This window comes from Mixophyes fleayi, chromosome 9 (assembly GCF_038048845.1).
Source record: "Mixophyes fleayi isolate aMixFle1 chromosome 9, aMixFle1.hap1, whole genome shotgun sequence".
Lineage (NCBI taxonomy): Eukaryota > Metazoa > Chordata > Amphibia > Anura > Limnodynastidae > Mixophyes > Mixophyes fleayi.
The window spans coordinates 65,963,800-66,031,063 of record NC_134410.1 but is presented as its reverse complement, the minus strand read 5'-3'; the positions used below and the strand labels follow the sequence as shown (position 1 = coordinate 66,031,063).

Below are 67,264 nucleotides of genomic sequence, written 5' to 3'. Positions count from 1 at the left end.
GTTATTAGTCATGTAATTTTAACCTCTTACCCTAACTTTTGAGTAAGTCAGAGGTAAACGAAAAGGGAAAGATGCATTTCCATTAGTACTGCTGTTCCATTTTAAGTACAGCACAGCTCTATGACAAAGTTTAGATGAACTGATGTAAATTAGAAATACTAATTTCCTGCTTTCACTCATACACCAATCAGCCATAATGTTGATTATCTTGTTACAATGGCACCTGCCAGGGGTGGAATATATCAGGCAGCAAGTGAAGAATCAGTTCTTGAAGTTAATGTGTTGGAAGCAGGAAAAATTGGCAAGCGTAAGGATCTGAGCAACTTTGACAAGGGCCATATTGTGATGGCTAGATGAATGGGTCAGAGCATCTCCAAAACAGCAGGTCTTGTGGGGTGTTCCAGGTATGCAGTGGTTAGTACCTACCAAAATGTGATCCAAGGAAGGACAACCGGTGAACTGGCACCCAAGGCTCATTGACGCAAGTGGGAAGCGAAGGCTACCCCATCTGGTCCAATCCCACAGAAGTTACTGTAGCACAAATTGCTGAAAAGGTTAATGCTTGTTATGACAGGTATCAGAACAAAGTGCATTGCAGAATGGTGTGCATCGGGCTGTGTAGATCGGTCAGAGTGCCCATGGTTATCCCTGTCCACCACTTAAAGGACCAATCTTCCACGTGAGCACCAGAGCTGGACCACGGATCAATGAAAGGTAGCCTTCTCTGATAAATCACGTTTTAGTTTGATCATGTGTAAGTCATGTACCGGGGAAAGAGATGGCACCAGGAGCCCTATGGAAAGAAGGCAAGCCAGCGGACGCAGTGGATGCTCTGAGCAATATTCTGCTAGGAAACCTTGGCCGTCATGTGGATGTTACTTTGACACGCAACACCTACCTAAACATTGTTGCAGACCAATCACACGCTCTTAATGGAAACTGTATTCCCTGAAGGCAGTTGCCTCTTTCAGCAGGATAATGAGCCCTGCCACACTGCAAAAATTGTTCAGGACTGGTTTGAGGTACAAGACAAAGAGTTCAAGGCTTGGCCTCCAAATTCCAAATAAATGTGGTGGTAAAACAAGTCTGAGCCATGGAGGCCCCACCTTGTAACTTATATTACTTAAAGGATCTGCTGCTAACATCTTGGTGCCAGATACATGCCTCAATGGAAAATAGATTACACAGTGTGCACACTATAATGACTTACATGTTTTCCCTTTATCTCCACACAAACAGATGGTGCTGTCACTTACCAGAATGATTATTATAGTTAAATCATGTTTGAACCTCGTTATAGCACTCTTGAACTATTACACAACTTATGCTTATATTCACAAGTGGATCAATAATTTCCTGTGATTCTCCAGTATTTATGTTATCAGTATATCATGATTTTACTCTATATTGAATTAGACAAATAGACACACACAGGTATTTTATTGTTTTGCAGCATCATCAAGGCACAAACTGAGAATTTCTACTGCTGTGTCCCTCTGGAACCTTTTGGATAGCCCATATAACAAAATGCTATGAGTTCTACACAGTTGTAACAAAAAGGATTAAAGCATCCAGCCACACAACGTCCAAACCCTGTCCACACTTATCCGGTAGTGGCACTCTCTCTTTCCATTTGGTCCCGCTGTAAAATAATTGATATCTCTCTTGTCCAACCATGCCTTCACACCTGGCCTCTCTCACTCAATTCATATCAGGTGGACAGATGCAGGTATATTACTCCTCAACCATGTTACTAGGAACACAACTTTCCCACAATTTGCCAAGGGGCAACTCCATCAATATCTGTAGGTCAGACATTTCCATCAAACTTAAAACCCAATTGTCGGCTAACCCACCCACAGCATTTGAGACTCTTGTCTCTTTCCAGACCTTCCCAGAGAGACCTTATATCTAGACCACTGTTGGCTAATCTGTGACACTCCAGGTGTCCCAGCATAGCCTTCCAGCAATAAGCTGCTATATATTGGCAAAGCATGCTGGGACATGTAGTTTCACAACACCTGGAGTGTCACAGGTTAGCCAACACTGATTCAGACTGTATTATGTGCTGCTCCCTCTCACTACAGAAGTAGAGACGGTTTCCAGACGCAGTGGAAGGCAGATCTGGATGGGACACTGGACCACGAGGACTGGTCTGATATCTATGAATGGACAGCACGCTGTTCAATGTTCGAATCAAGGAAAACTCAAATAAACTATTACACAGGTGGCACGGTGTCGCCTCCAGGCTCCACACCATATAGCCACAGATGAGCGTTGTCTTTTGGAGGAACTGTGACCACACTGGCACTTTCATGCATGTGTTGTGGGACTGTCTCAAGCTACGCCCATTCTGGGGTACTCTACTTTCCTTTGCTTCGAAAATCCTCAGTGTTCCTATACCCTCTGACCCCAAACACATACTGTTACCGCTACCAATCCCATACCTCCCTACTCATACCTATAAGTTGTTCAGACACATTATTAGCACAGCGACTGCCAAATCACTGCATCTTGGAAAAATCCCTAACCAATGCTTAAAATGGTCTGCAGCCAGGTCTGGCACACATACCAGATGGAAAACATCACCAGCATTCTGAGGCTCCTCAGCATCCTTCCACAAAATCTGGTCTCCATTGGCCTCATAGTACAATCAAACTCTACTCCGATACTGACCGGTTCCTCACGTGTCCGGTCTTCCAGTCTAAACCACCACCACCAAAATATGCCTCTACTTGTGTGCAATACTCCTCTTACCACCACAATCCTGTATTGCCCCATCCCCCTATAGAACGTCTTTGCAGTTCACAACGAGCACTTCATAATCTAAGGGCACCTTTGGGGCATCATCATCACTGTCTGTATATCATTGTCATTGGATATTTGTTAAATTTCTATGTTCATTTGTTAACAAGGTTGATAATAAACAGTATTTTAAAAAATAAATAAATAAATGACTACACATCAGGTAATTTTGTCATTAAATTTAAGCAAAGCTGCCAGCCAGGGATTGCTATATTTGTGTGCAATCCAACTGCACACTTCGAGCCTCAAGAAATCCCTCTATTTGGCCTGAATAATATACAGAACCGCCCAATACGGCCACGCGGCTGAGCAGCCAATTCTATACACCACCACAATGGATTTGAAATGAAACAAAAAGATGTGCTTTAACTGCAGACTTTCAGCTTTAATTTGAGGGAATTTACATCCAAATTAGGTGAACAGTGTAGAAATTACAACGGTTTCTATATGTGCCTCCCACTTTTTAAGGGACCAAAAGGAATGAGACAAACTAAACAATCCTACATCAAACTTTCACTTTTTAATACTTTGTTGCAAATCCTTTGCAGTCAAATTACAGCCTGAAGTCTGGAACGCATAGACATCAGACGCTGGGTTTTATCCCTGGTGATGCTCTGCCAGGCCTCTACTGCAAATGTCTTCAGTTCCTGCTTGTTCTTGGGGCATTTTCCCTTTAGTTCTGTCTTCATCAAGTGAAATGTATGCTCAATAGGATTCAGGTCAGGTGATTGACTTGGCCATTGCATAACATTCCACTTGTTAGCCTTAAAAAACACTTTGGTTGCTTTGGGGCATTGTCCATCTGCACTGTGAAGCGCCGTCCAATGGGTTCTGAAGCATTTGACTGAATATGAGCAGATAATATTGCCCGAAACACTTCAGAATTCATCCTGCTGCTTTTTTCAGCAGTCACATCAATACAAGGGAACCAGTTCCATTGGCCACTACCGTGCATCACTGATGAGGTGGTATGTTTTGGATCTTTAGCAGTTCCTTGCCTTCTCCATACTCTTCTCTTCCCATCACTCTGGTACAAGTTGATCTTTGTCCCATCTGTTCATAGGATGTTGCTCCAGAACTGTAATGGCTTTTTTAGATGTTGTTTACCAAACTCTAATCTGGTGTTCCTGTTTTTGTGGCTCACAAATGGTTTACATCTTGTGGTGAACCCTCTATATTCACTCTTGTGAAGTCTTCTCTTGATTGTTGACATTGACACATATACACCTACCTCCTGAAGAGTGTTCTTGATTTGGCCAACTGTTGTGAAGGGGTTTTTCTTCACCAGGGAAAAAATTCTTCTGTCATCCACAACAGTTGCTTTCCGCGGTGTTCCGGGTCTTTTGGTGTTGCTGAGCTCTTCGGTGCGTTCTTTCTTTTTAAGAATGTTCCAAACAGTTGATTTGGCCACACCTAATGTTTTTGCTCTCTCTCTGATAGGTTTGTTTTGATATTTTAGCCTAATGATGGCTTGCTTCATTGATAGTGACAGCTCTTTGGATCTCATATTGAGAGTCGACAACAACAGATTCCAAATGCAAATGTCACACCTAGAATCAACTCCAGACCTTTTATCTGCTTAATTGATGATGAAATAATGAGGGAATAGCTCACACATTTCCACAAAATAGCTTTTGAGTCAATTGTCCCATTCCTTTTTGTCCCTTAAAAAGTGGGAGGCACATATAGAAACTGTTGTAATGCCTACATCGTTCACCTGATTTGGATGTTAATACCCTCAAATTAAAGCTGAAAGTCTGCAGTTAAAGCACGTCTTGTTAGTTTCATTTCAAATCCATTGTGGTGGTGTATAGAGCCCAAAATATGAGAATTTTGTCGATTTCTCAATATTTATGAACTTGATTGCATGTATTCAGCGCTGGCCATAAATCAACATCTATCTAATGCCTCCTTTAAAGCACGCTTACACACAGTAACTCTGTTCATTTAGTTTAATTGCCAAACGTGGCAGATTAAAGTTTGCCATATAACTGGTGGTTCACTGATCAGGCTGAATACATGGCTGCATGTTACATTGCAATTCCGGTTAGCTGGTGATGCCATATATCAGCCATTGATTAAAACCTATTTGGGTTAAATGCCGGTGGCCCAATTGTCTACATACACTACAATGTCAGACAGAATTGTTGTAGATATGTTCTTTCATATTCACAATAATATATAACCACATTTTCATAGCACAGAAGAACACTTGACGTTCTCTATTGGTTAAAACATTATACGAACAGAAAATGAATCAAAGATGATCCGACATGTTTTCGCATGACTGCAAGATTTCTGAACAGCAAAGTATAACTCTTTGCATATGATGAAGAGCTATAAATGTAATAACAATCCATAAGAAATTCAGTAATGAATAATCAGGTAAGTAAAAGCAAAGGTGCCTAACCGTAGATAGAAAAGGAGTTTGCTGAAGGTGAGAAAACTTTACATAAAAAAAATAAAAAATACATCTTACAATATTCAATGAGATCACGTCAAACAAGTCTACATATTTGACTATAGAATAAGGGGGTTCAGTTGATAGAGATTATTTGGACATCTGTGAAACATTTAGCATTTTTATACTACAATAGGATGTTTACATTCTAAAACAAATTACCTAACTAGTATAGCAACCAAACTAATGTGCTCAATACATTGAGTATTTACAATTCGGTTATGAATTTAACATAACAAAAAGCATTACAACTAAATAAATTCGAGAATTTCAGAAGTGAAGCCTCGTTGTCTTATAAAGCTTCCCATATGCATTTTTTAAAAGACAAATGATCTCTCTATACATCCAAGAGAGTATGATTCCACCAAACTATATAATGCATTTCTGTTAACTAGGAGATCGCAACATTTGAAAAAGTCCCTTTGCTTGCAAAGATATTAGTTATTGTTACATCAGAGGGCTTGAAAATAAGCAGGAAATGAAGCTAAACAGTGAAAGTCACCAGAGGGCGACATTGTATAGAAAACTATTACTTGTAGTGAGACAGCTTGGGATTCCCAGTAACCGATCTCTCTCTCTCTCTCTGGCTTGGTTACATTAAGAATACTGTATTCAGTTCTGGCCAACACAACTCAAATATGATCAATATAACGAAAAATGAAAACTTGCTCAACTAATGGTCATAGGCATAAGTTATATACATTTAAAGATCATTCAGAAGGATACATTTTAAATACAAGAATGGAAACTTATTTGGAATGTTCGGGACCTACGTTTTCTGTGTACATTAAAACACCAAACAGCAGCAATTAATTTACTTTTTTCCACATCTACTGATTTCTGGTATTTTTGGGAGACGAGAGCCCATAACTGTACAACAAATATAGTTCAGTAGGGTAGTATATTCTCCAGAAAAAAAAATCATGTATGAAAGTTTGAAGGAGGTACTTCAGGAGTAATGTTAAGCAATACTGCTATGTTGAAAAAGTTGTGGGTGCATGGAGCAGTAATCTAAATCTGCAAGCGAATTTAAAAATATTTGTAGTACACCTAACAGTTCAAATCAACTATAACTATGGACAATGTTTTCTCACCACAAGATAGGCAACTAAGCAACCTAAGTGGTCCTGCTTGTTCTTTAGCTAATGTAAAACCTGTATGATTTTGCAGAAAATTAAGCAGTATGTCAAGGTGTTGGTGTAAAACCAGAACTTCCAACTATGGTTATAGTAGAAAAACATCCTTCCAGGCCCAGGACTATGAAACAAATTGAGAAGAGTGCATGAAGAAGAAATAAATTTGAAAAGTGGTGTGTAGGTTACAATTAAATGAGAAATAAATTGTTTGCATTCTAGTTATAGTTCTATCAAACCAGAACCATTTGCCTCCATGTGTAACCCTATATCTGGACGAGGTGAAGCAATACAGTGAAAACTCTTACACCAAATGTCAGATATAGATTTTTATATACACAGACATGGTCTCCAGCACAAGGACACAAGCAGCAAATATGCTCATAAGCCCAGGTCCGAGTGTTATAACTGGTCAGCCCACACAGGAGATCACAGTGACAGCCATGACACCTCTCATTTAACAACAGCCACTATGCCTCCACCCCAAAGCTGATCATTAATAAATATATTTCTCCCTCCCAACCAACCAACCACAAGTGCTAAACAAATATGTAGCAAAACAAACAAAAAGCTGTTTAATGATGGCCATGTCCTTCATTGCCTACATGTCCAGAGCTGACCAGTGACCAGCCATGCCTGTTCTCCACGAAGACCAGTGTATGGTACCAGCTAAGTTCCCCATAGTCAGGAAACAATTCTTGAAGCTCATATATTCGTTTATTTCACTTTGTTTAGATCTCTCAGTCAAGACCATCTTCTGCAGTAGACACGAAGACTGAGCAGACAACTTTTACTTCTGATCTTCAATGTTTGCTGGAACTGGGTTCAAATAGAGCAGGTGTGATCAGTTATAACCACTTACATATCAGAGAATACACATTTTTGGCTGTGCAGCAGGTCGATGCCTATACAATATCTGAGGTCTTTACTCCGAGCATTAAATAAACAGCACACTTGTAGTGATAACACAGAGAGGGTGGGGAGAGTGCATACTTGCTTAGTCACTCCAAGACCCGGGACACAACAAGTTATAGATTGTATTACAATATTTGCCAGTCATGGACTAGTTAGAGGGAAGAAAAGTATTCCACTTGAAAGAGCACTCCAGGGCATGTATGAATGCTCACTAGAACAAAAGTATTTTTGATGGACGCTGCTCTGAACATTCACCCGAGAAAATAATGTTTGGAAGGGAAACCACTTATCTCTAGGTCAATATAACTCGCATCTCAGAGCTAGCAATATAGAAGAAAAAGGCCAGGTTGCATCACTCCCTAACGCCAGGCAAGGAAGAGGATGAAAATGAATAGGCTTGCTTAATTCTACTAGTTGCAGCATTCAGAGAGGGGGAGAGTGATACAGACAGGTTTAAAACACAGGATGGCCTCATGAATGACACCAAGAGGGGACATAGTGTAAAAATAAATGTAATTTAGCAGGCAATAGTGGGTATGTATGTGAGGGGGAGAGGAGGAGAAGGATGTGCCTAGAGCTCTCATTGGCGCACTTTGCCTGGCACATAATTCCTATCAATTGTTTCGTCCTGCAAGAACATATGCAGACATCGCTCATTCTGAGCAAGGGGATGTCCAGCGATCCTGAAAGGGAAGAAGACAGCATACATTACAAATGGATATGAGCATGCATATACTACAAAATAATCCCAAAACACAAATACAAACAATACTAATGTCAGCAGTCCTGTAAATAAGAAGTCTCAGCCCATGTCACCTACATTTAACAAAATATTGTATAAATGGTTAAATGCTAGTGTCATAGTTGTTAGCATAGCTGCCTAACAGCCCTGGGATCATAGGTTTGAGTCCAACCTGGGCTCTTATATGTGTGGAGGTTGTATGTTTTCCCAGTGTTTGTGCAAGTTTCTTCCCACAGTCCAAAAAATATGCTAGTAGGTTAATTGGCTTCAGACAAAATAGATCATAGAGTGCGTGTTCTAAGGAATTTAGACTGTAAGCTCCAATAGGGCAGGGACTGATGTCAATGATAACATTCTCTGTACAGCAATGCGCAGGGTGATTGGCACTATATAAACAGTAACCATGCTATGCAAAACAACTGACTAATTGTGATTATTTTATTTGTATTTATAAATGTATACTTAACCTGCTCTCTAAAACTGCTGCTAAAGGTCTTATTCCTCCTTAACTGTGCGCTTGCCTGTAAAGCACTGTTCCCAGTGCAGTCTACATAAGTTCACCATGGTTTGAAAGTATAAAATCAAAACTGGGAAAAAGACCTAAAAATTGAGGTGTAAGGTTGAATATTGAGATAAGGTTATGTCATAGAAACCAATAGGACTACATTTATGTAAGACGTGCAAAGAAAACTCACCTCTTATGCAAAACATACTTTACTGCAAATATTTCAAGCTTTGTTAATATAATCACTATGATATTCTTTTAGTGAAACAGATAACTATTTAATTGTTCTGTTAAAGTAGACCTTAGTTTTTTACGGTCCCCTTTTAATGCTATTCTATGCAAATGAGATGATAGTAGCATAAAAGATAGATGATCCCTGTAATTTTAGCTTAGGGGAGAGGATTACATTTTCATTTAAGAATGTTCCTTTGCTTTTGAAAATGAAAAAAAAAGGAAATAAAAGAAAAATGCAGCGCCTGGGTCCAGGTCATACAGAGAATACAATTTTAGGTTGTGGTCCTGCGGAGGTTAATATACAGAGTGCTACAAATACAAACATAGATGATTGCAGTTGCAGCCATTACAGACCTGCCCACGCACACATGTATAGGCAGGAGCCCAGCTCTGTTTGTGAGCTGCAGCAGGTAATGCCAGTGAGAGATAGTATGTTAGGAGATGCATGTGCCAACTATGGGGTTGTATAATATGCTTGACAATTAGGATTTATTACTATGCTCAGTACCTCTATCCGCCACACCCTGCTTATGTGCGTGCATAGGCGGCATACATGCATGAAATTAAAAGTTTATAGGGAAACCAAATATGTTTACTTTATTATAAATTTAGTCTATTTGGCACAAAGTGTGTGTACATTTGTACATGGTTTTTTTTTTGTTTTAAGTGACATGGCTGTAAAGTCTACACCAATTGTACACAACTGCTGGGCCGCAGGCTGCACGGAACTATCCTGCAGGAGGCTATGCATGTGACAGGAACAGGTAAAAAGACAGCAATATGGGTTTATCTAGAGGTAATAAACTCTTGAGTCAGAAAGCGTAATTCAAGCCAAGTACAAAGATTGTTTTGCATCGCTGTATGCAGAATGCATTTAAAGCAGATTCATTTCCCATTACTGCCTGACAACGGCATTATATTTTCCTTTAGGACACTTTGAATATGTGAGAAATATGGTCAAAGCAAACTTGTGAGATTGTGAAAATGGAGCATCATCACGATTATACACTATACTAAGATGTAAAACAGTTTTCTTACTTGTTAATAAACTGCTCCAGTCCTTGTTGTCGCTCTTCTATGAAAGACTCTTCAAAAATGCCCTCATCTCCTCGGAAAGGGAGCTGTCTCTTAAGTGCTTTACCAGGTAATGGTGGAACTACAATCTACAAGAAGAGAACGGTAAGAGAACGGATTCACAAGTATTATATTTTGTTATAAGGGGCTGATTCAATCCTACTCAATGTGTAGCCATTTGGCTGTGTGCATTTATGGATACTACAGTTTCCAACATCGCAGATTTTCCTGCGCATCTCTATGGGGTGTGGCGTACGTTAAATTGCCATGTGGTGCTTTCCAGAGGCTCTCCACGGCACATTACGCTGAACTGAATCGGCCTTAACTGTAGTATTTAGATAAACAGAATCACATTTTTGGATAAAAAAAACCTCTTAAATTTCCTTTCAAAGTTGGGGCTGAAGACCTGAGGAAAAAAGGCAATAAAAGCAATTCCTCACCTTGCTGTCTCTCTCAAGTTCATTCTTCAACCACTCGAAATCACTGTATCGTCTTCTAACTGTGGAATCCTTCAATTTGAAGATTGGCAGATTTGTCTAGAAAGGAAGTAATACAAAGAGAGAAATGATGATTTTACTGATATCAGTTACAGTAGCAATTACAAAAATATTTTATTGTACAAAAATATAATGAAAATGCCTTTAGTTGTTGTTACAGAACTTAAATGAAAAATTAAGTTTCCTTATTGTTTTAGCTTATAACATGTCCTTTTTTGTGCATAAAAACCCCAACAAAGAGGATTAAGATTTAGAATAAAAGGTGCCAATCATCATCACCATTTATTTATATGGCGCCACTGATTCCGCAGCGATGTACAAAGAACTTATTCACATCAGTCCCTGCCCCATTGGAGTTTACAGTCTAAATTCCCTAACATACACACAGAGAGAGGAAGGAGACTAGGGTCAATTTTGATAGCAGCCAATTAACCTACTAGTATGTTTTTGGAGTGTGGGAGCACCCGGAGGAAACCCACGCAAACATGGGGAGAATATACAAACTTTACACAGATAAGGCCATGGACGGGAATTGAACTCTGACCCCAGTGCTGTGAGGCAGAAGTGCTAACCACTTAGCCACCATGCTGCAATTCTGATGGACAATGCAAATATATATTGATGTATATTGGCACATATGAGGTGGTTTTAGTCTTTAAATGAAATGAACCAAAAAGTTTGCTGATCTAAAGGTGATTGGTAATAGTATATGCTCACCCCATGTTTCCCCTGAATGCTCTGGTTTCCTCTCACAGTCCCCAAACATACTAGTAGTCTAATTGGCTGTTGACAAAAATGAGATGTAGGGTCTGTGTGTTTGAAGATATTTTAGACTGAAAGTTATGATGGAGCAGGGCCTGATGTGGATGACTGAATGCTTAAATATTCTCTCTACAGTGCTGTGTAATATGGTGATTTTATATAAATAATGATTCATGTGATACATTTGTTTAATGTACAGTTTCTCCCATTCATTTCAATGAGGTTCTGCATTTATTTTTATTATTATTAATTTTTATTTATAGGGCGCCACAAAGTATCCGTAGCGCCGTACAAGGACAAACAATGGCACAGTACAAGGTGAAACAGCACAGTACAAGTAACAGTAAGCACTATAACTCTGGGGGCTCAGGCACAGCAAGAAAGAGAGGGAGGGAGGGAGGGGAAAAGTGAGTACAGGCAGGTAACTATGGCCCAAGAGGGTGGGCACGGATGACAGGTAAAGAGTCACTGAGGGGAGCGGAGAGAAGCGAGAGGAGACAGAGGGCAGAGGGACCGAGAGGAGGTGAACTGAGTAGCTGGAGAGCGCAGTTAAAAGTGATGGAAACAGGAGGTAGGAGAGCCCTGCTCAAAGGAGCGTACAATCTAAAGTGAGGGGTAGACAGACAGATACATGGATGAGACGGGAGAGACGGAGTCGAGGAAGGGGAAGAAGGGATGAGAAAGAGAGGAAGCCGACCAGTGGGAATTTAGGCATGAGACTGGAAGGCTTTTAGGAAAAGGTGGGTTTTTAATGTTCGTTTAGCACACACATTGAAATTAATGTGATACTGAAGTGAATTGTTTAAAGCTTTGTGCGGTTTGCGTTTCAGACATTCGCACGAGTTTTCACATGCAGGCAGTTTCCACTTGGTTTGTTTGGCAATGCCTGTGGTTAGGGGTCCTTTAGGAGCAGACAGAGGAAAAAAAAAACATTTTTGTCAAGTCTATCTCTACACTTTCTAATGACAAGAATAAAATAGCAAACCTGATTTTATAGCTAAAATTTCCAAATTATGGTCTATCGTTTAGGCTTTCACCAACATGGGTATACAGCATCAGGAAAAATCACTGTAGTTCCAAAGTTCATCAATATACATAACTATGGGGTTAAATGGTGCACTTAATACAGTTGATCAATTAATCAATATATCTCATATTTATATATCTATAGCAGGTGGATTTCACTGTAGCATTAGCAAATACTATATACATTTTGTCAAATAGCAAGTAGGGTCAGATCAAGGTAGCCATTGGTGTTGCATTTTAACACTAGTGAAAACACATGTTATGCGCAAATGTTTTTGACATGCGTTCACTTGGAGCTCCATGTAGCTTGCAACAATGCATCTAACCTGTGTTAAACACAAGTATAAAGCAAGAGGTGTTGCAAAATTTGGAACACAAAACCCTTCCACAATGATAGCAAACACAAACAGCGGTTTGGGTTTGGCGATACTAGAAACAATGGTTAGATAGACAATATTAGTGCCCTTCCAACCACATTTACCAACATATAAAATACTGAGTGACTACAACAGTTGTGCCGATAAATAAAAATCTGCTTGGTCAGAGGGTGGGCGAGTGGTATCAGAAAATCCAATTTCAAAAGGTCGCTGTAAGGGTATTAATTGGTTTCCTACAAAACCACAAAAGGTTTTTTAAATGTAGTCAATCCACACGCTTCATTATTATCATGTATTATTACCAACAAAAACATGATTTTATTTCACACAGGAGAAATGTATAAAGTTAAATACTTCACCAATTGTAACTCAAGTTAAATATATTTATTAGAATGCTAATGTGGGCTGCAATATTCAGCCAACGGTTTTGGAGAGGATTATTGGGCATCACAGTTGTTTTTTGGGCTGCACACACTGTGTTGTTAGGCCAATTGCTTTATATTGGAATATAATTGCAATAACACAGCATGTGTGGCCTGTGCATTAGTGTTTACAGCGAAGAAAAAGCAGTTTACTGCCCACCAACCAGCTATTGATTTAGTAACAGTGGGCCTGTGATTGCTTTCATTAGCTCAGTTATATCAGAGGAAGTGAAGCTCATGGGTGGTCCCCAAGGCAACAGAGCAGCTTTGACTAGGAGCCTGATTACCTGCAAGTGCATGCTCGATTGACTAGGCTGAAATTCTCACCCCTCCTCTGGCATTCAATATGACCAAACAATATAGGACTTCACTGATATAATCCTGTAACTTTATGACATCTACAAACTAAACCTCAGAATTTAAACAGTTTTATATAATTATATCATTTATTTTTAATTATATAATAAGTTGTACACAACATCAAAATCTTAACTTGTCTCTTTCATATTGAATAAAAAAAAAAGTCTAATTACTATTTATTGCTTTGCAGTTTTTCACTACAGGCAAAACACCTAACTCTATCATCACTAATTAGCATATATGGCTTAAGCTGGGTACACACTACACAGTTTTCATCCAATAATCGGCTAAATCAGCCGACATACGACCGCTCGTTCAAAAGTCGGGTCAGTGTGTGCAGTGACACGATGGTCGGAAGTCTGCCCAAATGGATGATTGTCGCCTCATGTGGTTGGTCGTACCGTTTAATATTTTCGTTCCAATCTCGTTTCCGCTGTGTAGTGTGTATAAACTTCCGACCGATCCACAACAGTGAATACGAAATTACAGTCATTGCTCACGACAACATGGCTGTAAAAAGTCGCTAAAGGGACGTCCGCTCTTCCCTTTATCGTCCTAAACAAGGCTAGTGTGTATGCAGTCCATGGACCGAGCGATCGGAACATCGATCGCATGTAAAATCAATCGGCATAAAAAGTTGGTGGAAAATTCTGTAGTGTGTACCTAGCTTAAGCATACATTTGTGAGAGAGTCTGTTGAAAGATTTTGGTTGTAAAGAGCAGGAGATAACATCAAGTGAACTTCAAGTGCTATGCAGGCATCTTGTTGGGGACACACTAGCCTTTCAAACACACCAACCATTGAGTGCTCACTATGCAGTAAGCAAAAAACCCACTCACCTTCACATTTGTACAAAAGAACAGTATAAAACAGAGACAGCGCTAATGAACCACCAAACCACTGTGTGTAACCAAGTGCAAAAAAAAATTATAGATACTGTATAGAATAAAATTGCTTACATATGCCAACCAATTCAGTTAAAATAAAAAGGACATTTTGTTTTCAAAGATACGAGTTACGAGACAAAACTTGTTAGATCAAGTGAGCCTGCACAGGAAAAGAGGAGACAAGAAGTTAAAAAAATGTTTCCTGAATGTTTTACACTATTCATATTGGAAATTACATGCAATTAATGGATACCATCAGTTAGTAAGTTGGCCACTTACCTACATCCTTTTTGCTTTTAAACCAATTATTACACTGGATGAAAGTAACGAGTATTCCTTTGGAGGATCATGCCACAGGACTCTGCACTTATTCACTAAGTGGGGATTATTTCCTTTTCTAAAACATTAGAAAAGGATTTATTAGGATTGTGTCGGGAGTTCCTTAAGGAGCCATTACGATTGTCAGTGTTATATACTTGGTCTGTTCCAAAGATCTTTTAATTGGCGAGAGAATGTAAAGCAATATTATATATTTCTATGAATTTAGTTTCTTTCATTGGCTTACATACAGTGTAAGCCAGTGTAGCATGGTGGCTAAGTGGTTAGCACTTCTGCCTTACAGCACTGGGGCCCGGAGTTCGATTCCCCCTGTGTTTACGTAAGTTTCCCTCGGTGCTCTGGTTTCCTCCCACACTCCAAAAACATACTGGTAGGTTAGTTGGCTGCTAACAAATTGACCCTAGTCTGTGTGTCTCTCTCTGTCTGTCTGTGTGTGTGTGTTAGGGAATTTAGACTGTAAGCCCCAATGGGGCAGGGACTGATGTGAGTGAGTTCTCTATACAGCGCTGCGGAATTAGTGGCACTATATAAATAACTGGTAATAATAATAATAAATACAGTGGTTTAGTGGTTCAATAGCGCATTCTCTATTTTCTACTGTTCTATTCCTCTAGCTCATACAGAAGAAAGCAAGCTCTCTACTCCAATAGCTGGACTCTGTTTCAAAATCAGGCTGTCAGACTGCACAGTGCTCACTTCTGGACCAACTTTCCCTATTCCTCAAAGCTTTCCTTCTATGCAGGCTAAAGGAGAGTGGTGAAAAAAATGCTTGCTGCTATAGGAACCCTATTTTGTTCTTATTAAATAGTTCGCAAAGCACTGGAAACCAAACACAAAAACAATAAATCTAACTACATTTCTTTAAATACAAACTCACCAAAGATAGGACAATGGGAGACCCAGTATATTAGGTATGCATATATATATGGGGTTAGAGTCCATTTAGAATTAATTCTGCTCAAGGTATTGACGACACAGATAATCTAGCAAATAGCATATTGTTAAATGACAAGTCCACCCCCCTTGTCAAAGGTTGCTTCTTTAGATTGCTGCTGCAATTATTATCCAAAGAGACATGAAAATTCATGAAGGGCTTTTTAATCACATTTTTCACCCACACTTAAAGAGTTATTTGCAAGAAAATTGGTTGAAAAACAAAAAAGACCTGAAGGTCAAAAGGGATTATTCCTAACTGTATGGTCACATGCATGTGTTTGGTGCTTCTACCCTGGAATTCTACCAATGAGAATGTAAAGCTCAACAATGTACAGGGGCCATTAAAAAGAATTTTCAGTTAAACACAGGCCAGGGACAAGTACCAAAAGTTACTGACCAACAGTTTGTTCACAAATTAGTGAAGTGCCTTGCTGTTCGTTAACAGATAACATAGCACCTTACTTGCAAGCAATTTAAATGTTATACATTACTTAATATTCTAAAGAGCTGTTCTGTTAATGAATCCACAGCTGCACTACAGTGAAACCCTGCACACTCTGGCAATACGTCCAACAAATATAAGCGGGCACTACTGCAACAGGACAGCATGTTATGGTGCTGTGCCTTAGAGCTCTAATCACCATAAGTCTGTTCTAATAGTTCCTGGCAAATACACTGGAGAGATGGCTTTTACCGACAGGAAAAGGGAGGCATATAAAAAGGGAGTCCAATAACCAGACACATTTTTAGGTCGCATTCTATCCAGGCCTGATTTTAACCACACTCCAGCTTTTTTTCGGTTTGCTAGATCATAATTAATTTCTATAAACTATTGAGTATATAGATTAAGTAAGCTCACTTCTGAATAATTGTATTTAACCCTTTTACCAGCTTAGATCTATTGAGATTTTTCAATCCAGTTGGCCAGACCCACCCACAAACCAATCCACCAGGCATCAGGGGCAGATCGTCCACACATCACTCCATCAGGTGACCGGGTCTCAAGTTGAGGAGTGCCTTAAGCCACAATCCATAAAATTGCATCACAATATGCTATTCATGTTAAAGGAGCAGAACATCCACTTAGTGTTCCATCAGTCCTGCTAATTTCAGTGATATTTGTGCTTGCAGGGGGGAATGCCAAAATGTTTGGGAAAGCCCTTGAGATTTCTCTGGGATTCCTTCTAAGGCGCTGATGCCACCATTATTAGCAGTTATGTTGAAACAATAATCAGAAGTGCTGCTCCTGTGCAAAGTATGGGTAGAAAATCCTTAATGTAAATGGGAACTAACTGTTCTCCTAGAGGAGACTGACAGCCGGGGAGACCAGGAATATGACGAAACACGGGCATCTGAAATAAATGGCTGAAAGGCAAGCAACTTTTTATATTCTAAAATATATTTCCAATTGTTGTGTTTGAACCAGTGACAGAAAGCGGAGTTTAGTGGTGAATGTTTTATACCAGCATGTAAAAAAGCCACTCACAGTGAACTGTACATGAAATTAAAATTGATAAAATAAAAAAAGGTTAACTTGGGGGGAAGGGTCATTCCACATCAAATCAACACAATTTTAGAAAAGAAATTCTACCTTACATTCTCTAATTTCAATTGAATTTGGTATAATAAATTATACATCTTTAAAGCTGCAATTTTTTAACAAATAATTTACTTTTAATGTTTCTTTTAAATTGGATTTGAAGCTTACCTGATTGAGCTAGAGTTGGGCAAGGTGTCAGTTTAAACCTCTTATGGGCTTTTATATGACATACATCATTGTTTCAATAAAATTTAAAAATTTAAGATTTTCAAAATCAAAATTTAGATTTTCTCAAATAGCCATATTTTTAATTTTTTAAAAAACATCTCAAAAATTGTTCATATTGTTAATAAATCCCCAAAGTTTTATTTTGGGATCATGATGGGATCATCTGCTACAAGATCTTTCAGTTTTGAGTGATTCAAGAAAATTATATTTATTGAGGCACTACACATCTGAGAAAATCAACAAAATAATATTTTTTCCAGTTCACTTTCCTCTTCAGGTGCGTTTGGGGACAAGATTTTACAGACAGTGCCTGCTCCCACTTCTGCACAGGGTGTAAACTTAAGTGGAAAGGTACTGTACGTAGACAGACACTTCCATTGTGTTGAATAGGCCCGCCTTTTACAGGGACAGGTTAGGTTTGGGTGGGCTTTAATCAGTGAAGAAAAGCCCCTTGGTCACTAATTTAAGCCCACCCAAACCTTACCTGACCCTGGACCATTTGTGTCACATTTTAAAAAGCGGAGTGCTTAATTACAGTGTATTATCAGACTGGGAGAATGTGTGCTGGGAGCAGGGAAGAACAGCAATTTGGAGAAGTGGTGCTGGGAGGGAGAGACCCAGCAGACTGGGAGTAACACTGTACTCACAAGAAGCCTTAGCAACCCGGCCAGGCAGAGAAGAGAAGGTACAGCCCATGAGGCTGCTGCTGATCTCCATGGGTCTGAGGAGCACATGATGGGCTCCTCCAATATAGCAGAGTTTCAAGGCAATTATTTCCCTGACTCCCCGGCACCTCAGTCTGAGCCTGCTGTGGTGTTTACATTGGTGTAGAGAAATAAAGATGGAGGAAAGTGACAGGTACCTTATTGGTTCAACCCATATAAAAAGGCTGATCATACTTCTAATAAGAAGCCTTTAGCCAGTTCCACCCCATCAAGTAGCATCCATCCAGAGCAGCAGCACCAAATGGTAATGATCTGTAGTAAGCTTTCTTATAATATGTGAAAGACATAAAATTATCACAAATGTTTTAAATATTTCAGTATGAACATACTGTATCATTATACATAATATACATCAAATGAATCTTTTAAATAGATAAATTAAAAGTAATGAACAGGCCTAGATAGTTCTCATTTCATTTTTTTAACAAACAGTCCAAAGTGAAAGCTCCTGTAGCAGATGATCCCAAAATAAAACTTGATGTTTTTCAAAAATTAAAAAATCTGGCTTTGAGAAGATCTAAAATTTGATTTTGAAAATTTTACATTTTTACTGAAACATACTGTTGTGTTCTGTCATATGAAAGCCCATAAAAAGGTTTAAAATGAGATGTTGCACAACTCTCTAGCTCAATCAGGTGACCCTCAAAGGCAATTTAAAAAAACATTACAAAAAATGTGGCCTGCCCAATCGAAATCCTGTTGGAGGCAATGTGGTATACCAGGGGATATGATGCATATATTTTGGAATTGTACTTTCATCAGACCATTTTGGGAACAGGTGTTTGAATTAGCCAACAAGGTCACTTCTCAAAGAATAGATCCCACTCCGGAGGTAGCCTTGCTACAGCACTTTCCACCACAATTCCCTATACATGCTAGATATGTGTTTTGCCACATATTGATTGCTGCAAGAGCAATTCTGGCACAGAACTGGAAATCCCCAAATCTACCCTTGTTAAATAAAGTGATTGCTAAAGTACAGTTTAGAGATGGAGACGATGGGGATGCCGTATTCCTCCTCCCCTTCCTCACCCCTAATGAAGTGGTTTGCCTGGCATGTGTATACTACAGAGGGTGAGGGGGCAACCTTGGCCCAATCTGATTCGGTGCTCCCACTTTCATCGTTCTCCTTGAATGAGCCCCCATCAGGTTCTGCATCGTGAAAAGTTGACCCACTGAGAGTTTGACCTCTACGGTTCTGTTACATAATTGACCTACAGAGTTGATAGCTTGTACTGTACTTTGTATTGTAATTTTGGTGCTGTGTAAAGTGTTCCTCCCCACTATGTACCCCCCCCCCCCCTTCCCCTTTCTTATTTTTGGCCTTTCCTTCCCCTCCCCCTTTTCTAATTTTTGTATCCCTTAAATTTGGAAGAAAAATAAAAATATTATTGAACTTAAAAATTAAAAAACGTTAAAGTGCAACTTTAAACGCGTATAACTTCAAAAGCAGTGCATATATCAGCATTTGGGGGTTTTCTTTACACCCATGACAATATTTATTATACCAAGTTTCATTACAATCTGAAACGGTCAGTTTGAAACCCTGGGGTAAATGTATCATACCCCGGTTTTTTCAACTCGTCAGGAATCGGCAAGTTGACAGCTAAAATTTAAAGCGGCGCTGGCTTGTAAAGGCAGCGCTTGCCTTTACAAGCCAGCACCGCTTTAAATTTTAGCTGTCAACTCGAGTTGAAAAAACGGGGGCATGATACATTTCCCCCCTGTGTTGATTTGTTGTGGAATGACCCGGGGGAAACTAATTTACCCTAATCCGACCAAACTGAAATATATGCATGCCATGCACAGTTTTTTTGGAATGTTTGAACCGTTACATTATAAGCTACATTTATAAAAGGATTTATTTAATGCATCACAAAATATACCACTTTTTTTCCAGATGTTGTGTACCTTCACTTCCCCCCTTTAAACCTTCTTTTCCCTTTTGATGGTTTTGTGTTTATTTGTTTGTTTGTATGTATGTATTATTGTTGTATTACAAAAATTCTTGAATATTGTTGTGTATTGATCAGGGCTTTTATAGCAACATAATTTTGATAACACTTGTCTAAACTAGGGCTTTCAAAATAGCCAGAGAGCCTGATGAATTTTATTTCTGTTAAAAGCAATAGAGCTCCAGTTCAAAGATATAGGGTCCTATTTATTACGAACAGTCCCTTGTGGCAATATGCAAGTTGTTTTATTTTATCTATACTCATCACCAGGCTAGCATCACAGTGTGGCAGCGCGCCCACGCAGCGCTCCACCAGGTGGCAGGGGCTGGCTGGGGGCCGAAGCAACGCTCCACCAGGTGGCAGGGGCTGGCTGGGGGCCGAAGCAACGCTCCACCAGGTGGCAGGGGCTGGCTGGGGGCCGAAGCAACGCTCCACCAGGCGGCAGGGGCTGGCTGGGGGGGCGAAGCAACGCTCCACCAGGCGGCAGGGGCTGGCTGGGGGCCAAGCAACGCTCCACCAGGCGGCAGGGGCTGGCTGGGGGCCAAAGCAACGCTCCACCAGGCGGCAGGGGCTGGCTGGGGGCCGAAGCAACGCTCCACCAGGTGGCAGGGGCTGGCTGGGGGCCGAAGCAACGCACCGCCAGGTGGCAGGAACTGGCTGGGGGCCGAAGCAACGCACCGCCAGGTGGCAGGGCCTGGCTGGGGGCCGACGCAACGCACCACCAGGTGGCAGGGCCTAGCTGGGGGCCGAAGCAACACACCACCAGGTGGCAGGGCCTGGCTGGGGGCCGACGCAACGCTCCGCCAGGTGGCAGGGCCTGGCGCAACGCTCCGCCAGGTGGCAGGGCCTGGCTGGGGGCCGACGCAACGCTCCGCCAGGTGGCAGGGCCTGGCTGGGGGATGATACAACGCTCTACCAGGTGGCAGGGGCTGGCTGGGGGATGACACAACGCTCCACCAGGTGGCAGGGGCTGGCTGGGGGCCGAAGCAACGCACCGCCAGGTGGCAGGAACTGGCTGGGGGCCGAAGCAATGCACCGCCAGGTGGCAGGGCCTGGCTGGGGGCCGACACAACGCTCCGCCAGGTGGCAGGGCCTGGCGCAACGCTCCGCCAGGTGGCAGGGGCTGGCTGGGGGCTGATACAATGCTCCACCAGGTGACAGGGGCTAGGAGCTGATACAACGCTCCACCAGGTGACAGGGGCTGATACAACGCTCCACCAGGTGACAGGGGCTGATACAACGCTCCACCAGGTGACAGGGGCTGATACAACGCTCCACCAGGTGACAGGGGCTGATACAACGCTCCACCAGGTGACAGGGGCTGATACAACGCTCCACCAGGTGACAGGGGCTGGCTGGGGGCTGATACAATGCTCCACCAGGTGACAGGGGCTGATACAACGCTCCACCAGGTGACAGGGGCTGATACAACGCTCCACCAGGTGACAGGGGCTGATACAACGCTCCACCAGATGAAGGGGGCTAATACAACGCTCCACGAAGTGACAGGGGCTAGCTGGGTGCTGGTACAACGCTCCACCAGGTGACAGGGACTGGATGCTGATACAAGGCTCCACCAGGTGACAGGGGCTGGATGATGATACAACGCTCCACCAAGTGACAGGGGCTGGATGATGATACAACGCTCCACCAAGTGACAGGGGCTGGATGATGATACAACGCTCCACCAAGTGACAGGGGCTGGATGCTGATACAACGCTCCACCAGATGAAGGTGGCTAATACAACGCTCCACCAAGTGATAGGGGCTAGCTGGGTGCTGATACAACGCACCGCCAGGTGGCAGGAACTGGCTGGGGGCCGAAGCAATGCACCGCCAGGTGGCAGGGCCTGGCTGGGGGCCGACGCAACGCTCCGCCAGGTGGCAGGGCCTGGCGCAACGCTCCGCCAGGTGGCAGGGGCTGGCTGGGGGCTGATACAATGCTCCACCAGGTGACAGGGGCTAGGGGCTGATACAGCGCTCCACCAGGTGACAGGGGCTGATACAACGCTCCACCAGGTGACAGGGGCTGATACAACGCTCCACCAGGTGACAGGGGCTGATACAACGCTCCACCAGGTGACAGGGGCTGATACAACGCTCCACCAGGTGACAGGGGCTGATACAACGCTCCACCAGGTGACAGGGGCTGATACAACGCTCCACCAGGTGACAGGGGCTGATACAACGCTCCACCAGGTGACAGGGGCTGATACAACGCTCCACCAGGTGACAGGGGCTGGCTGGGGGCTGATACAATGCTCCACCAGGTGACAGGGGCTGATACAACGCTCCACCAGGTGACAGGGGCTGATACAACGCTCCACCAGATGAAGGGGCTAATACAACGCTCCACCAGATGAAGGGGCTAATACAACGCTCCACGAAGTGACAGGGGCTAGCTGGGTGCTGGTACAACGCTCCACCAGGTGACAGGGACTGGATGCTGATACAAGGCTCCACCAGGTGACAGGGGCTGGATGATGATACAACGCTCCACCAAGTGACAGGGGCTGGATGATGATACAACGCTCCACCAAGTGACAGGGGCTGGATGATGATACAACGCTCCACCAAGTGACAGGGGCTGGATGATGATACAACGCTCCACCAAGTGACAGGGGCTGGATGCTGATACAATGCTCCACCAGATGAAGGTGGCTAATACAACGCTCCACCAAGTGATAGGGGCTAGCTGGGTGCTGATACAACGCTCCACCAGGTGACAGGGACTGGATGCTTATACAAGGCTCCACCAGATGAAGGGGGCTAATACAACACTCCACCAGGTGACAGGAGCTCGTTCACACACATCTATGTCTCTGCAAGTGCATAAAAATACCAGCACAGGAGACTAAGCAGCCTTCGTATTGCTAAGGCACTTACCCGCATGCGGACCTCGTATACGGTATACCGGTTTCGTCCGACTCCCACTGTCTGTGGGTTGAAGATATCAATCTCGAGGAAGTTGCTAGGCGGACCATATGCGTCTGTTAGATCCTGAGGTTTGGAGTTTAGACGGCGGGTATCGGCCACCGAGGCGTCCGACATACTGACCGGAAACCAGGACCAATAGACGTCGGAACCGACACACCCGGCCGTGAGCCCGCACTGCACATGCGCAGTACGTCCTGCTGCGCGCTAGCCGGGCTACAAGCAGCTAAGCCGTCGTGCGCACGCGCAGCACAATATTATGCATAGCCCGTGCAAGGAGCAGAAGGGTGGTTTGCAGGGTGTATGATTAGCGTACAACATGACTAATGTAGATAAACTTATGGTTTCATTACTGTTTGAGGTGTGGGCAACCCAATAGTAGCAAATGATCTCACTAAAGAAGAAAACTGCAAACATTCTATTATTAAATACATTTTCTTACATCTCACACTAGGCATCAGTAACCGTGATATTTAAAACATCGAACAAACATAGAATAAAAAAAAAAATATTGAAGTCGTTATTAGGATGCAAAAGGAAAAGCTAAACATCTTAGTAGGTCAAAATTATAGAATGTCAGACGAGGCTGAAGTCAGCTTCTTATTCGGCCAGCTTTTTATTCATGCTCCAGCTTGTTATTCAGAAAAGCTTATTTTTAAAGGATTAAATCAAGGTGGATCACCGATTTCACATCAGATTAACACTAAAGGGTGTCCTGTATACAAACTGCAATAACATTTAGCCTGACCCAACGAAGTTTTTGGCATGAAATCAGGGGGCAAAATCACCATATTTTATCAGCTGCAGTTCTGCAAGGGTTAAATGCTGTTTGGCCACCAATTTGACACTGGGTCAGTTACATATAAAACGCCTGTCTATTGCCTGGCCCAACACTGTTTTGGGCAAGATATCAGGTGGCAAAGAGTTTCATTAGTCATGGCATGCAATGGGTGTCTGGTACTTACATAAATAAATAGATATTTATAGAGAGTGATATTTCCCTCTTGAAGTAGACCTGTCAGCAGGATACCAAGGGTTTTATATCTTAAAATATTAAAACAACATAAATGCTTAATAATGTATTTTTTATTTTATAACTTGATCTGCACAGTTTGCATTGTAATTTTAAGAATATATGAAAACAACCAGGGGAGGGCTGGGCCGGGGGGCATCGGCCCCCCGGGCCGCTCAGAATCACGTCTGCAAGGGCCGCCCGCCCCCCGGAAGTAATATAAATGTGATGCGGCCTCCTGTGCGGTGTGTGCCCCCCGGGCTGACGTCCGTCAGCCCGCGCCTGAAAACAACTGATATTAAATGCAATACGTACGTAAGGCAGCTGCAGGGTGAGGCTGCATAATTAGCATAACAAGTGTCAGCAATGTGAGATGAAAAGAGCATTAATCTGGATGGTGGAAAATAAAACACCAGACACATTCACTATTAATTGAAATATAAAACTTTATGGGGCATATTCAATTGTTGGCGAAAATGCCCAAAATCTCGTGGCGCGTAAATACCGTTATTGCGGTAGTTTTCTCGCTGGATTTCAGCTCGCAGCTCCCTGAGCCGCGAGCTGAATTCCAGCTTACTATTACCGTAATAACGGTAATAGTTTTAACGCCGCGGGGATTCAAAAGATTTGAATATGCCCCTATAAGTGCAAAAGGATTAAGAAGTGCTGTACAAATAAACTATTAAGTGCTAACCTCACTTGTATAATTAAAATATAAAAAAATGCTAAGTTTAAAAACTTCAGATTTCCGATGCATTTAAGGGACCGGACAAAGGGATAAATATATCAATGAGCGGTTATCTGAAACCACTGATTTTTGGCAATTTGCTGGCATTATATAAAAAGGCAATTTTATTAAAGGCAATTTTATTTAGCCTTTAATATAATTATTCTTTTAAATATTGAAGGCAAATTGCTGAAAATCTGCATTTTTAGATAACTGACGATTGGTAAATTTACCCCCAAGACTCAGTTGAAGGGTGAATCTGCAATTATCCAATCAGAAGTGGTTAGTGTTGGCAACTGATCATCAGTGTGTTTATTTGCACCAGCCCTTAGGTGCCAACAACAACTACTAACAGTCATATCTGCATCTCTGCAGGTCTGCCTCAGTATCAAGTACGCGTACATGCCCTTACTTTTCTCGGATTGCGTTTGACCACTGTCAGCCGCCGTCCCTGCTTCCTCCCTCCGGGGCAGGGACGGCCGCCCGATAGTCTCGGCCGGGGGCGCCCTGTTGCTAAGCAACAAGCGTGCGGCGTCCCCGGACGTCCTCTGTCTGCCGGGTGCAGGTGCTCTGATGCGTCTCGTCGCTAGGCAACGAGACGCTCTCTGTCAGCGGTCAGACCGCCCTCTCTGCACGCCTATTGCATCCTCCCTGCCTCTATTTGCCATTAGGGTGCCAGAGTATCAATGTTGGTGCCTCTAGCATTCCTAATGAATTTCTTACCTGTTGAAACCTGGCTTTCCAGACCATTTTTATGTTGCTGTTCCTTTCCTGTTGTGGCTCGGCTTGCTGACCATCCTTCTTCTGTTGTCCAGTTCTGTTACCGTGATTTGGCCCGCCTGACTACTCTTCGGATCTTCCTTTGACTCTGTCTGCTCCTGATTAGCTTTGACCTGGACCGTTTGACACCTTTACTACTACACCGGCAACTGGCTAGTGGGACCGCAACCTGCGTACCCTGCGCAGCTAAGTCCAAACCCCCTTGCGGGGGTCCCTGATGAATACCAGGGGCACGTTAGTCTCCGCACCCGCTAGTTCAGTGGCGACAATACCGGTTAGTAGTCCCTGTGCCTCCGTACTCCAGCCGAGCCTGACAACCATCCTGCCTCTCCAGTTGTAAGGAGGTACAAATGTCAGATGCAAGCAATTATGCAGGGGGAGCACGGTGGCATAGTGATTAACACAGAGCCGCAACTTAGAATTCTAACCACCTGGGGCGAGAAAGACAAATGCCGCCTCCCTAGCACTCAATGTTAACCAAATGAACCTAAAATATTCCTAAATTTCGCCCCCCCTTCAGCGTTGCGCCCTGGGCGATCGCCCCTGTCACACAGCCCTAGTTACGGCCCTGGGTTAGCACTTCTGCTTCACAGCACCGGGGTCATGAGTTTAATTCCCGACCATGGCCTTATCTGTGTGGAGTTTGTATGTTCTCCCCATGTTTTGCGTGGGTTTCCTCCGGGTTCTCCGGTTTCCTCCCACACATACTGGTAGGTTAATTGACTGCTATCAAATTGACCCTAGTCTTTCTCTCTCTCCGTACGTCTGTGTGTATGTTAGGAAATTTAGACTGTAAGCTCCAATGGGGCAGGGAGTGATGTGAGTGTGTTCTCTGTGCAGTACTGCAGAATTAGTGGCACTATATAAATAGATGTGGATGATGCATATGGGCATAGGCATACATATTGTTTTGTAGGCATGCAAAGTACATATTTGGGTTTTTTTTTACGCTAAGCAAACAAGCATATTTCCAATTCATCATGAGACCTTAAGGGTATCTGATAGACCTGAGCAGTTCCTGCAATTTACCTCCCACCACCTCTTCATAAGATTTTTCACAGATCGTGGACAGCCCATGGTAAAATTTTTCCCTTTCTCTTAATTGTTTTTGCCATTCTGCTCCCTATCATTGATCAGGACATTTACTGCGTGCAAGTCCCAACCAGTTACATCTTATTTGCACACAAGACTCCTCCAGAGAAGTACTGTATGTGGAGAAGTGTGATCAACATATAAAGGGCATATGGGGAGTTCTGAGGGACATATTGTTGTTCCATGTGCCATGGTTCCATGCTACACCTCTGTATAGAACGGTTTCTGGGGGGGAATTATGGTCAAGGATGGGTAGGGTTCTGCCTGTTTCATTTATTCTGGGCCCCACAATTTCTGATGGCAGCCTTGCCCTTCGTCAAGTACATACAGATGCAAACAAAAGCAAGACCTTAAAGAACAGCTCCCCCCAAAAGTTAGAATTCAGAATTGCATGGAGTTCACTGTGTTAAGAGAAAATGCAACATTTAGGGGTATGTTTATAACAGGTGAAGAATAGCAGACCTGTGCTGTATCATTGAAAGCTTCAGGGATCTTGACAGATTGGGCAAGCCATGTACCTCAGCCAAACATTGCACATGTAACTATCAGACTTCTGCCCACAACATTCCACTGAGACTGCACACACGAAAGTGTTAAATGATTTACTTACAGCAAAGTCTAAGGGGGGAATGTATCAAGGTGCGATTTTGAAACCACTGCACATCGCAAGCGAACCTTCACCTTCAAACCTCCGGATGTATTATCCAACGATTTGGAGGGTCCAAACTCAGATCACTAGTGCTGTTTGGCGATTTCAAAACATATTACTGGTATAATGTAATGTGTAATATAATTTACCAATCATCATATGGACAGCAGCAAGAGTTGATATGTGAGTTTAATTTAACAAAAAATCACTGAATCTGTTGGTGCATAAAAATATAGCAATAATAAACCAGAAAAACATAGCGCTCCTATAGATCAATGGCAGCCTATTCAATCTCTGAGTCACCCTCACACAACTCAAATTAAATCTTTGTTTAATGTGAGTATAAATTTGGCAGCTATTCATATTGTATTATAGTGACGTTCTCTGCAATGTTACACTATTATACAATTTATTTTTCCTGGTGGAAAATCCTGCTTATTGGTGAAAGTCATTGCCACATGTCCATGCTGATTTGTTTCACATTTGTTCACTTGGGTGTGACTACAGCTCACTAATCACATCAGAAGATTTTTAAATACATCTTATGGGTGTATAGCAAATTAATTTCAGTTTGCCAACTAATTCTACTTTCTCTTTTATTTTTAGATACTCTTCAAGGTTTGTTGAGAACAAAGACAAAGAAAGAACTGTGATATATTAATAGTAAATTTCTACGCTAATGGTCAGAATCAATTGTCTGCAATGTACGGCAAAGTCCCTCAGAACATTGCAGCTGCGCATTTTTTACGTTAAGCGTTGAGATAGATCTCTGTTCTAAGTGCTGACAAATTGGGGCATGGATTGAGACAGGTCTTCATGAAGCAATTTTTGAAGGATAGCAATAGCATGTCTCAGGGACTGAAGTGACTGTGCCCAGTAAGAGATCTCTCTTGAATTATGCTAGACGGACAAGATTTGATCAAAAATGTCTAATCTGCAGATAGATCTAGTGTTCCAGAGGTGTGGAAGAAAATTAGTCACAAATCTCAGAGAATGAGTGTATGTTCCTTCTAGCCACCAGCTGGCCAACACGCCTTACCTCTGCCTTTGTCCCTGATGCTAATGTACATGGTTGAAGTCCATGGGGTAAATGTATGAAGCATCGGTTTTTGCAAGTCGCCGGAAATCGGCGACTTTGCAAATGAAATTTAAAGTGGCAATAGTTTTTAAAGGCAAACTTGCATTTAAAAGCCATCGCCACTTTAAATTTCCCCTGCAAAGTCGCCGATATCCGGCGACTTGCAAAAACCGATGCTTCATACATTTACCTCCAGGGGAAAATCTGGGTTGTGTATGATGGGATTGAGAGGGGACAATGGAGAAGAGAGTTTCATGTGAGTACAGAGCTGTCACCAACAGTTTAATGTGTGCCTAATTGTGGGGTGCTAGCTTTTGGGAAGCGTAGAGAGCCAAGGTAGTATATGCAGCGGCGTTTGAAAATATAAGTTTTCTATCTTTCTCCATTGCTTTGCATCCCCCAGTTGAGTCCAGTCTAATATTCTAAACAATATTGCTTGAGGTAGCATGAAAAGAGGACCAATTGTAATCCTCCTTTATCTTTGCATCTTTGTACTAAATCATGCCTACGTTTGGGACTCTTACCTTCCCCAGACAACTCATGGACTATATTTTGGAGATCTACTAGAAATTTTTGGGGGACCTTAATTGGGACAGGCTGTAAAACGTAAAGAGTCCTGGGGAGAATACTAATTATTACAATATTAACTCACCCTAGCCAAGAGAATTTCTGAGTTTTCCATTGTTTGAGATCTTTCCGGATCTTGTCTAAGAGAGGTATAAGGTTAAAGCTGAAAAGCTTAGAAATATCTGAGGATAATATAATACCCAGATACTGTAGCTGAGACGTATGCCAGGAGAATTGTAAGGTGGATTGGAGACCTGAAGCCACCTTTCTCAGGAATGTTCAGGCTGAAAGCCACCGATTTTGTATTATTTATTTTAAAATTAAAAGTCCAAATCTCCTAAATTCTACAACGATCAGTAGGGTTGTGATGGCAAGAAGATCATTTGCAAACAGTGCTAATTTAAAAACTTCTGTATCCAAACACTTAGGGCCCGATTCATCAAGGTACGGATTTGCCTTCTTATGCATATAATCCGATAATTGTCTCTGCGCATGCGCGAAACAGGGAGTTAAGATGCGTAAAACACCATAATACGCTGCTCAAACAGAGGATATACATCACGGAAAGGAATACGTGTCTCAAACTCCATCGCAAATACATTTGCGATGTTGGCTGACCACTTGAGAAAAAAGGGGTGGGAATGGGAGCAGAGTGAGCGTGGAATGGCCTGAGATAAAATATCAGTTGAGAGGAGTGGGCGTTATGTATTTTAACTTGAGAAGAGTAGGCGTTCCCTCTGTCCATGTACGGTAAACTGAGATCAATCATGTCTCAACTCCTTGCTCAAACTTAAGGCAGCTCAGGGTCATGTTTAAGTTCAAAACAGTTAGCTAAAACAACAATTAAACTGCTCAAAATGCATTGTGCGCTTAAAATATTCACAACAAAATATGCACAGCATACATACATATGAATACAGATTTTTTTGGTGGGGAACATTTTTTTCTCATTTAGTTGGATATATATACAAAAAATTATCCATTAGTACGTTTGTGTAAAATAAGCCTCTTTTTTTTTACAGCCACCTTTGTAATAAATGCCACTGTAAATTATATGATCTTTGCTGATATTTTGGCCCTTTTGGTTAAATCCGGAATTCCGGAACGTTGGAATTAGTCAGCTTAATATAGCGCCCTCTGCTGCTTGCTGAGTTGTTGAGTAAAGATGCCTGTCTTTTCTAGGCCTGTATACTGCATTTTGGTATGCTACACAGATATGTTCTCTGGATTATGTGGAACAACTTTGCCACATACTTCCATATATATATATATTGGAGATCCCACCTATAGATTACAATTATCTGTTATAACTGACTTAATGTATGCCGGAATGGATGGCTGAGTGCATTCCACTCCCGGAATGGAGTGCTGAGTGCATTCCCCATCCATTCTGGCAGCCGGAATGGCTTTCTCAGTGCATTCCCCATCCATTCCGCAGCCGGAATGGATGGCTGAGTGCATTCCCCAGCCGGAATGGATGGCTGAGTGCATTCCCCATCCATTTTGGCTGCTGGAATGGATGGCAAATGTACTTGCCAAAACATTCAAGTATCCTGAATAAGCCCTTTCAAAATTTGACATAGAGCTCAAGCAAATTGTATAGTAAATTAAAAAATTTTGCGAACACACAATATATTATATTTATTCTCTATGTAAAATGGCTCTTGTGTCCACACACCTTTCCTATTGTTTGTTAACCCCACTGCTTCCAAACACTACTCAGAATAATATAGCTAAATTTCCACTTTTCACGCCTGAGCTGATTGGATGATAGAAGTTAAGTGTTTTTTAACATTTTGAGTTTGATACATTTGTGCACTGTGTATACTTTGATGAGGGACTGCATACAGACTTCAATAATGTTGTGATGTGACTAATTTTTCACCCTTTTCCTGCCTTTATTTGTTACCTGCTCACCCTCCCCTACAGATTTGAGTTGTCAGAGCTCTGCTTATATTTATATTAAGAAGCTACTTTGCTTCTGTTTGTGTGGTAAGTATCGAGTGAAATTTTTTTTCAATTTTTTTTTTTTATTTATTTTTTTTGCTTTTGCACTATTAAGGGGCAGGTGGTATTTGATGTGGTGTGGTAGGGATTTTACTATAGTTTTTTTGGTTTTTGGTTGCAAATCCAAAAATTACGTCACTATTTGCTTAACTCTCTGTATTCTGTGTTTCACAGTCCATAACTGTTTACACCTTACAAATTTTAATGTAACAAATGTGATTTGCACAAGGTGACTTTGGTGTTTGCCTCTGGTAAGTATCCCTTTTGCATGCAGTTCTGTGGTGTTTCTATATGGTAAGGTGGTGTTTGCTCATTCAATAGGGCTGGAGTATTTTTTATTTTTTTTTTATTCTACTTTTTATGTTAATTTCCCTAAATCTGGACTGTACTTTGCCACAAAAAGCAGGAAGATGAATTTTCACTTTATTGTAAGTATTGGTTTCATAATTTGAGGCAACGGTGAAATATGAAAGGTGGAAATGTGTCACCTACAGTTTTGTTTGTTAACTCAGGCTTTTGTCACACATACAGGGGATCCTGAAGTTGGACTACAATTGTAACAGTTATGTAATGTGTACAACAATGCAGTAATGTAGGAAATAAAATATGGAGTACTTACCTTACTCTAGATCAGCGCTGGCCGGCCGGTGGTGCGGAGTCTAACGAACCTCCTGGTGTTCATCAAGAACCGCCGCAAGGCGGGATGGGCTTTGCTGTGGAGGATTGCAGGTCGCCGTCTACTGGTCTGCCTCTAGAGGTAAGGATGTAGGAGGTAGCTCACGATCACACTGGAACTGGGAGGTAAGTATGAACCACTCTGTGGTCAGGATAGCCGAGGTCTGGTACACTGGATACAGATAATGCGAGGTACAGCAAGCCTGGGTCTGGTACACTTGGAGCGGAGATTAATACGTGGTCAGCAAGCCTGGGTCTGGTACTCTTGGAGTGGAGATTAATACGTGGTCAGCAAGCCTGGGCCTAGTACACTTGGAGCGGAGATTAAAACGTGGTCAGCAAGCCTGGGTCTGGTAAACTTGGACAGAGAAGCCTGGGAAGTAAGCAAAGCAGAACTGGTACACAGAGAATCCACACAGAAATCACCAAGTCAGGGAACAGAGGAAGTTGCTCTGACGCTGCCACTATTGGCTTCCTCCGCATGTTATCTAAAAACACCCTTCACATTGTGCAACGTGACCTTGAGCCAATGCGCAACATCCCGACAACAGTACCGCCTTTGCCCAAACCTTTGGCGGTACTGCACTTATGTGTGTTTGGGTCATTCCAGACCACAGTGGGGGTCGCGGAAGGTATGTCCCAGGTCACTTTCAGCCGCATGCTGAATGTTGTGCTAAGGGCGTTCCTGTCGTGGCTCTCCCAGTTTATCCATCTCCCACTCGATGAGGAGTCCCTTGGGCGGATTAAGTAGCAGTTTGCCACCATAGCTGGCTTTCCGCATGTCATAGGGGCAGTAGATGGGATGCATGTGGCTTTGGTTCCGGTGAGTGGGAATGCTTCGGTTTTGACGAACCACAAGCATTTCCACTCAATAAATGTCCAGGCCATATGTGACCCATCTCTCCAGATTTGGAATCTGGTTGTGAAATGGGGGGGGGGGTGGAGTACCCATGACTCATATGCCTTTCGCAATTCAGACTTGTGGCCTAGATTGCAACAGAGGCAAGGGGGTGTCAGGCTTCTTGGTAAATAATCAAATCTATTGATTCTGTATAGTGGAATTTGTTCTTAATAATGTATTTTAAAGTTATTTCCCGTAAATGTTATATTTTACATGAGATGTTAGCGTTACAGAATGTGTCATATAGTGCATGTGGCTTGTATTTTTAGTTGGTCCAACTATACAGTACTAAAATAAAAATGCCCACATTTGGTTACGTTCATGGTAATGTAGGCCAATTACACAAACAGACCTAACAGTTAAGGTTAGCAGATATTTTAAAACTGTACAAGGGAAGGAGCGTAAGTATTTTTTTGTGGAAAAAGTATTTTCAGAAAATCTTGAATGATCTTTGTTTTTAAGGATTTCTTAGACATGGTTATTTTACAATGGATGGTAATTATAAAGTAATATTACTCATTTACCGAACTATTTACCATTAATCTAGTTAATCTATGAGCCATATTTGAGTTTGTTTGGCTATTGTCGCTGGTCTGTTGTTACTGTTAAAGTGTATTAATGTTTGTTTATTATGTCTTTCCTCTCAAACTACATAGGAGACAATGCGTATCCCTCCTACCCTTGGCTCTTCACTCCGATCTTGAACTCACGTACAGAACAGGAAGAGACATATAACTCGGCTCATGTGGCCACCAGATCGGTCATTGATAGGGCTTTCAGGGTGTTAAAGGTGTAATTTCGCTGCCTGGACCGGTCTGGTGGTGCACTCATGTACGAGCCGAGGAAAGCTTGTAAGGTCATAGCTCTGTATGTGGTGTTTCATAATATAGCCATCCGGAGTGGGGCTCCAGGGGTCATGGACGAAGTTGCTGGGAGGAAGATCTTGAAGACCCCCCTCGGGAATCAGTGCGTGGGTTCAACTTCAGGCAGTATGTGGAAGCGAGATATTTTTGAGGTAAAGCAGTTATTGGTACTGTTTCATTTAAGACACCAATGCTCTCTGCTGTAATAATGAGCAAGCTAACCAAAAATATGAATCACAAATGTATGGACTGACCAAATGTTGTTAGAAATATACATGGCCTGGTGTCCTACTGAAATGTGTTCCATTTGTCCTTATTGAAAGATCAATGTCAACCTGTAAGTTTTTCAGAAAATGTGTGTTGGATCTCTCTTTAAATGCCTCAAAGTTTTGACGCCTTAATGTGGTAGATTTCAACAACTGTCTAATGTGGCAACATCAACGCCCTTGTGTTGAAATGTAGAGTTAAGTTAGAACTGTCCAAACATTACACATTTGCTGCTTCTATTAGCTATTTTATTAAAGGGCAGAATGGTCTAGTATGTCAATGGCCACTAGTTATAAATTCTTAATGTCTAAGATTTGTATTTATATTCTAGACTAACAGTGTTCAGGGAGGCTTGTGAGGTTTATATGTTATTTTGCTATACATAAAGTGTTGAGAATGGCACATTTGTAAATTTACATTTGTGTATTTTATATATATATATACAGGCTCTTTCACCCTTCACTTGCCATTGGAGTTGGAGGATGTGGCTATGGTGAAGCCAGTTGACAAATGTAAGTATCTATAGTGTTTGCATCACTAAAATGTAATTGTCAAGCAGTAAGTAGTGACCACTGCACACAATCCGTTACTAGATGTCCAAGCACATCCCAAGCATAGGGCTTTACACCAAAGTGCATTTTAAATTTGCAGCATACACTAAGTTTAGTTTTTGGGGATTAAGTACCTACTTGGTGTGGAAGATACCATGGCTGCATAGTCATTCTGGAACCTAGAGGAACTGTGTTCGAAATGAAATCACTGCCTATATTTCAAATGTGAACTATGCACAACCAAGTCACAATGCGAAGAAGTGCACATAACTAATGATTTAAACAATCACATTGGTCAGGCCAAGCATTTCACCCAATTGTTGACAATGATAGTTTAAAAAGGCCTAACCTTAATACAAACCTTCATAATATTCCATAAGGATTGCCCTAATATATTGAAATCAACGTTTAATTTTGGCCAAAACGGTCTCTACACCATTTAAGATGTACTTTGGTTCCCCATCTCATCCTAGAGTGTCTGCCCTAGCACACATTAGTCCTGTGAATGTTTAATGTCTGGGTTCAACTCAATCTCTGCTCACCACCATACTGTGTTTGGATACGAGTCACTGTAACATCAACAAATACACTGTAGGTAATGTTTTAATGCTATTCTGAGGCTTCATAGTTGTCACTTCTGCTAAATGGGTAACTGTCTGTGTATTATCAAACTGTACAAACAGACATAAATGAATGTGTTTTCGGGTTTGGCATAATTTATATTACCCTGAACTAGCTTAGTTTAAATCAACTACTGTAGGGGAGCGTCTACACTTTTACAGAGGCCAGGTCAGTAGGCAGACATGCAAATGTTCAGTAGCAAACAAACAATGGGCAGATTCGTACAAAATCCCATACTGACTGACGTTTTGTATAGATTTTGACTGTTTGGCCAGGCTCAGACCATTATGAATTATTAAAACATTACCGGGTAGTTAAGTTATTGAGACAAATGAGCGCTTGGACATCCATCACTAGTCGAACTAGACAATGTGTTGTTGTGTATTTACAAGGATAACAGGGTGTTGTTCTGTGAGAGAGGTAATAGTTAGCAATATTCGCTGTGTCTTGTATTACTAAACATTAATATACAGACACACAGCAGACAGTGCACACACCACTACAGCCTTAGGCTCTTTGCAGAAATATCTGCCTATTGGAATAAGGACTGGAATGACCATTGATCTTAGTTGTTCTGTGAAGCACTGGGCGGGTGCCAGCCACTGTGCCTTCGCACAGTGGCTGGCAGAAAATAGTAAGGCTTTTGTATATTTTTGAAAATTGACCATAATCAGACCAGTACTGATTTGAAGTTACGATTCATGACCTTGGTGCATACCTTGAATGGAATAAACTAGACCAGGGTTTCCCAAACCCAGTCCTCAGGGCTCCCTAACAGTGCAGGTTTTCCATATCTCCTTGCTGGAGCACAGGTGAATTCATTACTGACTGACACATTGTAACAGATCCACAGGTGGTCCTAATTATGTCACATGTGATCCGGAAAACCTGCACTGTCGGGGAGCCCTGAGGACTGGGTTTGGGAAACCCTGAACTAGACCATTTGTTGCTTTAGAACCTGTGATTGGTGTTACATTATTGAGAGATAACATATTCAATTTAGGAAATCACCTTGGTTTGAAGTATTTCCATACGTAGCAAGGAACACTGTAAGTTGAACATCCTTTGGTAGGCACCATTTACTCACACAAACCATGAGACAATGCAACTGGTGTAAAATATGTCTGCATTTTGAAGCCATGACCCAGTATGACAATTTTCAAAAATGCACCTAATGTCTCTGCCATTCACATGACACACTTTTACATTATAACAAATTACAAACCTGAATAGTTAAGTACATTTGTGCAGACATTTAGAGCTTTAATCTCCTGTTCCAAACCATGTTTAAATACAATACTTTCCAATGTGATGACGGTGGAGAAATTAATGTAATGCATGGCTGCTTTGTCATGTAGGACACCACTAAATAGTTTTTGGCCAAAGACTGATATTTAGCATTGACATTTGTGTGCTACATAAAAACCAAACAGTGCAAAATGTCTAAAAAATTTTGCACGTTGGTATTTTCACATGGTTTAGTCCAGGACACTTCAGTAATAAATGTCGGGACTAAGTTGTTAAAGGAATCAGGCCCTACCAGGCAAACTTTGTAGGGACAATTTCCACATGGATTCAGTTTAAAAGCCCTATCTTATGTCCGTAAGGGTTGAAACTAAACATGTACATGCAACACAGAGCCCAGGACAATGAAACCTTGCCTTCCACTACAGTTAAGTTGAACACACATCTCGGGAAGACACAATAAGGGGCAGACAGGTCTCAATATCTGGCTATTTGTCTGAAATGTGTACATTAAGCATCCATGATACTCACTTAGAAAGATTGTAGACTACTGTGACATTATACACTAGTCCCTGTGGAACAAACTATTGGAGTGTCCTCCTGGATTTAAAGTACTCACGTGTGTACCTTGGAGGGTTGGGTTAGTGCCTTGTTGTAGGTGAATGCTTGGGTGTGTGTATTATTGACCTCCTCAAAATCTTTGCCACAAATAGACATAGGATGACAGTTTGGCACAAATTTTGCAGACCATTTTACACAAAAATGTCTTGTAAGACACTTTGCAAAAATGTAATAAAGGAATGTAGACTCAGATAACAATGTCCTTAGACTGGGTAAAAAGTCTGATTTTTTTATATCAATACTTAAATATTCCTATAATAAGTAACACCCACATAGTTTCATTACTATTTACATTTTTTATTAATATATTCTTAATAAAGTTTTAAACAAAGAGTAAATCAAATTTTAAAAGAGAAATCAAAAAATTATTCTTTCATTTTTTTGGGGATGGAATGGGGTCCAGAACAGGGCGGACCTGGCTTCTTGATGTGGAGGGCTCAGAAAAAGCATCCAAACTCACCAGGAGAGCAGATTGTGTCCGATGCTGTGAAGGTGCAGGATCATGGCCAGGGGGGTGGCAGGGGCCTGGGCAAGGGGGAGGGAAGGGCAGGGAGATGGGCAAGGGTCATAGAAAGTAGATGGGCTAGGGTCTGTGCAAGGAGAGAGGAGGCAACAGACGGGGCAGGGAGGGGGAGGCAACAGACGGGGCAAGGAGGGGGGAGGCAACAGACGGGGCAAGGAGGGGGGAGGCAACAGATGACTGGTGTTGGGGGGTGGGGAATGGATCATCTGAAATGGGTGAAGGTAATGTGCCGGAGGTACGTTGGGAGTAGGCATGCAAGAGATCACCCAGGAGTGTTGCAATATTAGTCATGGTGGAATTTAGAGTAGCTATTTGAGTGGTGAATGTGCTAATGAAAGTGGTGAGTTGGTGCTCCATGCGGGGTAGAGTGCTTGCTATTTGTGCATAATGAGTGTCCAGTGATGCAGTGACGGCTTCAAATCTTTGAGATGCGAGTGAGAGTGCCTGCACCCTCGAGAGTTCAGCCTGCTCCCTCTGAGGCTCCTCCACATCACGGGCAGCTTCCTCCTCGACCTCCCCAGCAGCCTGGTCTTCACGTTTTGTATATAGAGAAAAAGAGAAGAGAAGATATTAAATCCAAACTATTACGCTAAAGGTTATCTTTTTAAACATTCGGACACACAGATCATATAGAAATAAACATTCTAGCTGGAAACCCATTTAAGCTATATTTTAATTCTGAATGGGGAAACTACAGCTTTCAGGGCCACAGCATTAAATATGTGAAAGTCTACAGTACCTATGGCAGATCTGTCAGATATCCAGGAATAGACCCAGTTTGTTTCTGGAAATGTCCCTGCTAATTTCCTTGTACTTAAGTTCTGGTCTATTGTACAGTACCTCTTCTATTTTCTTCATGTTAGGTGTATTTTCATTATATGGTTCCTTTTATATTTTGACAACTGTTCAGACTCATTACTCTTGCTCTGCATGCTTGATGCAATTCTAAATGTGATTTTTTTTTTATAACTAATGATGCATAGCTCCCATTCAAACCCAATTTCAGCTGCACTGTTACTCTGAGGTTTTTCCCTGTACCAAGGTCCCCTGTATCTGTATTATCTCGGATTCCTGCAGGTCTCACTGCAGTGGTGGGGACTGAGTGGTATAGGCCCATTTTTCAGAGCGGTCAGACTGCCTGTCAGCAAATCAGAATGAACACTCTATATTACTATATGTAACTGTCCAACAGCAAATTAGAGGTCTTAGACTCACAAATGATACATGAACAAGTTTCACAGCAGACAAAGTTCCTCACGGATCTGGAGAAGAAATGGTTCGGTTGGAATTGAGTGGTGTTAAGGATAAAATCAGCCTTGATTTACGGAGAATCAGTTGTGGAGGTTTATCATGAACTTGCTTACAGTCAAAAGGGTGGTTATTTTTCTTTCAATTTTCCCGAAGCTTGTGGGAAAGTTCTGATTTTGAGGGACTGTCGCGCGCAGTCAGAACTATGTCTCCCTTTGCTTTTTATATGACTGTCCCATTAAATTCTAAGATATCAGCAGGGCCCTTTCAACATCATCATCATCATTTATTTTTATAGCACCAGCAAATGCAGTAGCGCTTTACAATTAGGAACAAACAGTTGTAAAACAATACTGGGTAATGCATACAGACAGAGAGGTAAGAAGGCCCTGCTCGCAAGCTTACAATCTATGGGACAATGGGAGATTGATAAACAAGGGTAAGTGCTACATCATATTGCATATTGGTTCAACTAGAAAGCAAGGGTAAAAGTACTTAGTGGGCTATATGATTAGTCACATAGCAATCTTGGTCACAGGGTTGTTGTCCTGTGTTAACTGTGTAGAGGGTGGTGATAGGGTAACCTAGGGAGATTAAGAGGGTGGTTGAGGAATATTATAAGCTTTCCTGAAGAGGTGGGTTTCAGAGAACTCTTGAAGGTTTGAAGACTATACTCCAGGCAAGGGGGGGAATTACACAAAGTCGGTGCAACCCGAAAAAGTCCTGTAACCGGGAATGGGAGCATGAGATGAGTGTGGAAGAGACACACAGATTTTGTGCAGAATGGAGGTGTCAAGTTGGTAGATATTTTGAGACAAGTGAGGAGATGTATGTTGGTGCAGTTTTGTTGATGGCTTTGTATGTTAGTAGAAGTATTTTATATTGGATTTGTTGAAAAGCAAGCAACCAATGTAGAGACTGATAGAGTAGCTCAGCAGAAGAAGAATTGATTTGTAAGACAAATCACTCTAGATGCTGCATGCAAAATAGATAGTAAGGGTAAGAGCTGATTTAGGGAAGACTAGTAAGGAGGGAATTGCAAGAGTCGATGCATGAATTAAAGTTTTTGCAGTGTCTTGTGTGAAATATGTACGTATTCTCGAAATGTTTTTTAGATGTATGCAACATGAGATTATATATATATATATATATATATATATATATTATATATATATATAGAGTTGAGAACAAAAAGGATAGTTTTGAGTCAAGGACTACACCTAGGCAGCGAGCTTGCGGAGTGGGATTTATGGTCATTGTGAGGACACCAGGGTTGGAACCAAAGCTCACTAGTTAACCAATCCTTTAGGTTCACAGGTCACAAAGGTAAGCAGGCAGGAAAGAGCTAATCCCTTTAATTAAACAAAGTGCACGCACTTAGTAAAATATATCTCCCCAAGGAGATACTTGTTCCCCTTCACCAAAATTAACAAGTGTCAGGCAATCACCAGTGCAAGCAAATTCCCCAACAAAGTCCCCAGCAGGTTGTCTTCTCAGCACAAATTTCTAGCAGGCACAAAGTCCTGGCAATAACAGTCCACAGAAGATAGTCCAAGTGGGCCAGGGGTTCTGGTCTGTAGGTAGGTCTGTATACCTTGGAAATCCCAGCCACTCAGCCAACTCTCCATCAGCTTGTTGGGACCCTGGGTATTAGTCTCCTTGCCAAAACAGGCTCACTAATTCCCTAGAATCTATGAGTTTCTCTGGCAGGAGTTGTGACAGAATCAGTCCTAGAGTTACACTCCGCTCTGTCTGATGAAGCTCCTGCTACAGCAATAATTTCTCGCCCTGAGAGAATACAGTTACTCTCAATCAGTCCAAGTCCTTGCTCTGTCAAGATTCTCCAACAATCCACTCTCCCTCCCCGGGCATCCCTTTTTGTCCCTTCTCAAAAGACACCTGATCCTGGCCCCCTCCTTGAGTCAACCCCTTGCTCATTGTCTCCTTGTGATTGGTTGTGTGAAGAGTTTGGGTGGTAACAGGGGTGGAGGTAAAGTATGACATCAGTAGTCTCCCATCTGCTGCGACCGTGCCATTCAGACTGAGTTGAATAGGTGCTGGAACAATAGTTAACAAACAGGCAGAATTCACCTGCTGATTCTAGATAGAGTCCTGACCCTCCTATTTTTATACCTTTCCACTCTTTTTTGATGTCACATGGTCCACAGCTGTTTCACACTTCCTATGAGCTGTCTCCCCACTCCCTCTCTGGACACCCCAGCAATAACAGATATGGCCACGGGTGGCATTTAATAACAGAGTGGGCTGCGGTTGTTCAATTGGCTCACTGATGAAAGACCGAGTAGGCACAATATTCCCAATGTCAGGCCCGGGTCTGTCACATACCTCCCCCTTATTAATCAAGGGGACAGTTGGTGTGCGGTGGTCGGGCTCCAGATATTCTCCTTGGCCCAGTGATTTCCTTAGTGAAGAGTTCTCCTCTTCTGGAAAGTCCGTTCGCATTTGAGTAGTCCTTCCCCTTTTTGTGCGAGGTGGTAAAATTATAGCCTTGCAATTCCAAACTCCAACATCATAATATTCCACTTTCCCCAGCAGATCTTTGCAACCAGTATAGGGGGTTGTGGTTCTTGATGGCCATGAATTCTTGCCCATAGAGATATGGGTGCAATTTCTTTAGGAATAATGCAAGATTCGGAATCTGTGCTTCCTTCAAGGATGAGTGTGGGATGCCTGCAGGGAAGGAAGAGGGGTGGGCTCCAACCCTCCCAAATGACAAGATAAATAAAAAAAGGTTCCCTAGGCACCAAGGTCAGATGTGGAATAATGAACAAACAACAATAATGTTAAGGTCATATATTGAACCAAAAAGCATAATAAAATCAGTGCACTGATACATGTGAATATAAACAAAAAGGTAAATACCATAAACATATAGAGCTGTAGAATACCAGGCTCAAAATATGGTCACAAAAACGATAAATTCTGTAAGCCAATCCAATTCCAATCCAGGTGCACTGGCTAAATTGCATGAACAATTGGTTAATAATAAAATGTTGCTAGGTTGACATTGGACATAACGAGCAACCGTAGTTGTATGCTCACATACAACTGAAGTTAGTGTATATGCACATTAGAAAGAACTGGCCACTCCAGCTATTGTGGTCGTGTGGAAAACCTCCATCTAAGTAGAAAGGTGGTAGCAGTAAATGTGACTGAATGTGTCCCCCACAGACTACCATCTGTCCAAAAACACTTTGAAGTATTCAGATACCCCAGGTGTTGATCTTGCTGTTGTACTCAGTAATGTCACTGGGCTAAGTAAATAGTTCCAACTGACAGATAAAACATAATGATGTCTCAATGAAGAGATCCAGTCCTGGCAATAGTATGATTATGCATGTACAGTAAACCGATGATAAACTATACTCAGTCCAAATTTGCAGAGAAAAAAATGCGCAAGGAATGGGGGACGGGGATTGAAGGTAGCTTGCCCGGAGCGTCTGGTCCATGTCGGCGTCCTTCCACTCCTCCACTCTATGTTTAACAGGTAGTTGTGGCGGCTGCACGCCTGTCCTCCCAATTCAGTCCTCTGCGCTTGCGCGAATAAGTTCGACAGTGGGTAGATGTAATAAAAACGAGCTCGTTGATGAATAATAATGTAAATTGTAATCTAAAAGAGTACCCAACGCATTTCGCCGGTAATGGCTTCCTCAGGGATAGTTCCTTAATTTCTTTAGGGCCCACACTATGGCGAGATATTTTTAATGGTGGTATAGGCTCTCTCTCTGTCCACCAGCTTTCTGGATAAAGAGATCACTGGGTGTTCATGCCCATTCCATCCCCACTTGGCTGAGCACAGCACCGAGCCCACACTCAGAAGCATCTGTTTGCACCAGAAATTGTTTTTTAAAGTCTGAGTCAGCTAACACTCGGGACTGGGTCAATACGGCTTTTAGGGCCCCAAAGGCCCCCCTCGCACTCTGGGGTCTGTTCTATCTGCCTCGACTACTCCTTCTTTGTCAAGTCAGTGACTTGCAAACAGTGCTACACTGGAGCACACATTTTCTATAGTACCCTGCGATCCCTAGGGATGCTTGTACTTGTTTTTGGTTGGTGGGTCAGGGCCACTAAACAATGGCTTCTACTTTTGCCGGTACAGATTAAATGACTCCTCCACCAACTCTGTGCCCCAAATATTGCACTTCCGCCATGCCCATGAAACACTTGTCCGAGCGAATGGTCAACCCTTCCTAGTTGACTGCCCAGTCATGTGCATCATCCAGCCAGGTCTCCGTAATACCTATAATATCATACTGCTCATTCATTGCTACTAGTTCTAACTGCCCCATTTTACCTGTCAGACTTCTTGCATTTGCAAGCATACGCTTAAGTCTATTGCCTCCCTTAGTATTTTTTTGCTTTAAAAAGGGCCTCTCCTCATCAGCTATACTTTCCTTTCCCCCATCTCCACTGCCTTGACTCTTGTTAAATTCCTCCTTACTACTCTCAATGTCTATCCCATAAATACTTGCTTGCCCCTCCCCCCGAAGCCTAGTTTAAAATCTCCTCCAACCTTCTAACCATCCTCTCCCTTAGCACTGCAGCCCCCTCCTCATTCAGGTGTAATCCACCTCGACAATAAAGATGGCAACTGACCCAGAAATCAGTCCAGTGCTCTAAGAATCCAAAACCCTCCTTCCTACACCAATCTTTTAGCCATGCATTAACCTCCCTAATCTCCCGCTGCCTCCCTGGACTAGCGTGTGGAACAGGCAGTATTTCCGAAAATACTACCTTGGATGTCCTTGCCTTAAGTTTCCCACCTATGTCCCTGAAATCATTCTTTAGGACACCCCTTCTTCCTCTAACTCGGTCATTGGTGCTAACATGCACCAAAACCGCCGGGTCATTCCCAGCCCCTCTCAACAATCTGTCTACCCGATCAGCAATATGCCGAGCCCAAGCACCCGGGAGACAACATACTGTTCGGCATGCACAGTCCCGGTAACAGATTGCCCTATCAGATTGGATGACTTTGATATTAGAGACAGACACAGTAACCTATAAGTTCAAGGAATATGACAGCATGAATGAATAGGCATCCTCATAAATTCTTTTAATGATAACTTGGTTCCCTGTGGAAAATAATTTGTGTGTCAGGTTCTAAGAGCACTACATCAAAGTTCCCAACCTGACAATCCCAGAGACATAATATACAGGCTACACAGATTCTTCAAAAAAATTGACTTTAATGGCCATAAGGTACGTATGTTTCAGAACTTATTGGCACACACCAAAGAAGATTAATAGATGATTGAAGAACTTAAAAACAATGACATAGATGGGGTCTAAACAAGTAAACAAGTATAGATGGGGATGCTCAGTCACCCTATAATAATAATAATAATAATAATAATAATAGCCTCCAGGAACTACATACTGGAAAACAATCAACCCTGAGAGAACAGATGGATCATTTGTGTCACACTTTTGATATTAAAAAAACAGTAATGCCAGAATGGCTCCAGTCCTACTCAAGAATGGATCCTCTATCACCTCTACAAAAAGAACAATGGTAGACTGTCAGGAGAAACAAGCAAAGTAACAAGTCTACTCTGAGAATGAGCAAGATGGACAATACATTATTATCCAGACCTTTTGATATTTGATACTATGTTACGAGATTATCAAAATAATTTGGTATAGAATTGATTGGTTCATAACCCAGTTAAAATAGTTTAATGTCTTCAAATCAGAAGAAAAGTGCTGAAAGAAACAGCCAATATGTTGAATAATGAGGGAGATGGAAAATAATACTCATTTAATGAATAACAGTTGACAATATAATTTAGAATATACATACTGAATGGACTTTAAATTAAGAAGTTAACTCTATTAGATTGTCTAAGGCCAGTCCATTCAGTAGCAGGGTATTTTAGGAGCAGTGAAATTTAATATATCTGATTCAGTTTACACAAATCACTAAGCTCACAGATGTTAACAGATGACCACACTAAAATGTATTAGTGTTGTTATAACCACTTTTATATCTAATAGTTATTAAACAATTGCAAATAAAATTAAAAATACTTTTAAAATGTAAAAAAAATGTCACTAAGGGGAGCAAGGCAAAAAAAAGGAGTAAATTGGATTCTGGACAAACAATGTTACAATGCAATGGGTGAAAATTAGTTCATTATTCTGCACAAAGAAAATACTGCCATTTTTGTCATGCAGCACACAGAGGAGACGGAGCAGAGAGGCGGCGGTGGTGACAAAATAGCCTCTTCCCCCCCCTCCCCGTCCATCTGAATGCTGTGCGGCGGCCGTGACAGGTATGGTCAGCGGTCGCCGCACAGTTTTAAAGTATTTCAGAATTCTGTGGCGCCCTCCAGAGCCCGGCGCCCTAGGCAAGTGCCTAACCTTGCCTAATGGGAGCGCCGGGCCTGCCTATCACAACTATAAATCTACCCCCACATTTTAAATTTACCTGCCCCTCCAATGCAACATGGTTTTGCCCAGGTGCAAAGTTACTCCTTTTTTAAGCTTTGCTCTCCTTAATGACTCAGGGCCCGATTCATTAAGGAAAGTTAAGTAAAATAATTGAGTAAGTAGTCTCCTGGACAAAACCATGTTACAATGCAAGGGGTGCAAATTAGTGTTCTATTTTGCACATAAGTTAAATACTGTCTGTTTTTCATGTAGCACACGTGTCCCATGTTTTTGTGAATAGGGTGTACAATAGACCCTAAGAACTAGCTGCAGTGGGATTGTTTACTTGTTCATGTATATCAGCAATTGTTGACTATATATTATGTCAGGACTTATTGCTATTTCCTGACACTATTTTTATATCTATTTTGTTATTGTTCATAAATTTTCAATCTCCTCATTAGCGCCGGAGAGTTTTTTTTGCCCTAGGCAAAAGAAGTTGTATTCCATACTGAATATGGGCCTAGAGTACAGACTATCAGATTTAATTTGAGATTAATCACATCCAAACTGGAAGGGTTTAGGATTTACAGTTCTTTAATATGTAGCCCCCAAAAGTAATTGGACAGCTAACTCAAAAGCTGCTCCATGGACTGGTGTGGGCTATTCCTTTATTATTTCTTCATTAATTAAGCAGGCAAAACATTTGGATTTGATTCTAAGGGGTATATTTACTAAACTGCGGGTTTGAAAAAGTGGAGATGTTGCCAATAGCAATCAATCAGATTCTAGCTGTCATTTATTTAGAACATTCTATAAAATGACAGCTAGAATTGGTTGCTATAGGCAACATCTCCACTTTTTCAAATCCGCAGTTTAGTAAATACACCCCAAAGTGTGGCATTTGCATTTGGAAGTTGTTGTTGTGAACCCACAACATGGAGCTCTTAATGCAAGTGAAACAGGCCATCCTTAGGCTGCAAACAAAACAAAAACATCAGAGATATATTGGAACATTAGGAGTGGAGAAATCAACAGTTTGGTACATTCTGAGAAAAAAAACTATGTACTTGGGAGCTTGGCACCACAAAAAGGAATGGATGCCCACAAAAGACAACAGTGGTGGATGATCGCAGGATCTTTTCCATGGCAAAGAAAAACCCTTTTACAACATCCAGCCAAGTGAAGAACACTCTCCAGGAGCCAGTCATATCATTATCCAAGGCACCATAAAGAGTAGACTTCATGAGGGCAAATACAGATGGCTCACCACAAGATGCAAAGCATTCATAAGCCTCAAGTATAGATAGGCCAGATTAGACTTTGTAAAACAAAACCTAAAAAGCCAGCTCAGTTCTGGAACAGCATTCATTTGACAGATGAAACTAAAATCAACCTGTACCAGAATGATACAGTGGAGAAAAAAGTAAGGAATAGGCTTGTAATGGCTCATGATCCGAAGCATATCCCATCATCTGTAAAAACACGGTGGAGACATGGGTATGCATGGCTTCCAATGGCACTGGTCACTAGTGTTTATTGATGATGTGACAGAAGCAGCTGAATGAATTCTAAAGTGTATAGGGGTATATTGTCTACTCATATTCAGCACAGTTGATTGGAGTTCAGACTAAAAAGTGGAATATTCTTCAATGGTCGAGCCAATCACCTGATGGCAACCCAATCAAGCATGCATTTCACTTGCTCAAGACAAAACTAAAGGCAGAAAGAAATACAACAATACGCCAACTAACAGTCATTAGGAACACACAGAGAAAGGACAAAATCATAAGTGATCTTAGAACTTAAACCAATTCAATCCAACAAATTGCATGAGAGTGTAGTGGCGTTAAGGTAGTAACGGTGTGTATGGGTAACTTGGTTGTATGCCTGTGTGTGATAGAAAGGGTTAATAATTGTAATGGAATGGAATCGTAGGGAGGGTGGGGGAAGAAAACTAAAGCTAATTCCAGGAACCCCAATGAGCCCGGAATGGGTATACTAATCTTTGAAGAAAGCCATCACAATTTATTAAGTAATTATCGAGCCACACATGACAATTACCAAAAAAGATCTGAAAGGCCAATACCAGGGTTATTTTGTGAGAACTGTAATAGTACCATAGGCTACAAATGTGAGTGAATTTATGAGTCTTTTGCTTCCATGCAGAAAATGTCTGCTTGAATAATGATTTCATATTTTATTGTGCACCTGTTGCATGGAGGGGGTTCTAGTTTTTTCCAATGCTGTACAACCAGCCACCGAGCTGCATTAAGGATGTCAGGGCTGCGAGCTGAATGGAGCTACTAACCGTTATTGGCACTACTGTACAAGGAGGCGCCGAGTCTAACGCATCCCTGGTTTTCACCAGGGCCCCTGCAAGGAGGTTTGGACTTTGCTGCAAAGGATGCGCAGGTCACGGTTCTCCAAGACAGTCACCGGTGTAATAGCGTGTAAAGTAGTCAGGTCAAGCCGGGTCAAACCAAGAGGACGATGCAGTACCAAAGGAGAATCACAAGAATGGTCAGGACAGGCGAGGTCTAGCCAGGAGTGCGTATGAGACGAAACAGGATCCAGGAGAGAAGTCAAGCAAGCTGGCTCAATACAAGAAAGGAAGCAAACATACAGAGAACGCTGGAGATAGGAATGGACCCGATTCTCTGGCACCCTAATGGTGCTAGAGTCACATTTATATGGAAGGACTAAGGGAATGATAGATCGCCGACCAGCGCTAGAACATAGAGTCCCTTTGCCTGGCAACAGGAAGAGCTACTGCGCCTGCCCAAACGGCGCTTCCAGACGACTGAGGGAGAGAGCTTCTCTGTTGCTAGGCAACAGAGCTCCCTTGGCCGGAAATGACAGGCGGCCATACCCGCTTCCTGATCGCGATGCGGGGAAGGCGCCTGACAAAGGATTTGTGTGGCCAATTTATCTGAGGGCTCTATTGGTACACCCAGAAGAAAGGACCTACAATCTTTTGTGATAGGGCTATTTTGGATAAAAGGGTAATTATGTTATCCCAAAATTTAGCAATCTTAGGGCAGGTCCACCAAAAGTAGTTGAAGGAACCTAATTCACCACGCCACATTCCATCCAACATAATGGGAAAGTGTTGCCAACTACCCTTTGAAGTTTATTAGGAACTAAATACAATCTACAGTGAATTTTGTAAGAATTTTTGCTTAATGCGCATTGAGATCAAGGACTATGACACCTTTTCCCTAAGTGTAGGCCATATGTCCTCATCGAGTGGTCTTCCCAGATCCGACTCACATTTAATTTTGTGTTCTGGGGTAGCATGCTACTTTAATTATTTCAGCACATTATAGAGCGATGATAACTTACCCTGTGAGAGGGGGCTGTGCAAATAGCAGGATTCAAGTTGTATTAGGGGGCTGACAATGTGAGTCTTTGGGAAGGTAGAGACATAGAGCCTGGTTCATAAATACACACATACTGAGCGCAACCTGCATTTAGTATTAAACGCACGTATTTAAGCTTTGTACACTCCCGAATTCATCAAGACACAGTTCTCAAAATATATGTGCTTTTGAAACTGGGTGTAGGTCTGCTGTGCTCTACTACACAAGATGCTGCATGATACATCCAACACCTTGTGGATTATAAATTCGCAAAAGAACACACAGGAAAAAAAACATTATTGAACTAATGTCACATTAATGTCACGTTAATAATTCTGGCATTAATGATAAAATATTTTTTTCCCCATGAAGTACATTTATTAGGATGTGGTTAATGTCTACTAAGCATAAAATACATTTATACAGTTGCTCGTGATTGCAAATACATGTCCTAGCATGCATACGAGGCTGTCACTACTGATTAGGACTTAGACTAGCCCTTTAGCTAGAGAAACAAGCAACTGAGATTACTAGAGCTGGATTCGGACGTGGCTGTGTGCGCTTGAGTTTGGCATGCTCCCCTCCCTGTTCACTACCCTAAATCTTAGGCTGTAATAAGTGTCCTTTGCTTTAAAAGACAGAGCAAACAGGGCTGCATTTACGGACTGGGCATGTGCAGAATGATTTTGCGTACGGAATTCTCGAAATCAGGAGATTCGTGCCTTGATGAATCAGGCCCATAATGTCTAACTTGTAGGTATTTAAAGGGACTTGCCAACTGGAGCCAAAATTTTTGTTGCAGTATCTTCAAAAATGTACACAAAACTTATACATTTTTAAAATTATAGTTCTTCCTCTGGAATACTTAAACATACTGGGCCGAATCAGTTTCAGACATAAGTCCTTTTTTCTCGTAAATATGCTAGTTTCATGCTGTCACGGGCACTAGGAGTTTTACCCAGAATTCACCAGATGTAGCTACACTTACCAAATTATTCACAATCCTCATTGATAAATGGTAGCAAAATAGACAAAAAAATTTAGTGAACTAATAATGTGAATGTGCCATAAAGTGGATTAACATTGCAGTCTTAGGGACATATTCAGTTAGCTTCCGGGATCACGGCCACCACCTTCCCGATACCGCAGATTTCCCTTCGTAACCTTATCTGCGATGCAGCGGTACCATAACTGCACTTTATGTGAGCGGCCAAGCAATGCCACAATCCTGGAAGCTAATTGCATATGCCCCTTAAACTGCTGTTGTGCTTCATTGTTCGTATATAAAATTAAATAAAACACTTCTATTTGTGTATTAACGAAGGCTCCTATTTGTTCACCGCTACATTTTCATGAAACCGTATATCGATACAATGAAAAAGCTATATCTAAATCATGCTACATATGTGGTGCCCCAAAATCTGAGTACCCTGGGGTGTATCTATATGTTTTTAATTTGTTAATTTAATTTGTTAATTGTTAAAAGTGTTTATGAAGATTTAAAAAAAAAAAAATCTTGAGGGAGAAGTGACAGTTGGGAGTGGTTGGTGGTTGCCGGGAGTAACAGGAAGGAGGAGTGTGTGGCATAGCAACAAGTCCACTAACTTTGGTAATAACTGAACTCCCAGAAGGCAGTGGGAAGAGGAAAGTTCTAGACTTCTGAGGGAGAGAGATCCCTGTTTCTGCATAGACTGAGAGAGAAGATAAGAAGTGAGCCAAAGAGAGGTGTGAGTAAAAAGGAAAGTACTGAAAACAAATAAGCAGTATAGAGATCTGTGACATCACACTAAACAGACTGAGCTATGTACTGAGAACAGTGTGAGAGGAGAGAAAATAGAGAGGTCTGTGAATACACACAAAAGAGACTGTGTAATACAAAAGATCATCAGTTTATTTGGCGTGAAAAAGTAATTTATGGGCCCCAACCACGTGCACCACTTCTACTAAATTCCTGCGCACAGTTCAACCCAGGACTGAGTGTAAAATATGATAACGTTACCAGGGATAATATTGGTGCACCAAATGTTTTAGTTGAATATTAATGTTATGTGATTTACCTGAAAATTGATTTATTATTATATGTTAAATGCTATTGTGCTCTATGTTGATCAAATTAATATTTTGTCATTACCATTGAGTTGAAGGGGTCAGTGGCGCGGTGGCTTACCAAAATTATCTTTACCGCATTATTAATAAACCCAAGTTATTTGACCAATCCTTGTCCCTTTCTTTGAAGTATTTATCTCCTGACCACCGGATGTCCGAATAAAAAAGAACCTGACTCGTGTCTGGAGGACAAGGTAAGGGAAGGAAATCCCATCAGTACTCGGCCACCACACATACATCTAAAGAACATTTCCAGAATTTGCACATATCTCATGCAAGACACCGCAAAAACCTTAATTCATGCACTTATCTCCCACATTGACTATTGCAATTCCCTCCTTAATGGTCTTCCCAAACACAGACTCAAACCCCTACAATCTATTTTGCACGTTGCAACAAGACTGATTTTCCTTGCAAATCGTTATTCCTCTGTTGAATCACTCTGTATGTTTCTACACTGGCAGCCTGTTTTCTACCGAATCCAATATAAAATACTTTTACTAACTTACAAGGCCATCAACAAAGCTGCACCAACATACATCTCCTCTCGTCTCAAAATATCTCCCAACTCGGCAACTCCGTTCTTCACAAGATCTGCGTCTCTCATCCACCCTCATTACATCCTCCCATTCCCGGTTACAGGACTTTTTTCGGGCTGCATCCACTCTATGGAATTCTCTCCCTTGCACAATAAGACTCTCCTCTGGTCTACAAACTTTCAAGCGTTCTCTGAAAACCTATCTCTTCAGACAAGCTTATAATATTCCTCAACCACCCTCTTAACCTCATTACCTTAGCCTATTACACAATTTCACACAAGACAACTACCCCCTGACCAACATTGTTGTGTGACAGGATCATTTAGCCTATGAGTCACTTTTACCTTTGCAGCCTGGCTGGGCCAAAATGCAAAATGTAGACTTAACCTCATGTGTCAATCTCCCATTGTCCAATAGATTGTAAGCTTGCGAGCAGGGCCTTCTCACCTCTTTGTCTGTTTTACCCAGTTTATTATATTTGTCCCCAATTGTAAAGCGCTACGGAATATGTTGGCGCTATATAAATAAATGATGATGATGGACAGACACCTAGGGCTAGATTTACTAAACTGCGGGTCTGAAAAAGTGGAGATGTTGCCTATAGCGACCAATCAGATTCTAGCTGTCATTTATTTAGTACATTCTTCAAAATGACAGCTAGAATCTGATTGGTTGCTATAGGCAACATCTCCGCTTTTTTTCAAACCTGCAGTTTAGTAAATATTCCCCCTACCCACCATTGTTTTGATATTCGGATATTGCAGGTCTAAATGCTTATTTTGAAATAATTTGTCCATGGGGCTAAATATATATATATATATATATATATATATATATATATATATATATATATATATATATATTTATATTAATATAGGTATTATATTTTGCTGAACGAAGTACGTGTTATAAACGTGTTATAAAAGACACTACTCTTGATAACCAAGGACAATTCACATGAAATCTATTATGACAATTTTCTCACATTCTTATAAACAGTGTTTGACTCCTATTGTTTTTTAATTTACATGGTTCTTAAATATTGTGTTTGATGTTATGACACTGTTATTACCCCTGCATGGGTATAGTTTTAGTATACTATTGTAAAGTTTCAATAAGATGTATAGTATCACAAAATTGAAATAAAAAACTACTGTGTTACCTACAAATTATCAAAAAAGCCATCTGCATATGCTACAGAAGCCAAATATTCGTTGTTGGGCTGTCAAGAGCATGTGCAGTTTAACAATCTGAAACTTCTGTATTTCAGACAGGCAGACTATTTGTAACCTTGCTGATCACTTCCTTCCTAATATTGCAGTATTAAATACCCCTGTTGCTCTTTGCTCAACTTGTCTGTATATAAAGTACAAATTACTATACTATTAGATGCCTTTTGCTTTTCCAGTACTAAACCATTAGTCACCACTGCTTAAAAGGTGCCATTTGTCCTATAAAACCTGCATATGTCCACTTTTTAAAGGGACAAAACTGGAGTCTGGGCACAATTTCTAAAGGAGCTGGATTGGTTTCATAGAGAAGAATGAATGTCAAGTATTGTGATAGTTTAACAAAGCAGACTAGCTTATGTTATTAAAACTGCAGGGCAATTTAGATGTAACCAGTGCTCCCTGTATACCATACACTCATGTTGGCTTGGATGAGTTACAAATCATGGTGGGAGGAATGTATGGGGAACAAGAAGAGCCGGTGACAAGATTGGAACGTGGTTGCCATCTTAATAACCAATAGGAAACACACTGCACTTTTAGGTAATCACAGTGCAGGTTGCTTCCTCTTGGTTATTATGACAGTAACATTGGGAATTAAAAGACAGCCTGGGGTGGTAAGAAATGGGAGTCATGAGGCCCATACTGGCACTGGGATGCATAGTGGCATTGTAGGCATACTTTGCACTGTGCAATGGATGCATATAGTTTACGGAACTAAATAACTTTAAGGGGTATGGCATGCAAAAAGTGTGTCCTAAAAAAATGCAACATGCAACTAGTCTGCTATATGCCCTCTCTTTATCTTCCAAAATAATGCTACCTCTGCAGCTCTCTCCTCCCACAGCCACTCTACTAGACATCCCAGACATTAAAAGATGCCACAGAAGCCGGGGCCTGGTTGCGCAGATACAGAGGCAACGCTCCACTCACTTTCTACATTAGGGTTTTTTTTTATAATCATTTACTTACATGCTGTAAACACTTTATGCCAATTAATTATGGAACAACTATTTCCAAGAATTTATGATACACATACCAGATGCAAGAGGGGTAGAATGATTAAGCAATACTTCTTTTGAAGGGTATAGACAGCACTGAGGTGTCCTGGAGGATACAAAATTAAAATCTAGACCTGGTTGTTCTCTCATACTAGTGGCACAGTACCACACTAATCACCAAGTGCCATAGTTGCCAACTTTCCCTAATTTCCAAGGTAGTTGCAATTTTTACAGATTTATCTGGAAATGTTTGTTCCTGCAGGTGTCTATGTTGGCAACATTTTCTCTTATTCTGTGTATAGAATGCTCAGGGCTTTGTTTGCCAGGGTCTGCACCACATGGTTACATTTACCTACCCAACAACAAAGATTCCCCGGAAATGACTTTCACACGTTTGGAACTATACCAGTACTACACAGATACCCACCAGCAACTCCTCATGCTTATATAACCCAACAAGGCCAAATCACACCTCGCTGCACAGCATCACGGGAAAGGTAGTCCACTTTGGGTTCAGGAATAGTGACCCAGCTTTTTTATAGACCCTCAAACTCTGCTGGGAATTGAAGTTTTACTTCTTCATATAGTCATGGTGGTCGGCGGTCCTCGGAACTACAACTCCCATCATGCAGAGCAAGGCGGCGGGTGACGTCATGACGAGCATGCGCGCACCGCTATCCGCAGCCCCTGGTAAACAGAGACGTCAGCAAGAAGTTTTGTGGTGTCCAAAACAAAAGGGAAAGTGACATTTACTGCACGGAACCGGCACAGGGACTTCCAGAATCAGGAGCAGCCATCGGGATTGTCTCCGCGACTGGAACAGACCTCTGGACTCTGCGATTGAACATGATCGTGTAACGTGCGGCTGACAATAGCAACAGGAGGTATAGTGCACTCACCTGTCGCGGCCCCTTACCTCCCTCGCCTTGCTAGTGTCTGTGTAGGCACGATGGGCTGTGCGGGCTGAATAGTGGCTGACTGCCTACTAAGTCTGAAGCTGAACTCGTAGAGGCGAGTCTGTGCCCCTCTCACACCACACAGGGCCCCACTGTGTTCCAGTGGCATCTAGAGCGTTCAGATATGGAGGGAACTGAATCAACTCCCGTGGACATTGACCCAGACTTCGAGCCTCAGTCTAGACCAAGGTCTTGCACATGGCCCCTTCCCAGGCCTGAGCTGTCTGTGGTACAACCTGCAATCTCCTCAGAGGAGAATAGGAATGACACACCTGATGCTCCTTCTCTGCTACCCACAGAGGCCGAAGACAGAGTCCTTTCTGATGGGCAGGTGGGCACAGGAGTGACACCCAGGAAAGGGGGATCTAGGAGGAATGCCTGGGGAAACCAATCCTATGCAGAACTTATTAGCCAGGCAATAGAAAGTTCTCCTGAGAAACGACTGACACTTTCACAAATTTATGAGTGGATGGTAAAATCTATCCCCTACTTCAAAGACAAGGGAGACAGTAACAGTTCAGCAGGCTGGAAGGTAAATGTGCTAAAAAATACTCAATTTCAAGTGTTATCACAGAGTTTTATAATCTGCAGGCTGTGTTGGTTTCCTAGATATCGTGCAGTCTTTCAGTTTTCAAAGCATCATTGATATGTCAAACATTGGGTAGTGTGGTCCAAGGAATTAATGTGATTGCCAACTAAGGGGATCAGGAAAGTGTTTTTAAAAACATAAACAAAGATTTTGACAGCAGATAAGAACCACTTGGCTCATTTTTTTTTACCTATGGTAACTTCCAACCTTATTTAATCCTTATTTCTTTTAAAGGATATCCTTATGTCTATCTCGAGCATGCTTACATTACTCTACTGTGTTAGCCCCTACCACCTCTGATGAGAGGTTATTCCACTTATCCAATACCCTTTCTGTGAAGTAAGTTTTCCTCAAATTCCTCTGAGCCTACTTCCCTCCAGTTGCAGTGCATGTCCTTGTGTTCTAATACTTCTAATGTTTCTTTCCTGTACCTTGTTAAAACCCTTGATATATGTGAAAGTTTCTATCATGTTATCAAAGGTTCCCACCATTTCTCTTCTCTGCTCCTAACAATACATATTAAGATTTTTTAGTCTATCCAGGTAAGTTTTGTGATGTAGGCCATGGACCATTTTTGTTGTATTTCTTTGTACCATCTCTAATGTATTTATATCCTTCTGGATATATGGCCTCCAGAACTGAACACAGTATTCTAGATGAGGCCGTAACAATTTACTTCAGTATACCATAGCAACATCTGACAAAAAGGTCTAAAAACACTGAAGCAGCAAACTGTGTGAAAATCAATACTTGTGTCTTTCTCAAAACTTTTGGTCATGACTGTAGACAGCAAGTAAGTACGATAAATTAACACCTCTTCTAATGAAAGAACATTTGCATTGTGAGGCCACAATATCAAGATTACTTTATAGAGAATGACAATGCACATGAATAAAAGAAATATAGCCCTAACAGTGGTCAGAATAAGTACACCTGAAACTATAATTAAGTGCTAGTGAATAATAACAAGCGTTGGAAGATGAGGAGCATGCAACATTAGTACTGCGATGTGACCGGTATCCTCCGAGGTATGACGAACATGACGTTTACTCTCCTATGCCCAATACTGGGAAGATGAGAATGACATTTTACTTCTGTGTTATAAACCAAAATCTGATCAAGAAAAAAAGGGGCAAAAGTGCTTAGACAGCCCCACACTACTAAGTTTATTGTACAAAGAAAGAACAATCTGTGTTTGTTAATGCTGGTAACTGCTTTGAAAAATGAAATTACATTATACAACCAATGTTCAGAAAGTGCTCATGAGGTTGTGTTAAGCACTGATGATAAAGAAGAACAGTTACACAATTAGATGCAGCTCCCATTCATCAGTCACATGATAAGCATTCTACATTGATGCCTGCTTTATATACAACCAGAGAAGCACACAGAGTAAACATTATACTGTGGGTAAACTCTAATTTATCATGCAAGAGGTGAAGCCACGAATACCACACAGTGCCATGGCTGCCGGATCTTCTGTACCTACAGCCTTACAAATTAACACTGATATACTTTTAAATCCAAGAACTGCAAGTCATATATTATCTAAAATGCAGCCCTCATTGAAACCAAATTTTGTCAGTTTGAACTTTTTTCCAGATTGAGATGGATAACATGGAAATGGCCAAGTGTGTATACAAAGTCTTGGAACATCTTTTCTGATCCAACATTTGTAAGGCATCAATAATCTCCTTTGGGAGAAAAACTCCAGAAAAAGCTATAGTGGGACAGATTCTAGAGTGCTATCCCTAAACACACACGTAGCCAAATTATGGCCTTAGAAGATATGCCTTTCAAGTTTCTTGAATCTGCACCATTTCTTTGTTAAATTAGCAACAATTTAAATGTTACTTTTCTTTTAGCACAATTGTAAGGATATATATAAGTGGCAGGATAATGATTATTAGAGCAACAAGCTGCTGCCCTCTCCATCCCAACAATAACAAACATGTACACCTTCAGCCATTTGCGTGCTCGCAGTAAACGGGTAACCAATGATAATGCTGCTGATCAGATATGTTTTGATGATGAGAGTCAATAACTGTTGTTGATGAGGATTGATCTCATATTGGCAATGTTTTTACGTGGTGATGCACATGTTTATGCATATAAATTGAGAAGTGTAGCAAACGTACAATTCTTTAATTGCAACTCTACTACAACCATCATATAAGAGTGAAACGTTACACTAATTTTGAAAAAAATCTTCCACAAGGGTAAACTATGCACCGTAAGATATTAAACCACAAATAAATGTTTATTGTCATAATTGTTTATTTGCAGCAGAACCCTCTTTAGGTATGTCTTGGACACTTATTGTATTACATGGGGGGAAAGTTTGTACACTGGACAGTTTGCATTCGAGAGGCAATGTTATTTGTTAAATTAAAAATAACGTGTAACATCATAAGGCATTATATGTTTAACTGAATAGGTGAATTAATGTTGGGAACTGGTGAATCAGATAATTTTTATTGCCTTGGGCACTGTGTGCTTAGAGTTGTACTTCATAGAATGCAAGTGTGAGGTGCAAAGTGTCACCTATCAAAGGTTTAGGGGGGACAAGATGCACCTCCGCCAACTCCGCAAAATACAAGCCTTTTTGTGGAGTATGGTAGTGGAGTGGCCGTGTGCCCCCATGACAAACCAGAGCAATCACTGAAAATGCACAAGTTGTGGCATGCCCACAAAAGAAATGTTACATCACCAAAGAGGCTTAAATGCATTGTGCCTCTCTGTAGTTTTTCATATGGACCTTTTGGGGGGTATTCAATTGACAGCGTGATCGCCGAAAATCGAGCGCTCGAAAAATATTACCGTTAATACGGTAATTACTCGCTGAATTTCAGCTCTGCGAGCTGAAATCCAGCGAGTAAATTACTGTATTAACCTTTTTTACACGCAGATTACCGTATTAAAGGTAATATTTTTTGAGCGCTCTATTTTCGGCGATCACGCCGTCAATTGAATACTCCCCTTTGTGTGTTTTAAATAATGAACCAGACGATGTTATCATTATTTTGACACTTATTACAGTATTGAATAACAGATTGGTTTCTGACCGTTTAGACATCCCATACTGTCGCAGTTTGTGTAATGTACAAGTACCATTGTTAATGAAAGTGTATATATTGGCGTAACACGTTTCTGCTGCCAATAGTAATCTTCTAATAATGGCATCATTGATATTATAAATCACAAAAGTTGTATAATCACAAGACCATGAAAGTACGAATCTATTGTACTCCAGTAGAGCACAGTGACTCTACCATGGTTCAGTATATGGGATGTATGCTTTCAATATGTGTTATACAGTGCATCCAGTAAGTATTCACAGCGCTTTACTTTTTACACATTTTGTTATGGCCTTATTCCAAAATGGAATAAATTCCTTTTTTCCCTCTAAATTCTACACACAATACCCCATAATGACAACGTGAAATTTTTTTTTTGGAGATTTTTGCAAATTTATTAAAAATAACAAACTAAGAAATCACATGTACGTAAGTATTCACATCCTTTGCCATGAAGCTCAAAATTGAGCTCAGCGGCATTCTGTTTCCTCTGATCATCTTTGAGATGTTCCTACAGCTTAATTGAAGTTCATCTGTGGTAAATTCAGTTGATTGGACATGATTTGCAAAGGCACACACATGTCTATATAAGGTCCCACACTTGACAGTGCACGTCAGAGCACAAACCAAGCATGAAGTCAAAGGAATTGTCTGTGGACTTCCGAGACAGGATTGTCTTGAGGCACTAATCTGGGGAAGGGTACAGAAAAATATCTGCTTATTTGAAGGTCCCAATGAGCACAGTGGCCTCTATCATCCATAAATGGAAGAAGTTCGGAACCATCATGACTCTTCCTAGAGCTGGCCGGCCATCTAAACTGAGCGATTGGGGGAGAAGAGCCCTAGTCAGGGAGGTGACCAAGAACCCGATGGTCACTCTGTCAGAGCTACAGCATTCCTCTGTGGATAGAGGAGAACCTTCCAGAAGGACAACCATCTCTGCAGCAATCCACCAATCAGGCCTGTACAGTAGCGTGACCAGACGGAAGCCACTCCTTAGTAAAATGCACATGGCAGGCCGCCTGAAGTTTCCCAAAATGCACCTGAAGGACTTGGACCATGAGAAACAAAATTCTCTTTTCTGATGAGACAAAGATTGAACTCTTTGGTTTGAATGCCAGGCGTCCTGTTTGGAGGAAACCAGGCATCGCTCATCACCAGGCCAATATCATCCCTACAGTGAAGCATGGTGGTGGCAGTATCATGCTGTGGGGATGTTTTTCAGCGGCAGGAACTGGGAGACTAGTCAGGATAGAGGAAAAGATGAATGCAGCAATGTTCAAAGACATCCTGGATGAAAACCTGCTCCAGAAAGCTCTTGACCTCAGACTGGGGTGGCGGTTCATCTTGCAGCAGGACAACGACCCTAAGCACACAGCTAAGATATCAAAGGAGTGGCTTCAGGACAACTCTGTGAATGTCCTTGAGTGGCCCAGACTTGAATCCGATTGAACATCTCTGGAGAGATCTGAAAATGGCTGTGCATCAACGCTTCTCATCCAATCTGATGGCGCTTGAGAGGTGCTGCAAAGAGGAATGGGTGAAACTGCCCAAAGATAGGTGTGCCAAACTTTTGGCATCATATTCAAAAAGACTTGAGGCTGTAATTGCTGCCAAAGGTGCATCAACAAAGTATTGACAAAGGCTGTAAATACCTATGTACATGTCATTTCTTAGTTTTTTATTCTTCATAAATTTTCAAAAATCTCCAAAAAAAAGTTTTTTCACGTTGTCATTATGGGGTATTCTGTGTAGAATTTTGAGGGAAAAAGGAATTTATTCCATTTTGGAATAGGGCTGTAACATAACAAAATGTGGAAAAAGTGAAGCGCTGTGAATACTTACTGGATGCATTGTATATTGTGACAGTAAGATTAGGATGTCACAGTGCATGAGAACAGAAATGGTCAATGCACTGCAATATTGTTTACTTAGCTATGCATCAAATAAATGTAGTATGCAAACAAATAAGAATACAGTTGTCTTTGCTAGTCACAGATGGTCTCACAAAGAGCATACGCAGACTTTTTATAATACTATACATGTGTGAATTTTGTTGATGCTTGTTGAATGACTTCTACCATGTCCTGTGATTGGCCCGATTCTCCAGTAGTGAATGAATGAATGAATGAATGAATGAATGAATTTTCTGCCAATGATTCCTTGAAATTTTGCGGAATTTAAGAAATCGATTTGGAAGTGCTAATGGTTCACAACCAATGCAGTGGAGAGGGAGCTTAGTGCCCAAAAAGGAGACATGTTCTGGTCACAGGGGTATATATTTTTTTTTAAGTTGCCATGGTGACCGGGGTTTGTTAAAAGATAAATAATAGTCATTAAATATCTAGAAATTAATCAGTACACTTATTGGCACAATGCTAAAAAAATATTCTGACGTGTAATGAGGGTTCTTCATTTTTCTTTCATTGTGTGTATAATAAGATAAAATATTTGTTTGGGGTATATTTGATTATTTTTTTAAAATGTACTAATATACTTCAGTTTCCACTAACCTTTGTTTCACTTCAATAATTTGTTATGATATCTCTTTATGCAGAATTCAATTCGTCACAACCTGTCCCTGCACAGCAAGTTTATCAAGGTTCACAATGAGGCAACTGGCAAAAGCTCTTGGTGGATGCTGAACCCTGAGGGTGGAAAGAGTGGCAAAGCACCACGTCGGAGAGCAGCATCAATGGACAACAGCAGCAAACTTGCAAAAGTGCGGAGTAAGGTATCTAAGAAGAAAACATCAGGTCCTGGCGAAGCTCCTGCAGGAAGTCCTGGTTCACAACCCACAAAATGGCCTGGTAGTCCCTCGTCACGCAGCGCTGATGATACTGATGTATGGACCAGTTTTCGGCCTCGCACTGGTTCCAATGCCAGTAATCTCAGTCTTCGACTGTCCCCCATCCTGACAGAACAGGATGATGTAGCAGATGAAGAGCACCACTCCTCACTCAGCTTCTCGAACAGTGTCCCCCCAACTGTCACAGAGGAATTGGAGCTTATTGACAGCTTAACACTGCTGTCATCAGGAGCCCCACTAACTGCTCCACAGTCTTTACTGCAAGGGACCCCCAGTTTCTCAATGCACCAACGCCAGGCTCTATCTTTTGGTAATTCTCTATTCAGCCCAGCAGATGTCTCCCCTGTGCGGAGCACTTCTGGACACTTTCAACGACCTCAGACTCTGGAAGCACTCCTGACCTCTGATTCTCCCCCCCCAAGCAATGTGATGATGTCTCAGGTAGATCCAGTCCTTGGGCAGAGTGGTGGGCAGAATCTACTTATGTTGGGTGGGCAGAATAAGGGTAGGACACAAGAGCAACCACCAGTTTCTCTGAGTGCTCTGGTGCCTCCAAACACACTCACAATGCTGGGGCTTCCCACAGCGTCTTCTATGACATCCTCTAAGCCAGATTCATTTGGTGCAACTTCAGAACGTCTTCCCACAGATTTGGACATGGACATGTTCCTTGAGAACCTGGAGTGTGATGTGGAATACATAATTAACAGTGAGCTGATGGATGAAGGTGGCCTGGATTTCAACTTTGAACCCTTACACCCTGGCACCAACCAGAACAACAACCACAGCTGGGTTCCCAGTTAAGCACAGGTATGGCTAATATATATCTAAGTTGTATTATTTTTAGATGATTTAGAAATACGTAGATGTGGGATTTTGCATCCTAGAGTAACTGGGCAGTCAGATCTTTTCTGAATAGGGGGCCAAGAGGGTTTAGGCTTGTCTGAGTAAGTAGATGCTGAATGCTAAAGTTGGTAAAACTTGGAAATAGGTTACAAGCTTAATACATAATTTAAGAACTTTAAAACCTTTTGTTTCTGTTTTTTACAGATTTATCGGGAGGCTTAAATGTATTTTTGTCTCATTGAAGAGTACTGGCTACATGGACACGTCAATATGCTCTGCTAAACTCTCAAACTGACACTAACACTATGTTGTGTCTCAAAATAACACTGCACACATGATCACCTCAGCTGCAGCCCAAACAAAGCTGCCTTGCATTGCACATGCTGGGGACTAAGAGAGTTGTCCACCCACGCTGTCATTGCTGAGCTTACTCAACATGTTGCCTGCCAGTAAAGAGCATCTGGTAGTGCCATACTTACAATAGCAAGGAGAACAAGGACTTACCAGCAGCAGAGTTCATGACGCAGCATGCCAAACACACACACAAACGGTTTGTGCTCACAATGGAGGTACATTTTGGATTCTAAACCAGATCATACAGCACTTACCATGCTCACAAGTTTTCTGGAGCACCTGAGCAGATTATTGTACCTTGTGAACATGTTTCAGAACTATCACCTCGGTCACTAAGTTTCACCAGCATTAAACTAAAGATTAGTTTCTTGTGATCTGTACAATTCCCAGGCAATTGCCCTCCTGTTTTATACTATATGTAATATTTTGCATATAGGTTATATTAAGCTGTGTACAGAGAGGTGCAGGCACCAACACAAATCTTGTCTACTCTAAGAACGTGAATTTCTTTTACAAATCAACTATTTTAATTGTGTAACTAATTTTTATACTAATTTTTGTAGTTCTCAGAAGAGGGTACTTTGTAATTTGCTAAAACACTAAAGATGTCAATTGGAGCAGAAGGGGTTAACATGTCCTGTTACTAGGTAATTTTTATGGCAGCAGGTTTTTCTCTTAATAGTCTCCTGCTCAGCTTTCATAACCTTCATAGTCCTAATTCACTTTTAACCCTATTTGCTAGCCTTGTATCGACAAGAACCCCATAGAAATGAAATATTCTATTTTTAAAGTAATTTTAGTTGAAAGAATTGCACCACATGATTTTATGTTTGCAGCTATGGCATTCTGATTTTCTTTAATAACGAGCTTTGTATCATCTAAAAAGGGCTATTTTTGTATCTTCATATTTGAATACATTGCCAACAGTTATGTCACCTCTTCAGCTCTTTATAAAAGTCAGACTTAAAAATCATATTTGTTCAAATATAGCTCAAAAATATTATTCAAACTTATTAGTTCATCCCAAAATGATATTATTTCTTTAAGGCATGTGTTTTTAAGATGTGAAAGCCCACACTGTAAGTGGGTATAACATAAATAATGTAGCTGCTAAATGATGCATTGAAGTAGCCTCTATTCTTCATGAGTCTTATTTAAATGTAAAGACCTCCAACATGCCCTATGGAAAAAACAACCTCTTTGTCAGTTTTCAACAAATTATTTCTCTTAATTTTATTTATTTCTACAAAAATAACAATTAGTTTAACTACTTTTCATACTTAAACAAATACGGCTACTAGGCCCAAATTGCTTTGCCGCACCAAAGAATCTTACCGTTTTACAGTACCAACGAGTCTTTGCTCTTTTCAACTGTGAGACCAAGTTCAGAAGCCAGGTAAACACAGCTGAAGACGTCTTCAAATACATTTTTGAGAATTACAAATATATATAAATATGTAAGATGGCAGTGGAAATCTAAAGTAAAAGCATACTCGACAAGCTTCTCCTAAAGTGAAGTTTACAATTACAAAGAAAACATTTTCAACTCTGGCTTGCAACAATCGTGTCATATTTCAAAGTGAAGGAATTTGAATATTTACACCCAAGATTTATAAACATTTTCATAAAACTGAGTTTTGTAATGATAAAGCTTCCTAAATGATTTGGTGAGAATTAAAAAGATTTTATAAAGTAGATTTAACAATACTGCAATTTGTTATATCTTTTTTTTTTTTTTTTTTAAACCTGTGTCACTTGGAAATGTTCCTATTTTTGTGTGGGGAAAATTCTGGAGTCATTGATAATTTGATTTTTGTAAGAATGGAGACAAATATATCTACAGTGTATGATTTTAAGGTGCATGAGAAATGTGTAGGTATAGGATTTTACATTGTAAAACTACATATGTTATACATAAGATAAACATAAGATTAGTATGGTCTACATATTAACTGGTTTATAGTCCCCCCAACCTTTCCAATTTATTTCTGCTTTTTGTTAATATAGTGTAGACTTTGGTAGCTTATGGCTCTCCAGCTTTTTTGGAATGCTGTGACTTGTAGTTCCACAACAGTTGGAGAAAGAGATGTGCTGGCTACCAAGATCTTAGAAATTGTTTTTATTGCTGATTGAAGTTGCCTCATTCTATGGTGAATCATCTTGCAACACAAAAGTATGACTTTTCACTTTTAAGACTGAATTGAAAAACTAGTAATTGGAAGTATTTATTTTAATTATCCAAACAGGACTTGTTCTACATTTAGAACTTACAAGATTTCATGAAACTTTGCCTATCAAACAAAATATTTGAGGATATGCACCCAAGAGGAAAATGTATGTTGGAAGATCAGATAATGTGATGGAATGCGTCTTGCTTAAAGGACCACTAAATCAAAATACAAGTTGCCTCATATAATAGAGAGTTGCCACAATTCTCTGCAGTGGGATTGGACTCAATCAGCTGAAGTGAAATGGTCACAGAAGAGACAAACCTTAAAGTTTGTATGGAGTGTGTTTTATTTTGATAGTGCCACCAATTCTGCAGCAATGTACAGACAATATTTGTCATTCACGTTGGTTCCTTTCCCACTGGACACAAACACATACAAATAGTGGTAAAATACATGCCATAAGACAGACATTACTCCAAGTTATATCCCATGAATTTGCACATTTGCAATTTTCAGCTTACAGTTACAGGGGGCATAAATTCCCCCTTTTTTTTTTTCTTTTTGTTTAATTATTTTCAACTTTATATTATAAAATGGTTTTGGAATGTTTGAATTGACATGACACGTATAGTCTGTGGATCAGTTCCCAAAAATCCTATTTCAGTCTGTGTGTGTGTGTCTGCAAGACATTGGAGTATAGTAGGTGGGACTAGGAGTTTAGGCACTTATCATATTGGTTTTTCCTCACACTCCTCCGATACTATTCCTCGCCTCTCCAGCCCAGACATCAGTTTTCTCTAAGTGCCTAGGAGATGGGTCACTTCGGTATAGGCTCCTTCCTATACTGTTATTAGTTATAGTTATTTCACCTTTTTTTTTTTTTTTTTTTTATTTCCTCTTTAGGTGCGGCGAAGGGATCGAACCAAGACCCAGAGGAGTGTAAATTCCTAGGCTCCCTTCACTTTGGTCCCTGTGGAGGAGGCAGCAGCTGCTGAGCTGACTCACCCCTCGCACAGCTTGCCGGCAACTCTCCCCTAGTTAGAACGAGCAGTTGCAGGACACATACAGCCTGCCAGAACGACAGGACAGAACAGCTGTTTGTAGGTCGGGCAGGAGTGAAGCTATTACAGCATCGCCTTCCGGTCTGACATATTTGCCGGCATTGTCCCCCTAGGCAACGAGCTTTGAACGGAAGTCATCACTTCATCTATTGGGGACAGTCAGCAATCGTACTCCATAGGAGGCGATACGCTGATAAAACAGCGCGGCAGCCTGGGCACATTAACTCTGCCAAGCGCTTAGTGCTAACAGCCGACAGCCAGGTTATAGGGCTGTTCGGCAATGCAGACTGGACAGCCGAAGCATGGAGGTGGAACTTCCCCTCCTCCAGCAGCATGGGCTCTCGATTGGCAGCCATTTCCACAGCATACTGGTGCAGTATACTCTCTTCTAATGCTGTCTCTTCTAATTTGTGCCTCTGTACCCTTATCTGCATTGTTAATGTTTTATTCTGCTTTGTGACACATTATATATAATATGGATATATGGAGACTCTGGTGTACAGGTTCAGGAATACCAGCATATAACCTGTGTATTTATCCTTCCTCACAGGATAAAGACATTTATTGTTTGTTTGTATATATTATATATACATTAGATAATTACAAAACGATAACAGATCCTTTTTTTCCTAGCATTGCTTTGTGTCAAAGAAGGGGACTTCCAGGGGTAAGAAACCCACTGGTAGGTCGCTAATGCAATATCTATGTGCCAAAAGCAATTATATACATATTTATTCTGTTGTACTCTTCATAGCATTGCATTATGTCTAAAAAGAGGATCTGCAGGGGTAAGAGACCCGCTGGTATGTCTGTACTGCATTATCCATGTGCCAAGAGCATGAGATACAGATTTATCCTGTGACGCTTTTCCTAGCATTGCATTATGCCTAAAAGGGGACTTCCAGAGGTAAGAGACCTCCTGGTACGTCGGTACTGCATTATACATGTGCCAAATGTAATTTTTATATTATCTTTCGGACAGCCTAACCCGGATGCTCTCTGTGCAGTTTATAATGCTAAGGTCTTCAAATGATGTGCTCCCACTCAGGTTTCAGCAGCTGGATAAGCCAGTCTGGCCTAGATCACTGGCAGCATCATTGGCTGTAACTCACTAAGGTGATGATAGGGTCCACAAAGGTACGTGAACGTCCATTTTTTAACAACTACACACACTTATTCCGCACAGTTCATATCTGCGCCAGGCACATGTGCCCAGACAGAAGCTGCTATGCCATGATCCCAGTCTGAGTCCACACAGACAGAGACACGGTTGCTAACCATCTCACAGGGATAAGCATGGAGGATTGCTAGTTGGATCTTGATTTACAGAGGATTCCACATCCACTCATAGGGTGGATAATTTCAACCTAAGCATTAAACACGCTTCAGGTTCTGCGGAACTTGGGCCGGTGGCTCCATCCGCATTTGTCCTATTTAAAACACCCTTTCCTCAAAGGATGGGCATTAGCATAATTTTGATTTTCAGAGCTGTTTACAGTCAGGATCAGAATATGGTTCATTCCTCAACAATGAATGGCTGGTTGGGTCTGGATTTACATACAAAAACATTATTATCTCTTAAGGATTCCACATCCACTCACAGGGTGGATAATCTCTGCAAGTGCATTGAACACATTTTAACCTTTGTGGAACGTGAGTCAGCTGTTCCATCCACAACCGCCCTATTTAAGAGACCATCTCCTCATAGGATGGGCATGGTATCTGACCTTTGGCAAACGCCAAATAAACAATTAATAGGCTTTGCAGTTTTTCATCTCTTTTTTCCTCTGCCGGTAGAAAAAATACATGGGAAGGAACCCCTGGGGTTGACAGACCTGTTGCTCACCTGTTCACTTGTTCTGCTATCCCTATGCAGGTCATACGCCCATACAAAAGTTTTTCTCATGGCGTCTCTCTCTGACAAGAAGTGTAACCTGGTCTTCATTTGGCTTAGGTGATGGCAGGATGTTTGTTTACACCCAACAGGGTCATAGCTTCATTCACAAGGCCATCCAGCTATGATCAGAGCAGTTAACCAGAGGCATCCAGGATGACATTCCAAAAACGGAACTTCTCACTTCTGCAGAATTACACAGTAGTATTCAGGGGCCACCAGTGGTAAGAGTACCTCTCTTTCTGTCAGGTCCACCGGGCCACGACAAGGACGTTTTCCATCCTTTAGATCCTTTTTCTGGGGTCGGGGTGTCCCGTTGCGTGGTCTCTTCTCGCCTCCCAAAGGAGCATGCAATACAGGCACGGTTGCAGTTAGGTGAGTATTCTTTAGGCCTGGTAACATTCCCGGAGGTTGGGGTAATTTATTACAAGCTCCCCCTGGCCCACAGACAGGTTCTTCCGTCCCACTTAATCTTGCAGTCCCTTAACAGGCAGGCCTGTATTCTCTTGTTTCGGTTGTCGCTACGCTCAGTCATTGCAAGCAGTGAACAAAGAGACTTTCTGACCTCAATAAACATCAAGCAGGTCTTTTTA

The 67,264-nt window shown here is 41.4% G+C and overlaps 2 protein-coding genes across 2 annotated transcripts; one reads left to right on the top strand and one right to left on the bottom strand.

Moving 5' to 3' along the window:
* Positions 1-6,715: 6,715 nt before the first annotated feature.
* On the bottom strand, positions 6,716-23,050 carry SNX12 (sorting nexin 12). The gene is made up of 4 exons (XM_075184481.1): positions 22,810-23,050; positions 10,310-10,405; positions 9,834-9,958; positions 6,716-7,997 (listed from the first exon to the last, which is right to left on the bottom strand). The coding sequence occupies exons 1-4, from the start codon at positions 22,972-22,974 to the stop codon at positions 7,895-7,897; spliced, it is 489 nt and encodes a 162-aa protein (XP_075040582.1). The 5' UTR covers positions 22,975-23,050; the 3' UTR covers positions 6,716-7,894.
* A 30,533-nt stretch (positions 23,051-53,583) lies between these two features.
* FOXO4 (forkhead box O4) lies at positions 53,584-63,252 on the top strand. Its single transcript, XM_075184480.1, has 3 exons — positions 53,584-54,402; positions 60,094-61,155; positions 61,396-63,252. The coding sequence occupies exons 1-2, from the start codon at positions 53,995-53,997 to the stop codon at positions 61,147-61,149; spliced, it is 1,464 nt and encodes a 487-aa protein (XP_075040581.1). The 5' UTR covers positions 53,584-53,994; the 3' UTR covers positions 61,150-61,155; positions 61,396-63,252.
* Positions 63,253-67,264: the final 4,012 nt, after the last annotated feature.

Bases quoted from the DNA above. Each gene is read 5' to 3' on its own strand.
- FOXO4 (XM_075184480.1), top strand. From the start codon at position 53,995: ATGGAGGGAACTGAATCAACTCCCGTGGACATTGACCCAGACTTCGAG. The intron at 54,403-60,093 runs GTAAATGTGCTA...CTCTTTATGCAG, and splicing joins ACAGTTCAGCAGGCTGGAAG to AATTCAATTCGTCACAACCT.
- SNX12 (XM_075184481.1), bottom strand. From the start codon at position 22,974: ATGTCGGACGCCTCGGTGGCCGATACCCGCCGTCTAAACTCCAAACCT. The intron at 9,959-10,309 runs GTGAGGAATTGC...CTCTTCTTGTAG, and splicing joins AACTTGAGAGAGACAGCAAG to ATTGTAGTTCCACCATTACC. The intron at 7,998-9,833 runs GTAAGAAAACTG...CTTCCCTTTCAG, and splicing joins CTGGAGCAGTTTATTAACAA to GATCGCTGGACATCCCCTTG.